This window comes from Quercus robur, chromosome 2, assembly GCF_932294415.1.
Source record: "Quercus robur chromosome 2, dhQueRobu3.1, whole genome shotgun sequence".
NCBI lineage: Eukaryota > Viridiplantae > Streptophyta > Magnoliopsida > Fagales > Fagaceae > Quercus > Quercus robur.
Genome location: NC_065535.1, coordinates 2,944,028 through 3,004,847, shown reverse-complemented (window position 1 = coordinate 3,004,847; position 60,820 = coordinate 2,944,028). Strand labels below are relative to the sequence as shown.

The 60,820-nt window shown below is 35.6% G+C and overlaps 8 protein-coding genes and 1 long non-coding RNA gene across 9 annotated transcripts; 5 read left to right on the top strand and 4 right to left on the bottom strand.

Annotated features, from left to right (window-relative positions):
- Positions 1-2,441: 2,441 nt before the first annotated feature.
- Positions 2,442-3,275, bottom strand: LOC126699128 (uncharacterized). The gene is made up of 2 exons (XR_007646687.1): positions 2,858-3,275; positions 2,442-2,758 (listed from the first exon to the last, which is right to left on the bottom strand). It is a non-coding gene; the product is annotated as an uncharacterized LOC126699128 (long non-coding RNA).
- Positions 3,276-5,040: 1,765 nt separating this feature from the next.
- LOC126709566 (cytochrome P450 81Q32-like) lies at positions 5,041-9,067 on the top strand. Its single transcript, XM_050409861.1, has 2 exons — positions 5,041-5,979; positions 8,278-9,067. The coding sequence occupies exons 1-2, from the start codon at positions 5,128-5,130 to the stop codon at positions 8,896-8,898; spliced, it is 1,473 nt and encodes a 490-aa protein (XP_050265818.1). The 5' UTR covers positions 5,041-5,127; the 3' UTR covers positions 8,899-9,067.
- A 4,479-nt stretch (positions 9,068-13,546) lies between these two features.
- On the bottom strand, positions 13,547-15,608 carry LOC126716183 (cytochrome c oxidase subunit 6b-1-like). Its single transcript, XM_050417214.1, has 4 exons — positions 15,585-15,608; positions 13,979-14,317; positions 13,782-13,864; positions 13,547-13,661 (listed from the first exon to the last, which is right to left on the bottom strand). Exons 1-4 carry the CDS (start codon positions 15,606-15,608, stop codon positions 13,547-13,549), a joined length of 561 nt encoding a protein of 186 aa, XP_050273171.1.
- A 475-nt stretch (positions 15,609-16,083) lies between these two features.
- LOC126709585 (cytochrome P450 81E8-like) lies at positions 16,084-27,782 on the top strand. Its single transcript, XM_050409882.1, has 2 exons — positions 16,084-16,545; positions 27,001-27,782. The coding sequence occupies exons 1-2, from the start codon at positions 16,180-16,182 to the stop codon at positions 27,403-27,405; spliced, it is 771 nt and encodes a 256-aa protein (XP_050265839.1). The 5' UTR covers positions 16,084-16,179; the 3' UTR covers positions 27,406-27,782.
- LOC126709575 (cytochrome P450 81Q32-like) lies at positions 22,256-25,818 on the top strand. Its single transcript, XM_050409872.1, has 2 exons — positions 22,256-23,107; positions 25,102-25,818. Exons 1-2 carry the CDS (start codon positions 22,256-22,258, stop codon positions 25,720-25,722), a joined length of 1,473 nt encoding a protein of 490 aa, XP_050265829.1. The 3' UTR covers positions 25,723-25,818.
- Positions 27,421-34,434, top strand: LOC126716182 ((+)-piperitol/(+)-sesamin synthase CYP81Q1-like). Its single transcript, XM_050417213.1, has 2 exons — positions 27,421-27,486; positions 33,814-34,434. The coding sequence occupies exons 1-2, from the start codon at positions 27,421-27,423 to the stop codon at positions 34,432-34,434; spliced, it is 687 nt and encodes a 228-aa protein (XP_050273170.1).
- Positions 34,435-37,181: 2,747 nt separating this feature from the next.
- Positions 37,182-42,690, bottom strand: LOC126709593 (cytochrome c oxidase subunit 6b-1). The gene is made up of 5 exons (XM_050409892.1): positions 42,523-42,690; positions 40,516-40,854; positions 40,319-40,401; positions 40,117-40,198; positions 37,182-37,573 (listed from the first exon to the last, which is right to left on the bottom strand). The coding sequence occupies exons 1-5, from the start codon at positions 42,562-42,564 to the stop codon at positions 37,520-37,522; spliced, it is 600 nt and encodes a 199-aa protein (XP_050265849.1). The 5' UTR covers positions 42,565-42,690; the 3' UTR covers positions 37,182-37,519.
- Positions 42,691-47,080: 4,390 nt separating this feature from the next.
- Positions 47,081-51,131, top strand: LOC126709549 (uncharacterized). Its single transcript, XM_050409836.1, has 5 exons — positions 47,081-47,475; positions 47,769-47,883; positions 48,215-48,835; positions 48,959-49,142; positions 50,575-51,131. Exons 1-5 carry the CDS (start codon positions 47,399-47,401, stop codon positions 50,598-50,600), a joined length of 1,023 nt encoding a protein of 340 aa, XP_050265793.1. The 5' UTR covers positions 47,081-47,398; the 3' UTR covers positions 50,601-51,131.
- A 1,009-nt stretch (positions 51,132-52,140) lies between these two features.
- LOC126709556 (uncharacterized) lies at positions 52,141-59,757 on the bottom strand. Its single transcript, XM_050409849.1, has 6 exons — positions 59,596-59,757; positions 59,402-59,446; positions 54,377-54,409; positions 54,087-54,247; positions 52,740-52,790; positions 52,141-52,642 (listed from the first exon to the last, which is right to left on the bottom strand). Exons 1-6 carry the CDS (start codon positions 59,738-59,740, stop codon positions 52,289-52,291), a joined length of 789 nt encoding a protein of 262 aa, XP_050265806.1. The 5' UTR covers positions 59,741-59,757; the 3' UTR covers positions 52,141-52,288.
- Positions 59,758-60,820: the final 1,063 nt, after the last annotated feature.

Sequence of the window (60,820 nt, the reverse complement as noted above, 5' to 3'; positions counted from 1 at the left end):
AGAATTGGAAAAGATATGGTGGACATGACTGAAAGGGTTGGGCTTACCATGTCTAAAGCTCATCCCTTATTAGCCAATTGTAAGCCACGCCCTTCCATGGGAAATTTCCTTTCTTAACTTTAAGAACATTTTGTGGGTATTTTAGATTGCCAGCTCCAAGAAAGTATTTTGTATATTCGGTATATGTATCATCTCTCTCTCAGTATATGAATCCTATTCAATTTGTAAGACACAAAATTGTGAAAAAATTTTAAAAATAAAATGTCATATGCATAAAATAAATATTATTCCCTTTCATAGTTCTCCTCTCTATTTTAAATTTGAATTTTAACATAGAGCAACCTACAAAGAAATTTAAGACAATGGCTTCCACATAAAAAATGTTCTAGTGTCAAGGTTGGGCACATGTTTATTAATTAGTATTTACTTTTTTTTTTTTTTTTTTTTTTTAGAGTTTCAACCACTCCTAATGATAGATCTTTATCGTCAAACCAAGACATCAATCAGTTTTCAGTGTAAGTGGGGATTGAACTTCAAATTTCTTATACAACTATCAGAAAATTATTCAATTGAGCTAACTGGAACCCATCTCTTTCGTGTCTATTTTGAATCTTCTTTTTAAATTTTTAGCTTATTTGTTAATATCTAGTTTTTTAAAAACTTTAGCTTTTCTAGGCACAATTATACTTCAACCAACTTTCACTAAATTAATAAATAAGCTTTCAGCAACAAGTTACGTCCAAATATACTCTTAGTAGCATTTTTAATAGCACAATTGCATCTTTCATTCAAATGTGTGGGTGAAAATACACACACAAAAAAAAAAAAAAAAAACAAAAAACAAAAAACAAAACAAAACACAAGTTACAATGTCCATCCTTGGTATTCTCAATACAATTAAACTGAAGTGTGAAAATTTCACTCTCTTTAAGGAGATTCAAGCTCTTAACCATTGGCAAGGTCCAAGATTGGCGTGGCAGACCTTCTCTTGATTTGTCTTCTCCAAGATGCAATAGCCCAAAAATGTTATTTGGCTCAAACAAAATCTGCACAAGTGGTTTAGTCCAAAGCTTCACCAAAATAACACATTTCTTTCCTCAAAAACTTAATAATGCTCTCAAGTGTGTATGTGTGATAGAATGATTGTAGTGTGGTGTATTAGGATTGGTTTTGAGAATGCCTATTTATAGGCTCAATGGATCTCTTGAGATTAATAACTCATTTAATTAGATGTTGGGCATGGTTTTAAAAACGAGTACGGTGAAAGAACTAGAAAATGAGCTAATTATCAGTTTTATGTTCGAATTAGTGACGTCATAAATAATTTAATTATTATTTATTTAAATTATATAAATAATTAATGATTTTTTAATGGGTCTGGTTGTAGGGTCACAGTTTAAGGCCCAAGCCCAAAATGTATGGAGTTTTGGTCCAATAAGCCCAATACAATAAATTTGTAGAGAATGGGTTAAAGAACTAGGTCTTAATGGGCTGGATAACAACTAGTATTGAATTGCATGGCTTTCAAACATGAACCAAGGGTACTGATATTAATAAAATTCCAGTCCGAGGAGGTTAAATCTGGATATAATGATCACTCTAGGATATCAAAATGATTTTGATTGCTTTTCTATTTTTTCTCACTTTTTTCCCATCCCCCTCTCATGGAGGATCACCCACATGATATAGCTTCTTTTGGATCATCTTGATCCTACACTTATTGATCATCTGAGTCCCTACTTGAGTACCCTGTCCCATCAGACACCACTTTCAGCCTTCTGTGAGTTGTGGTAGCCAAGGCAACACTATTTAGAAGTCTTCTCCACATAAATGCGGCCAAAAAAGTAACTGCAATGCATTTAATACGGTGGTAGCAGCTTTTCCTTAGATATTTTGAGTTTATTTTCTTTCTTGTATGTTCATGGGGCACATTTTTATCGTTAAAGCCTTTTAAAGTGTCACTTTAATCACTAGAATACACACTTGGACTACATTCGTTGTATCCGAGAAGGTGTTCCTCCTCGGATCTCCTTCCATTCGTCCCCCGCTTATGAGACTTTAGTTGGGAAACCTTTAATAACTACTCATTCCTCCTTAAACTTGTCTATGTCCTTAGACAAGACCCAAGACCCAATACGTTACTTTGGGCCCTAGTCTCTACATCGGTTAATGTGTGCCCTAACAAAAAGTTGAAAAAAGTTGAAAAATGTGTGCCCTAGTCTCTACACATTAGCCATCCATTTTTGAAAACATTTTTTCGGAAATTGAAAAAATTGCATTCGAGCACACATTAACAAAATTCTTTTTTAATATAAAAAATATGTTTCCTTTAAAAAAAAAAAATACAAGTATATAAGTATATAACACATTTTTAAAGAATTTAACATAATAACATTACAAAACAATCATCATTAACATAATAAACTTTCAACAAAACCAAATAAATAAGTTCATTATTCATTACATTTACATCCAAATGGCAAATAGCAAATAAGTTCCTTACATCCAAATAGCAAATAAATTTTAAAGTTTCAAACAAACAACTACTAAGTTTTAAGACTCAAGCCTCATTTGTTATGAAGAAAATTGAAATCAATATCATCGTATGAACCAAATGCTCCACCACTAGCATCATTATTATCACCCTCATTCTTATCTTCTTCATCTTCAAAGCCACATCATTATCTCAAGTTACCACTTACCAGTGAAGTCACGGAACAGAGAACCTGAGATGAAGCCGAGAACATGAATGGAGTATCTGAGATGAAGCCGAGAGAAATGAAAAAAAAAAATTAGAGAACTGAGAAAATAAAATGATCAAAATCAAGTAATCAAAATCAAAAGAAAAGAATATTACCTAATGAAGCTGAGAAGTAGAGAGCAGAGCTCCGAGGGCGAGGGTAAGATCGAAATTTCAGACGCTGAGAGGATGATGATGAAAAAAAAAAAAAAAAAAACCATAGTTCAAATGCCAAGAGGATGATGAGGAAAAAAAAATTTCAGAGGCGTGCGTGAGGTGAGACCGTGAGAGTGAGGCAGAGAGAATAAGGGATATTCGGAGAGAGTGGGCTTGAGTTGAGTGAGGTAGAGAGCTTGAGATGAGGCATTCAGGTAAAAACTGGAGAAAACTGAAAATTTTTGAACTGGCGGGGAGCCCAATGACATTAAGCCATCAATTTGACAAGACTTGACCTCACTTTTTTTGCATGTGAATGTGAGGTTTTATAAGTATTTTGCTCTAATATTTTTTTTCTTCCCTTTTGGACTCATGCAATGTCAATTCCCTTATTTTTTACAAGACTTGACCTCACTTCTTTTTGCATGTGAGTATGAGATTTTATAGGTATTTTTCTTTAATTTTTTTTTTTTCTTTTGGACTCATGTGATGTCAATTACCTTATTTTTGACAAGACTTGACCTCACTTATTTTTGCATGTGAGTATGAGATTTTATAGGTTTTTTTTTTTTTCTTCTTTTGGACTCATGTGATATCAATTACCTTATTTTTGACAAGACTTGACCTCACTTCTTTTACATGTGAGTGTGAGGTTTTATAGGTATTTTGATTTAATATTTTTTTCTTTTTTCTTTTGGACTCATGTGATGTCAATTCCCTTATTTTAATGTGATGTGTTGCAAGTGCAAGTGTGCAACTAACCATTTCCATTCCCACGTTGCTTTCCTTCCATCTTTGAATTTTTTTTTTTTTTTTTTTTTTGGTTGGAATAAGGCAAACCTTCCATCTTATGTTTTACAAATCGAACTAGACTGACCGGTTCAACCGGAAACTAGAATTTAATCCAGGCCGGTTATTAGTTAAAACCAAAAATGAAAGAAAAATTGGATAAACAGTACAAACCATCGATTCAACCGGCATAACCAGAAATTGGTGTGGTTAAACCGGTTTTAGCACTTCTTCATAAATACTTCAGTTGTTATGTTTTTTAACCCAAAATAAATAAATAAATAAAAAGAGAGATCTTGTTTTAGATTTAAGAGGAGAGGTTTTGATTTTGAAAATGCTCTCTCAAGTATGAAGTGATGAAGTCTAAGACACTCACAATGACCCAAAAACATTAAATTTACTTTACTTACCTTTAGCTCAAAAGGGAAAAAAAAAAAAAAAAAAAAAAATCAGATTTTCTATATTTGTGTTGAGGAAGAACTAAAGAAGGCCAAAGATAAGCAAATTTGTAGTGATTTGATGCTTCAGTTGAGGCTTTTTTTTGCTAATATTGCCTCTTGCGCATGCACATATTGACGAGAGAGAGAGAGAGAGAGAGAGAGAGAGAGAGAGAGAGAGAGAGAGAGAGAGAGAGAGAGATATGAAAAGCAAAAAGTGAGATGGGAAAATGTAAATAAGTAATTCTAAAACTTGAACCAAACGTGTGGTAGTGGTTGTATAGATTTCAAAACGTGTGGTACTTGGGATATTAATGTGTAGAATGTGTGGAGAGAAAAAAAAAAATATCAAGGGGGCAATAATATTACCACCCATTGGTGCACTTACATTTTATTATGGTTGTACATGTGGCCAGAGACATTTTATTTAACCACACGTCCCACCCTTCAACATCTTGTCATCTTTTTTAAGAGGACATATATTTCTGGCCCCATAAACTTGTCCAAAACTTTTATTATTATTATTTTTTGATAAATTTTTCTTGGCAATTTTTAAGTAACCACTTTTTTATGTTGAAATTTTCATATTTCAACAACCAATGTTTACAAAGATGTTCCAGATTTTTTATTCTTTGGTTACAAAGATGTATAAGATTTTTTGGAGTTTCTTCTGAAACTAGTACTCTTTTTTTTCAAAATTTTGGGACCCTCTTCCACTTAGGAGCCTTAAACAATCAGTCTAATTGACCTAATGAAAGGGCTAACCCTGTAAAAGGGAGATATGTAACATTTATTTCACTTGAAGTGGGTCCTACATTTGTGGGGGTCTACAAAGATATGTTTTATATACTTGTTACATGGAATACAAATTCCTCAACTTTTTCTTTTCTTCACTCCCCCACCACAAATTAAAGCTAGCATCCATATCCCCTATCAAAAAAAAAAAAACTAACATCCATATCAAGCAATCCCATACCTTTCCTACCCTTTACCAATACTAGCACCATGCTCTTCCAAATCCTGCTCTTTGTAGCTTTCTATGTCTTCACAAAGCACTTTCTCTCAAAGCTTCAAAACCTCCCACCAAGCCCCTTCCCTACTCTCCCAATAATTGGCCATCTCTACCTTCTCAAAACCAAGAAACCTCTCCACCAAACTCTCTCCAACCTATCAAACAAATACGGCCCCATAGTTTTTCTCAACTTCGGCTCTCGACCAGTCCTCCTTATCTCTTCTCCTTCTTTAGCCAAAGAATGCTTCACAAGACGCGACGTTGTTTTCGCCAACCGGCCACGCATGCTCGCAGGAAAGCACCTTGGTTACAACAACACCAGCCTCATTTGGGCTCCATATGGTGAACACTGGCGAAACCTTCGCAAAATCGCTTCCCTTGAAATACTCTCATCCCATCGTGTCCAAACTCTTTCACACATACGCAGCCATGAAGTTCACTCACTCATTCGCCGCCTCCTAAGCCAAAAAGACCAGCCTGTGGACATGAAAGCGTTGTTCTTTGAACTAACACTCAACGTGATGATGAGGATGATAGCTGGGAAGCGTGAAGTGGAGGAAGGGAGGAAGATTAGGGAGATTGTGACTGAGACTTTATTGTTAGGGGGTGTGACGATTATGGAAAATTATTTGCCATTTTTGAGGTGGGTTGGGAATAGAGGGAAAGAAAAGAGGTTGATATTGGTGAAGGAAAAGAGAAATAGTTTTATGCAGAGTTTGATAGAGGAGCATAGAAGAATGGGATCAAGTGAGGGAGAGGAGAAAACATTGATTGAAGTTCTGTTGGCTAAGCAAGAATCGGAACCTGAGTACTACAAGGATGAGATTATCAGAGGCATCATGCTGGTAAGATCTAACTTCTGCACCAAAGTTTGTCTGTTTGTTTCTTTTTTCCTAAAGAAAAGTAAAAGATAGGACCTCTGTGAATACATTCAACCACCAAATTTCTCACTTTTTTGCATTAAAATTTCATAAATAAGTTAGGAGAAACGTTAAAAGACACTGCCACTTTCTCAGACAAAGTTGAGTCAAACTTATCTTTTGTGGCAGGGGTTCTGCTATAATTTAGGAGTGGTTGAATATTATTACTCCGTTCTCTGAATTTGTCTTACTATTTGAAAAGTTAAATTTTTTAAAGAAATATATTTTATTATATTTATAAAAATGCATAAATTTATAAAATTATTTTTAAATAAATTTATTAGTTTTTTTTAAAGAATTGTTCCTAAGGCAACTTAAAAAGGTGCTCCAATTAAATTAATTTTTAAAATATTTACTTGTTTTTTTTTTTAAATAATTTTGAAAATAAAGTAGGGGTATAATAGAAATATTAGTAAATTAATGACTTTTACTTTTAAAAATGGGACAATATTTTGGAACACCTCAAAATGAAATAGATGACAAACAAACTAGAATGGAAAGAGTATTCGTGAAGGCAAAAGTCGTATGTATAATTGAAAGAAATGACCCCTTCATTGTGGTAAAGTGCGTGCTAGTAAAAGATCAATTTTTATCATACATATACAATTTTTACTACAATCATGTTAAAATGATTGACTATGATTAGTGGATAATTACTTAAACATGAACTCATCATCATTTTCTATCACTAAAATTAATCACTTTAGCAAATTATGAAAAAAAAATTATTCTCTAAACTTTTTTCATTTTACTTATAAAAGGCTTTCAAATTATACAATGAATGAAATTGATACTATGTTAACAAGTTAACAACATAATAGTAAATACATTTCTTATTTACTTCATGTTGTGTGTTTTAAAAGTTGACATTAGTTTGTGTGAGAACATAATAAAGCTTATCATGGTAATAAACAATTGTTTGAGAGCTTTGCTTTACATAAGTAGACATCACATTAGTTTGATAAAGATATTTATAATAGAAAGATGATAGCAAAGTAATTAAGGACAAAATTTAACTATAAAATTTGTTGTCGCCTAAGGCAAGAAGCTTACTTAATAAAATAAACATTATTACATATTTTGAAAATTTAACCATTTAATTGCATGTTCTTTATGCTCTTAATATACATGTAAATTTTTGTGTCAATTGGATATTATTTATTATATGATCTATAAATTTATATTTTATGCATAATTTTAAACTACAAAAACTTACAATTTAAACAATTTATTGATGATATAGTTATTTATCTTTAATTTTTTAGAAATTTTGTGAGCATAAAGGATAAAAGAAGAAGATATAATTCAATGGAGGATTTATGAATTTTCACATCCAATAAAAAAGATATTAACTAAAGTTGTAACCCAAAACAACAATCAATTTTATAACTAAATTTTGTCTCGTAATTAAACTACGTCAAGATTTCTACTAGATAGATAATTTATTTGTCTCCAGTTAACTTGTGCCTTTAGAGCATTTCATAGAAAATATAAAAAGTTGTTAAAACAATTAATTATTTTTTTTATTTTCCTCAAAAAATTTCTAAAAATATTTTCTAAACGAATGTCTTTAAAGCATCTATTAAATTTTCCCTTTATTTATATCTTTAATATGAGATTGAGTTCCTGAGTTGAAGATTTGACTTGATGATAAAAGGTATTGTTTATATATATATCAAAGCTGGTTTGGGAATCGGATTATGTATTGATATTCTTGATTTTTTGTAAAATACTAAAACTTATGTAGTAAAATTTATAATAGGTAGTATCGTTTCATATACATAAAATAGTGATGCTAGGAACATTTTATAATTTATTATATAAATCTTAAAAATTGAATGCTTTCTCGTTAGTCCAGTTTCTTGTTATTATAATATTTTTTTGTCATTTTTTTAAATAAATTTATTTTGACTAGTTATTATAATATATTATTGTTAACTTCCTTCCCACTATATTTTTATTATTTAATTTTAAAGATAATTATCTTTCCTTACCCCCCACCCACCCCCCTCAAAAAAAAAAAAAAAAATCTCCATATTTCCTCTCCTTTTTTTTTTCTTTTAATTAAAGATTAAGGAGTTCTCAATTTTCTCCATAATTATTAAATAGGAACTTTTTGACAAATCAAAAGTTTTGGCTGAATGACGATTCAAAATCTGAGACCATATAAGTAATCATATACATAAACAGAAAGGACAGTGATTTTGCTTGACTTGTGTATAGGGTTTATTAACTGCTGGAACCGACACTTCAGCTGGAACCATGGAGTGGGCAATGTCGCTATTGCTGAACCACCCAAAAGTCCTAAAGAAGGTGCAAGCCGAGATTGACAATGTTGTAGGACATGATAGGCTAATTGATGAAGCAGATTTGGCCAAGTTACCTTATCTCCATTGCATTGTAAATGAGACAATGCGTATGTACCCTGCAGGACCATTACTTTTACCACACGAGTCATCAGAGGATTGCATGGTGGGTGGTTTCAAAGTCCCAGGTGGCACTATCCTACTGGTTAACATTTGGGCCATACACAATGACCATAAAATTTGGGATGAGCCAAGGAGTTTCAAGCCAGAGAGATTTGAAGGGTTTGAAGGGGGTAGAGATGGGTTCAAGTTTGTGCCTTTTGGGTCAGGGAGGAGAAGGTGTCCTGGTGAAGGGTTAGCCATGCGTGTTGTTGGCTTGGCTTTGGGTTCACTGTTACAGTGCTTTGAGTGGGATAGGATTGGTGAAGAAATGGTGGACATGAGTGAAGGGAGTGGGATCACCTTGCCCAAGGCTCAGTCATTGTTCGCTAATTGTCGCCCACGACCAGCTATGGCTAATCTTCTTTCTCATATCTGAACCAATTTAGCATATGCTTTGGAGGAAATTATTGCACTAAAAGTACTTAATATGTCGTGATAATCAAGGAATCTATCAATAGGTTAGATTAGACAACTGCTTGTCCTTGTTAGACATACTTCTCCATTGCCTATATTTGTTATTTTCGTAATTTCAAAATTTTATGCCATGCATGTTCCCATGCTCTCCTTTAAAAGATGAATCCGAATTTGGTAAGAATAAGTCCGAATTTGGTAAGAGTAAGGTGTAAAACTCATATTTTATATCATTTAATAAGAGATTGTCACATCAGTATTTGATTTAAAACATTCTTTAAAAAAAGTATTTTACTTAAAATTTAATACGTCTTACCACACTTAATAACATCTCAATAAATTCTCAATTTGATTAGATTTATATATGTATATTAGAATTAATTAGGAGTGGTTGTGTTTTTTTTTAAATATGTGATAAGATGATATAGCATTTTGGGATTAAAAGAGTAAAACATGAGTTTTATACCATATCTTTACATAATTTAATTTCTTAGAAAATTTACGCTATGCATGTTTCCAAGATGTATCAATTTCAAAATTTTATGCTACACATTTCCAAGATTTCTTTTAACTATATACTATTACATATAAAATTAACTTTTAATAAAATTTATAAAATATATGAATTGCTCTAACTTAGAAGCAAGGTTGGTCACGCAGCCACACTGTTAACACACAGCGAAATATTCTTTCGCCTTTGACTGAGAAAACAAAAAAGAAGCAAGGTTGGTGAATTTTAATTTTATAAGTTGTTTAAAAAATCATAATATCTAATTACCTATAAGGATATGTTTTCAACTATAATTTAATTATTAAAAATAGTTGTGAAGGAATAAATTTTTTAAGCATTATTAATTATTATAATAAATTTGTGAAGGGATAAAGATTTTTAATTATAGTATTTACTATACACGTGAAAAAGATTAATCAACTTACTCATGTAGAGGGTCAAACTCGTTTGATAAAAAACAAACTTGATCATTTAATTTAGTCTTGTGATGAGCTTAGTTTTGGTATGAGCTTAAGCTAGATTTGTGTTGAAATAAATTAGATGCATCAGTCATTAATTGCTATTACTCAACTCATTTAACCACCCTACTCAGACTGAATATCCAGAAGGAATCTTGCCCACAGAGATTGAGATCGATTATAGGTGAAGCATCTAATAAGTCGATCACATACTTTAGTGGGAAATTGTTGCCCCAGCTACTTCATTATATGACATGCCGTGATAACTCAAGGAATTGTTAGATATACTCTGGCCATTGTCTATGGTTCTTTATTTATTTATTTTTCTTTTTTGGGGATGAATCGGTAAAATAGTAAAACCCCAGAACTGTGTATGAGAATGGAATTCTGTTTGCTCACTTTAAATTGAGTAGAAACAAGCCTAGGCCACGGCTCAAGAAAACAGAATTACACATATAAACGGTGAAACCAAAGTCAAAACAGATCACTGCATACCAATGCAACAAAACAGAGCACACCCTCAGTGAGTTCCAGTCACTAACCTTTAACTGCTACAGAACAGTTTAAGTAGATATATAAGATGGAAAAATGCCTCAGTGATAATAAAACAATAACTTTGTTCATGAGCAACAATTTCTCTGTATTTGAACCCGAAACAGTTCCAACAAGCAAGGAAAATTTCTTATTCACTGTTTTAATGGGACATTCCCTTAGGATCCATATCTCATTAAAAAAATTCATATCTTGAATTTATTAGAAATTTCGACACATCATCTACAGAGGACCTAGAAAGGTTCCGTTCTCCCTTTGCTCATTCCATCTGTCAACTTGGCATACATGAAGAACACAACAGCTTGCTTAAAAGAGCAATGTTAACACAACCTACTCACCCAAGAAACAAAGAAGTGACAGCAAATTCCATCTAAATTACAGTCTGTAAAATGCTATGATCAATCAGCCAAAAATAGTTTAGTATATCTACCTAAGCTGTGATGATACCTTTTGTATTGTGTAATTAGATATCAGTTTCTTTCAGCAGCAGTAACCTTTTCCACTATTCTAAATTGCCAATTCATATTTGATTTAGATGCAAAGTCCGAACAGAAAGTAACGCCTAATTGCACAAGCTAAATATCTAATTTGTGATAATGCTTCAGTTTGTATTGTGTAACTAGATAATAGTTTGTAGACCAAATTGCAAATTGCACCCTCTAAGTTTGGAGTTATTTTGATGTTGTTGCCCTATGTTCAAACATTTCTATGTTTGTCGTATATAATGTTTTGAATCTCATCCTTCCTTCATGCCCATTGATGTTGTGACCTTTTTTTTTTTGCTATAACTACACCATTTAGAGCACGTCACAAAGAAATGCCATGATCAATTATCCATCCTTCATGCCCATTGTATCTATTTTATATTTTCCTTTCATTTGCTTTTCCCCTTTTTCCTCTCTCCAGTCTTCGCCACTAGCCCTCACTCCAGCTGCCTCCGCCAATCCCTTCCCCATCAAAACAGAGTACAGGCAATCCAACCCCACCGTCACATCACCATCTGACCAGCTTTTTCTTAGAGCATTTTCCAACATCCAAACAAAGTACAGGCAATCCAACCCTACCATCAAACCACCATCTCACCAGCCACCAGCGCCACCAATGGAACACAACATTACTAAATAATATAATCAAATCCTGATCAACCAATACAAAACAAAACACAGCAAGCAGGCCCAACCACCATAAACACGCATCAACCCAAATGAGACCCAAACCCAATTCACAAAAAGCCAGCACCATGCCTGATGCCTCCATCAACCATCAAGAGCATACCTAAACAACTCTAAGAAACACACACTGAACACAAACCCACCAATCACCACTAGAACCGTTGTTATGAACCACCAAGCACACTCACCTAGAACCCCAAAGACCTACTCCCTCAAACCCACATCAAGTCCTACCACCTTGGCTAAAGTCCACATGACAACACCATTGTGCCACCCTTCAACACTTGAGATGAATCCACTGTGTTGCATTGCTTCGGTTCTGATCAATCAGGACCAAGCCAACTCAGGAGCAGCGATATTGCCAGGTCAATTCCAATTAGGGATCAATATATCAGCAAAAGCCGTGAACTGCCCAAAATTGAGCCTCTTGCCGCAGGTTTCTTCAGTCAAAATACCAAATTGGACAGAGTATCAACCATGGTGAACCACAATGGTGAAGATACAATCATGGAAGCGAGAGATATGAAGGCATACAGCGGCAATGGCATTGTGGCTAGGATTCATTTGTTTGCCCAAACATTTTTCTCCCCTTCTTATCTTAAAATTCTAGGCAACCAACCAGAATTTTTTTTTATTCTAAAGAGTTTTAGAAATTTTTTTGGTGGAGGCATTCAAGTTTGCCCATCCAACTATGATGAAAGAGAGAATATGGGAAGTAGAAAAAAAAAATAAAGAAAAGTGAAGAAGAAATAAAAAGGGAAAAAAATTGGATTAATTACGTGGATTAATTAAAAATAAATAAATATTGATGTAGCTAGTTTTGCTGGGTTGCTCTTAGTTGGCATTTAATAGCCACATCATTAATGAGAATGGACAGAATGGCCAAATTAAAACAGGCTTAAACTTAGGGATTAAAATCCAAAATTTAAACTATAAGGGCTAAAATCAAAATTATCACAAACTTTAAAGGTGTAATGCATTTTAGTCATTTGAGCAGAACAGCAACACTTTACAACTTTTTAAGTCAGTCCATCAAGTATAAGATAGATTCTCAACCAAAAAAAAAAAAAAAAAAAAAAATGTATAAGATGTATGTACTATCATCATTCTTAAATATTTTTTGATAATTTGATAGTTGGAGGTGGGGGGATTTGAATCCTAGATGTCTCTAATAGAAACTCTAAGAAGTGCCAATCAATTGAGATATAATGCTCTTAACATTATTCGTGAATTGTTAGTTGTTCATACAGTACAAGGTGACAACCAAATCCAGACTCCAGACTTTAATCCAATGCACCAGCTTGTGTAAAGACTTCAGGTAAGAGGTATTTAGTTCTTACTAATCTAGGTGGTACTATTTTAGCAACTACCCCACCCAAAAAAAGAAAGGTGTCGGGGTTCAGTACCCCGTTTCTTATTACTTTCAGCTTTGCACTAAAACTTTCTAATTGGTAGCAAACTGCAATTAAGCATGGCTAGCACAAACTGGGTGCATGAGGGTCTCAATTCAATTGGATTTATTTTTGTTGTTAAGTTTTTTTTTTTTTTTTTTGCTTGTATATTTTGTTTTAGATATTAGATCTATAAATTTTTTTATGGTCATTAAAATGTGGAAAATGCTAGAGCTGCAAGTTTTTTATAAATTACTTAATCAATAAGTGGTTACTCATAATTAAAAAAATAATATGAGTGGTGTACTCATATGCGAGCTCATAAGAATTTGCTACCAAAAATGTTTGTAAAAATGTTATAAAAAATTTTGTGAATATAGCATTACTTTTAAAAGAATCAATGATATTATTAAAGATAAATAAAATATAATTTTATACAACAAAATTGTTAAAATTAATACACTTATATATAATAATATTTTTTTAAAACAATTCAGACCCTAGTCGAAGGGTTGTTGCGCCCCTACCATCATGTACATGCAAAAGCATAAAAGATACAAGCCCATTCACCCGGGCAAAGTGCACGATAATATTTTGAAAACTTATCACACTCTGAGGCACCTTCCCCCTTTGCAGCTATGCACCTTTAAAAGATCGAAAGAATCAAGATAATGTCAGAAACGCTGCCCGGTCCCAAGCTGGCACATAAATAACCTAAATAAGTTTAAGAAGCGAAAGGAAATTTCAAAACAACTTTGACTTACCGATGATACTCAATATATCGAGTAAAGCAATGCCTTGTTTGATTTGTAGTTGGGAAGCGGGAATCTGCAGGTGCGGTTTCAAGCTGGATAACCACAGTATATTAATATAAGTGAACAAAAACAAAACACAAAGATGAAAATAGTGAGTAAATTAATGCAATTAGGTAGCAATGAAGGGAAGTTATAGACATAGGAACCTTAATCCCTGGTGTCTCTTCAACAGCTTCTTGTTCACCAGTGTTCTCCTCTTCAGAATTTTCACTGCTTGCTTCGGTAGCAGCTGGAGCAGTTTCGGTGTTGTTTTCAACAGCGGCAGAATTGGCTTCAGTGCTCTCCCCAACAGCAGGGTTAACTTCCCTGCTTTCTTCAGTGGCAACTGGGGTAACTTCAGTGCTTTCTTCAGCAGCAGCAGGTGAACCCTCAGCTTTCTCAGATACGACTTCATCAGAGGCAGCATTTACTGGCTTTTCAACCTCTTTTACTTCCACGGATTTAGTACCCACATCTGGCTTCTCCTTCTCTTTTAAATGGTATTGCTGTAAGTCAAAGCATTTAGCAGAAATGTTACCACCCTAAACAAGCTTTAGTTATTTTACAAATGGATAGGATTTTCATAAACATCCCAAAATGGGAATGGCAGGGCCTGAGAATATTATGTCAACCTCCACAGAAATGCAAAAAGTACCATCCTAAAGGGATGCTTAGAGAGATGAAAGCCCAGTAAGCATAGGGTCCACTGACTCCATTTGGTAAAGTCTTCTGAAGAAATTCTATTTAAGAAGTGCAGTTCCGGTGATTGCATGGGGTAGATGGTTGGGGAGGCTTGGTGTGTCACATAATAGAAGGGACAGAGCTAAGAACAAGGATTGACTGATGAGAAACGAGATGGGATGGGTTCACAAAAGGGTTTTTGGTCATTAGGGAATTTGAGTGAGGGTATTTTAGGCAATTCACTTAAATTCATAAAACCCAAGCCACTGTGCAAAAACACATATTTGCGTTACAAACGTGTGTTTTCAATCAGTACCTGTATCAAAGGGTACTACATAAAAAGCAGTACTTTCTACTCTAACTAAAAGGTTATTTTTGACATGAAAAATTAATTAGTAAATTAATTTATATTATTTGTTATGATATATTTTCTTAAATTAAGGGATACTATTTAACAAATATTTAATTTAAATGAAACTAAAAGTCTATTATCAAAATTTTCTAAAATTAAATACCACATAACTCACGAATCATATCATATCATTTATACTATATACTCCTCATCTCAATTTCTTTGACCTCTATTCTATTTTGGATGTCCCAAAATATTGTCCTGTTTCTAAAAATAAAAATTATCATTTTACTAATATTCCTATTGTACCCCTACTTTATTTTTAAAACTATTTGAAAAGAAAACTAACACATATTTAAAAAATCAATCTAATTGGGGTACCTTTTTAGTTACTTTATTAAGAATAACTCTTTAAAAAAAATGATGAATTTATTTAAGGGTAGTTTTGTAAACTTTCATACTTTTATAAGGCAGACAAAACAATAAATGATGTTCTCTTAAAAAGTTTAACTTTTCAAATAAGGCAAATAAATTAGGATGGAGTGAGTATTATTTCTTATAATGCATGAAGCTAACATAATTATGAGGACTATATAGTGTAAAAAGGATAATACATTCATCAAATATGTAAAATAATTGTTGTTCCTAAATAAAGTGTGCATTCACAACTTATATATAAATCTTACATTTTTGTGAGAGGCTTGTATCATGCAATTGGCCTATAAGATATATATAATTACTGCCAAAACACATATATCATACATGTTTTAATCACATGATAAGGTTTTTTTTTTTTTTTAATTTTTATGGAAACATGATAAGGTGCTTTCATGAGTGTATGAGATAATATTTGGTATAATATAGGAAATTAAACCGAATTCTCAACCTGTGAAAAACAAAAAAATAGAGAAAACACACGTCAAAGAAAAAACAATCACACGTACAAGATAGTATTTACGTGGTTCGGCAATTTGCCTACATCACGGAGTTATAAAAATTTCACTATTATCAAGGAAGAAGAAAATACAAGATGCAGCTAAGCCTCCGCTCCATGGACTAATGCTCAATAAATCTCCCATTTAAAAACCATGCAACATTATTCGAGTCGTCAAACTGGATCAAACAAAACTAAGCTCCACAAAACCCAACATATAATACCAATATCGGATATATATAACATTTATTTCACTTGAGGTGGGTCCTACATTTGTGATGTCTACAAAGAGATATTTTATACACTTGTTATATGGAATACAAATTCCTCACCACAAATTAAAGCTGACATCCAGATCAATAAATCCCACACCTTCCCTATCCTTTAGCAATATTAGCACCATGCTCTTCCAAATCCTGATCTTTGTAGCTTTCTATGTCTTCACAAAACACTTTCTCTCAAAGCTTCAAAACCTCCCACCAAGCCCCTTCCCTACTCTCCCAATAATTGGCCATCTCTACCTTCTCAAAACCAAGAAACCTCTCCACCAAACTCTCTCCAACCTATCAAACAAATACGGCCCCATAGTTTTTCTCAACTTCGGCTCTCGACCAATCCTCCTTATCTCTTCTCCTTCTTTAGCCGAAGAATGCCTCACAAAACGCGACGTTGTTTTCGCCAACCGGCCACGCATGCTCGCAGGAAAGCACCTTGGTTACAACTACACCAGCCTCATTTGGGCTCCATATGGTGAACACTGGCGGAACCTTTGCAAAATCGCTTCCCTTGAAATACTCTCATCCCATCGTGTCCAAACTCTTTCACACATACGCAGCCATGAAGTTCACTCACTCATTCGCCGCCTCCTAAGCCAAAAAGACCAGCCTGTGGACATGAAAGCGTTGTTCTTTGAACTAACACTCAACGTGATGATGAGGATGATGGCTGGGAAGCGTGAAGTGGAGGAAGGGAGGAAGATTAGGGAGATTGTGACTGAGACTTTCTTGTTAGGGGGTGTGACGATTATGGAAGATTATTTGCCATTTTTGAGGTGGGTTGGTAATAGAGGGAAAGAAAAGAGGTTGATATTGGTGCAGGAAAAGAGAGATAGTTTTATGCAGAGTTTGATAGAGGAGCATAGAAGAATGGGATCAAGTGAGGGAGAGGAGAAAACGTTGATTGAAGTTCTGTTGGCTAAGCAAGAATCGGAACCTGAGTACTTCAAGGATGAGATTATCAGAGGCATCATGCTGAAAGGAACTCGTGAAAGGAACACTCTCTCTCCCTCGTAGGAGCACCTCTCTCTCTCACTCTGTAAGAGCCTTTCACTCCTCTCCCGTTTGGAAGAGATCTCAGCTCCCCTTGGTGGGGTTTTCCGCCCCATAAACACACTTCTTTCCCAATGGAGCAAGCAGTGATTGAAGAACTACAAAACCTCTACCTCACCAAAGAGGAAGAAGAGGAAATACAAATAACAGTACAAAGCCGGGATGATCTTTTAGAAGAGTGTTCATTAAGTTTGTTTGGTAGGCTTCTTTCAGAGAGGCAGCAAAATGTAAGAGCTCTGAAAAGCACTCTAAGAGCTGCATGGAAAATGGGGTCAGAGCTGAGAATAGTTGAGGTAGGAAGCAACATTTTACAATTCAAATTTAGCTCCAGTTATCAAAGAGATTGGGTAGAAAATAGTGGGCCATGGAACTTTGAGAATAATCTGCTTCTCTTGTGTAGATGGAGAAAAGGCCTCACTGTAAAAAATATAGTCTTCACTCACTCCCCTTTTTGGGTCCAGCTGTGGGGATTGCCTTTTGAGCTTATGTCAGAGGAGGTTGGGCAAGATATTGGAAGAAGTTTGGGACGCCTTATTGAAGTAGATAAACGGGCATGCCAACTGGACCAGGCAAAGTTCATGCGCATCAGAGTAGATGTTCCAATAGATAAGCCTCTCCGTAGAGGCGGAAATGTTGTAAGCAAAGATGGTGAGAAGTTCTGGATTCATTTCAAGTACGAAAGACTTCCAACATTTTGCTTCCTTTGTGGAATGCTCGGTCATGACGATAAGCATTGCCAGACTTCTACAAACCAGCAGGGCACTCCAAAGCAATATGGAGAATGGTTAAGAGCAAATGGAAACTTCAAAGGAGGAAATCCAAGTTTCAAGGGAGGGAATGCAAGGCAAAGAACTTTCTCAAACTTGTTTGATAAAAAACAAACTTGATCATTTAATTTAGTCTTGTGATGAGCTTAGTTTTGTTATGAGCTTAAGCTAGATTTGTGTTGAAATAAATTAGATGCATAAGTCATTAATTGTTATTACTCAACTCATTTTACAACCCTGCTCAGACTGAATATCCAGAAGGAATCTTGCCCACAAAGATTGTCATCGATTATAGGTGAAGCATCTAAGCTGAACACATACTTTTGAGGGAAATTGTTGCCCCAGCTACTTCATTATACGACATGCCGTGATAACTCAAGGAAAATTGTTAGATATACCCTGGCCATTGCCTATTGTTCTTTATTTATTTTATTTTATTTTTTTTTTTTTGGGATGAATCGGTAAAATAGTAAAACCCCAGAACTGTGTATGAGAACGGAATTCTGTTTACTCACTTTAAAGTGAGTAGAAACAAAAACAGGCATTACAAGCCTATGTCACAGCTCAAGAAAACAGAGTTATACATATAAACAGAGAAACCAAAGTAAAAACAGATCGCTGCATCACCAATGCAACTAAACAGAGCACACCCTCCAGAAACGACAATAAGAACCAATGTAATATGTTTATTATGATGTGATTCGTAACTTCAGAAATCAATGCTACATATTTCCGAAGTTGAAGTTGCCAAAGAAGAGATTATTGTTGATCTTTTTAATGTTGGCCGTCTTTTAGATGGGGCGTAAGGAGAGTCTAAAAAAAATACAAAGCCACCAAAACACCAACAAACTAGGATGGATATTAGCTAAATCCGGCAGAAGTAAGCAGAAAATATATATTGCCCTTAATAGCCAAATGTAGTAGACATGTTGAAGGTGTAAAGAAATTAATCTCCTTTGAATCATATAGCTTTGATAAGTCCCTTGAATCATATAGTTGAAAGTGGGTGAAAGGAAGAAATATGACAGGACCTCGAGTCAAGTAATGAAATAACCTATTCCAAAGCACATTACATCTGACTAAAGAATTTTAAGCAATGACATACCGAATTTCTCAAGGCTTATCAAACAAAACTTCATTAAGAAACAATATGATTTATCATGTGATGGGTATAGCCGTACAAAATACCCCCGAGGTAAATTCTACACACTAACCTCTAACTGCTGCAGAACAGTTTAAGCAGATATATAAGATGGAAAAATGCCTCAGTGATGATAAAACAATAACTTTGTTCATGAGCAACAATTTCTCTGTATTTGAACCAGAAACAGTTCCAACAAGCAAGGAAAATTTCTTATTAACTCATTGTTTTAATGGGACATTCCCTTAGGATCCATATCTCATTAAAGAAATTCATATCTTGAATTTAGTAGAAATTTCGACACATCATCTACAGAGGACCTGGAAAGGTTCCGTTCTCCCTTTGCTCATTCCATCTGTCAACCTGGCATACATGAAGAACACAACAGCTTGCTTCAAAGAGCAATTTTAACACAACCTACTCACCCAAGAAACAAAGACGTTACAGCAAATTCCATCTAAATTACAGTCCGTAAAATGCTATGATCAAGCAGCCAATAATAGTTTAGCATATCTACTTAAGCTGTGATGATACTCTTTGTATTGTGTAATTAAATACCAGTTTCTTTCAGCAGCAGTAACCTTTCCACTATTTTAAGTTGCCAGAAAGTAACGCCTAATTGTACAAGCTAAATATCTAATTTGTGATAATGCCCTAGTTTGTATTGTGTAACTAGATAATAGTTTGTAAACCAAATTGCAAATTGCACCCTCTAAGTTTGGAGTTATTTTGATGTCGTTCCCTTACGGTTAAACATTTCTATGTTTGTCCTATATAATGTTTTGAATCTCATCCTTTCTTCATGCCCATTGATGTTGTGACCTTTTTTTTTCACTATAACTACACCTTTTTGAGCACATCACAAAGAAATGCCATGATCAATTATCCTTCCTTCATGCCCATTGCATCTATTTTATATTTTCCTTTTCATTTGCTCCTTTTTTTTCTTTCCCCTTTTTATTCGCCACTAGCCCTCACTCCAGCTGCCTCCACCAATCCCTTCCCCATCCAAACAGAGTACAGACAATCCAACCCCACCATCGCATCACCATCTGACCAGCTTTTTCTAAGAGCATTTTCCAACATCCAAACAAAGTACAGGCAATCCAACCCTACCATCAAACCCCCATCTCACGAGCCATCGGCACCACCAACAGAACACAACATTACTAAATAATAGAATCAAATCCCGATCAGCCAATACAAAACAAAACACAGCAAGCAGGCCCAACCACCATAAACACACATCAAACTAAATGAGACCCAAACCCAATTCACAAAAAGCTAGCACCATGCCTCCATCAACCATCAAGAGCATACCTAAACAACTCTAAGAAACACACACTGAACACAAACCCGCCAATCACCGCTCGAACCGTTGTTACGAACCACCAAGCAGACTCACCTGGAGCCCCAAAGACCTACTCCCTCAAACCCACATCAAGTCCTACCACCTTGGCTGAAGTCCACATGACAACACCAATGTGCCACCCTTCAACACTTGAGATGAATCCACTGTGTTGCATTGCTCCGGTTCTGATCACTCAGGACCAAGCCAACTCAGTAGCAGCGATATTGCCAGGTCAATTCCAATTAGTGATCAATATATCAGCAAAAGCCATGAACTGCCCAAAATTGAGCCTCTTGCCGCAGGTTTCTTCAGTCAAAATACCAAATTGGACAGAGTACCAACCACGGTGAACCACAATGGTGAAGATACAATCATGGAAGTGAGAGATATGCAGCGACAATGGCATTGTGGCTAGGATTCATTTGTTTGCCCAAACATTTTTCTCCCCTTCTTATATTAGAATTCTAGGCAACCAACCAGAATTTTTTTTATTCTAAAGAGTTTTGGAATTTTTTTGGTGGAGGCATTCAAGTTTGCCCATCCAAATATGATGAAAGAGAAAAAGAATATGGGAGGTAAAAAAAAAAAAAGTGAAAAGAAGAAATAAAAAGGGAAAAAATTGGATTAATTACGTGGATTAATTAAAAATAAATAAATATTGATGTAGCTAGTTTTGAATAAAAATACTATGTTGTGTTGTTCTTAGTTGGCATTTAATAGCCACATCATTAACGAGAATGTACAGAATGGCCAAATTAAAACAGGCTTAAATTTAAGGATTAAAATTCAAAATTTAAACTTTAAGGGCTAAAATAAAAATTACCCCAAACTTTAAAAGTGTAAGTCATTTGAGCAGAACAGTAACATTTTACAACTTTTTAAGTCAGTCAGTCAAGTATAAGATGTATATACTATCATCATTCTTAAATATTTATTTTGATAGTTGGGGGTATGAGAATTTGAATCCTAGATAGAAATTTCAGGAAGTGCCAACCAATTGAATTATAATGCTCTTGATATCATTCATGAATTGTGAGTTGTTCATACAGTACTAGGTGACAACTAAATGAAGTAGAGACTCCAGACTTCGATCCAATGCACCAGCTTGTGTAAAGACTTCACGTAAGAGGTATTTAGTTCTTACTAATATAGGTGATACTATTTCGGCAAACACCCGAACCAAAAAAAGACAGGTGCCGGGGTTCAGTACCCCTTTTCTTATTACTTCCAGCTTTGCACTAAAACTTTCTAACTGGTAGCAAACTGCAATTAAGCATCGTCAGCACAAACTGGGTGCATGAGGGTCTCAATTTGATTGGATTTAAGTTACCAAACACAGAAAGGCAATGGAAAAAATGCCAACAGGAGTTTTGTAAAATCGGAACGGTTAAAACAAACCTTAAGATGATTTTTTTTTTTTTTTTTTTTTGAGAAACAAACCTTAAGATGATTGATAAGGAAAGACAAGCATACTATCATGTATATGCAAAAGCATAAAAGAGACATACCCATTCACCCGGGCAAAGTGCACGATAATATTCTGAAAACTTATCACACTCTAGGGCACCTTCCCCCTTTGCAGCCATGCACCTTTAAAAGATCAAAAGAATCAAGATAATCACATGATAAGTGTTTTTTTTTTTTTTTTTTAATGGAAACATGATAAGGTGCTTTCATTTCATGAATGTACGAGATAATATTTGGTATAATGCCAATATTGGAGATTTTTTAACAATTATTTCACGTGCGATGGGTCCTACATTTGTGAGGTCTACGAAGAGATGTTTTATATACTTGTTACATGGAATGCAAATTCCTCACTACAAATTAAAGCTGACATCCATATCAATTAATCCCATACCTTTCCTATCCTTTAGCAATATTAGCACCATGCTCTTCCAAATCCTGATCTTTGTAGCTTTCTATGTCTTCACAAAACACTTTCTCTCAAAGCTTCAAAACCTCCCACCAAGCCCCTTCCCTACTCTCCCAATAATTGGCCATCTCTACCTTCTCAAAACCAAGAAACCTCTCCACCAAACTCTCTCCAACCTATCAAACAAATACGGCCCCATAGTTTTCCTCAACTTCGGCTCTCGACCAGTCCTCCTTATCTCTTCTCCTTCTTTAGCCGAAGAATGCCTCAGAAAACGCGACATTGTTTTCGCCAACCGGCCACGCCTGCTCGCAGGAAAGCACCTTGGTTACAACTACACCAGCCTCTCTTGGGCTCCATATGGCGACCACTGGCGAAACCTTCGCAAAATCGCTTCACTTGAAATACTCTCATCCCATCGTGTCCAAACTCTTTCACACATACGCAGCCATGAAGTTCACTCACTCATTCGCCGCCTCCTAAGCCAAAAAGACCAGCCTGTGGACATGAAAGCGCTGTTCTTTGAACTAACACTCAACGTGATGATGAGGATGATAGCTGGGAAGCGTGAAGTGGAGGAAGGGAGGAAGATTAGGGAGATTGTGACTGAGACTTTCTTGTTAGGGGGTGTGACGATTATGGAAGATTATTTGCCATTTTTGAGGTGGGTTGGGAATAGAGGGAAAGAAAAGAGGTTGATATTGGTGCAGGAAAAGAGAGATGGTTTTATGCAGAGTTTGATAGAGGAGCATAGAAGAATGGGATCAAGTGAGGGAGAGAAGAAAACGTTGATTGAAGTTATGTTGGCTAAGCAAGAATCGGAACCTGAGTACTTCAAGGATGAGATTATCAGAGGCATCATGCTGGTAAGATCTAACTTCTGCACCAAAGTTTGTTTGTTTGTTTGTTTCTTTTTTCCTAAAGAAAAGTAAAAGATAGGACCTCTGTGAATACATTCAACGACCAAACTGTAATGTATTAATGAAAGGTCGACCTTTCTCACTTTTTTGCATTGAAATTTCATTAATACATTAGGAGAAATGTCAAAAGACACTGCCAATTTCTCAGGACAGAGTTGAGTCACACTTATCTTTTGTGGCAGGAGTTTTGCTATAATTTAGGAGTGGTTGAGTATTATTACTTCAATATAGTGGAGGCAAAACTAGTATGTATTATTGAAAGGAATGACCCCTTCATTGTGGTAAAGTGCGTGATAGTAAAAGATCTAATTTTTAGCATACATATACAATTTTTACTGCAATCATGTTGAAATGGATGACTATGATGAGTGGATAATTACTTAAATATTGACACATCATCTTTTTCTATCACTATAATTGATCATTTTAGTAAGTTGTGACAAAAATTGTTTCCTAAACTTTTTCATTTTACTTATTAAAGGCTTTCAAATTATATCGTGAACGAAATTAATACTATGTTAACAAGTTAACAACATAATAGTAAATACATTTCTTATTTACTTTATGTTGTGTGTTTTAAAAGTTGACATTAGTTTGTGTGAGAACATAATAAAGCTTATTTTGGTAATAAACAATTGTTTGAGAGCTTTGCATTACATATGTAGACATCACATTAGTTTGATAAAGATATTTATAATAGAAACATGATAGCAAAGTAATTAAGGATAAAATTTAGCTACAAAATTTGTTGTAGTCTAAGGCAAGAATTTTACTCAATAAAATAAACATTACTACATATTTTGAAAATCTAACTATTGAATTGCATGTTCTTTATACTTTTAATATATATATCAAGTTTTGTGTCAATTAGATATTATTTACTATATAATCTATAAGTTTATATTTTATTCATAATTTTAAACTATAAAAACTAACAATTTATTAATGATATAGCTATCGATCTTTAATTTTTTAGAAATTTTGTGTGTATGGAGGATAAAAGAAGAAGATGTAATCCAATGGAAGATTTGTGAAAATTCACTTATGATAAAATGATATTGAGTAAAGTTGTAGCCTAAAGTTATAATCAATTTTCTAACTAAATTTTGTTTATTAATTAAAATGAGTCAAGATTTCTGCTAGATAGATAATTTATTTATGTCTCCAATTAATTGGTGCTTTTAGGACATTTCATAGAAAATATAAAAAGTTTTTAAAACAATTAATTACTTTTTTCTTTTTCTGTAAAAAATTTCTAAAAATATTTTCTAAACCAATACCCTTAGGGCATCGTTAACTTTTCCCTTTATTTATATCCTTAATATGAGATTGAGTTCTACCTTGAGTTGAAGATTTGTCTCATTGATATAAGGTATTTTTTATATTTATAATAGAGTTGGTTTGGGAATTGGATTATGTATTGATATCCTTGATTGTTTGTAAAACACTAAAACTTATATAGTAAAATTTATAATAGATAGTATCGTTTCATATATATAAAATAGTGATGCTAGGGACATTTTATAATTTACTATATAAATCTTACAAATTGAATGTTGTCTCGTTACTCCAATTTCTTGTTATTATAATATTTCTGTCATTTTTTTACATGAATTTATTTTGACTAGTTAGTATAATATGCTATTGTTAACTTCCTCCCACTATATTTTTATTATTTAATTTTAAAGATAATTATCTTCACTTACCTCTCCACCACCCCCTCCCCCCCCCCCCCCCAAAATTTCTCCATATTTTCTCTCCTGTTTTTTTTTTTTTTTAATTAAAGACTAAAGAGTTCACTATTTTCTGCATTATTATTTAATAGGAACTTTTTTGACAAATCAAAATTTTTGGCTGAATGAAAATTCAAAATCTAAGACCATATAAGTCCTCATATAGATAAACATAAAGGACCATGATTTTGCTTGATTTGTGTACAGGTTTTACTATTTGCTGGAACCGACACTTCAACTGGGACCATGGAGTGGGCAATGTCGCTCTTGCTGAACCACCCAAAAGTCCTAAAGAAGGTGCAAGCCGAGATTGACAATGTTGTAGGACATGATAGGCTAATTGATGAAGCAGATTTGGCCAAGTTACCTTATCTCCATTGCATTGTAAATGAGACAATGCGTATGTACCCAGCAGGACCATTACTTGTACCACATGAGTCATCAGAGGACTGCATGGTGGGTGGTTTCAAAGTCCCAGGTGGCACTATCCTATTGGTTAACATGTGGGCCATACATAATGACCCTAAAATTTGGGATGAGCCAAGGAGTTTCAAGCCAGAGAGATTTGAAGGGTTTGAAGGGGTTAGAGATGGGTTCAAGTTTGTGCCTTTTGGGTCAGGGAGGAGAGGGTGTCCCGGTGAAGGGTTAGCCGTGTGTGTTGTTGGCTTGGCTTTGGGTTCGTTGTTACAGTGCTTTGAGTGGGATAGGATTGGTGAAGAAATGGTGGACATGAGTGAAGGGAGTGGGCTCACCTTGCCCAAGGCTCAGTCATTGTTCGCTAATTGTCACCCACGTCCAACTATGGCTAATCTTCTTTCTCATATCTGAACCAATTTAGCATGTCCTTTGAAGGAAATTATTGCACTAAAAGTACTTAATATGCCGTGATAATCAAGGAATCCATCAATAAGTTAGATTAGACAACTGGTTGTCCTTGTTAGACATACTTGTCGATTGCCTATATTTGTTATTTTCGTGATTTCAAAATTTTATGCCATGCATGTTCTCGAGCTCTCCTTTAAAAAATGTGTCCGAATTTGGTAAGAATAAAATGTAAAATTCATATTTTATACCATTTAATAAAAAATTATCATGTCAGTATTTTACTTAAAGTTTAATACGTCTTATTACACCTAATAACATCTCAATAAATTTCCAATTTGATTGGATTTATATATTTGTATTAGAATTGATTGGAAGTGGTTGTGCTTATTTTTAAATATATGATAAGATGATGTAACATACTGAGATTGAAAGGGTAAAACATAAGTTTTACACCACATCTTTATATTATTTAACCTCTTAGAAAATGTTTCCAAGATGTCCTTAAAAGAAAATATCAATTTTAAAATTTTATGTTACACATGTTTCCAAGATGTATAAGATTTTTTGGAGTTTCTTCTAAAACTAATACTCTTTTTTTTCAAAATTTTGGAACCCTCTTTCACTTAAGAGCCTTAAACAATCATCTCATTCACCTAATGAAAGGGCTAACCCTGTATAATGGAGATATATAACATTTATTTCACTTGAAGTGGGTCATACATTTGTGGGGGTCTCCAAAGAGATGTTTTATATGCTTGTTACATGGAATACAAATTCCTCAACTTTTTCTTTTCTTCACTCCTCCGCCACAAATTAAAGCTAACATCCATATCCCCTATAAAAATAAAAATAAAAAGCTGACATCCATATCAATCAAATCCCATACCTTTCCTATCCTTTAGCAATATTAGCACCATGCTATTCCAAATCCTGCTCTTTTTAGCTTTCTATGTCTTCACAAAGCACTTTCTCTCAAAGCTTCAAAACCTCCCACCAAGCCCCTTCCCTACTCTCCCAATAATTGGCCATCTCTGCCTTCTCAAAACCAAAAAACCTCTCCACCAAACTCTCTCCAACCTATCAAACAAATACGGCCCCATAGTTTTTCTCAACTTCGGCTCTCGACCAGTCCTCCTTATCTCTTCTCCTTCTTTAGCCGAAGAATGCCTCACAAAACACGACGTTGTTTTCGCCAACCGGCCACGCATGCTCGCACGAAAGCACCTTGGTTACAACTATACCAGCCTCTCTTGGGCTCCATATGGCGACCACTGGCGAAACCTTCGCAAAATCGCTTCCCTTGAAATACTCTCATCCCATCGTGTCCAAACTCTTTCACACATACGCAGCCATGAAGTTCACTCACTCATTCGCCGCCTCCTAAGCCAAAAAGACCAGCCTGTGGACGTGAAAGCGTTGTTCTTTGAACTAACTCTCAACGTGATGATGAGGATGATAGCTGGGAAGCGTGAAGTGGAGGAAGGGAGGAAGATTAGGGAGATTGTGACTGAGACTTTCTTGTTAGGGGGTGTGACGATTATGGAAGATTATTTGCCATTTTTGTGGTGGGTTGGGAATAGAGGGAAAGAAAAGAGGTTGATATTGGTGCAGGAAAAGAGAGATGGTTTTATGCAGAGTTTGATAGAGGAGCATAGAAGAATGGGATCAAGTGAGGGAGAGGAGTAAACGTTGATTGAAATTATGTTGTCTAAGCAAGAATCGGAACCTGAATACTTCAAGGATGAGATTATCAGAGGCATCATGCTGGTAAGATCTAACTTCTGCACCAAAGTTTGTTTGTTTCTTTCTTTTTTACTAAAGAAAAGTAAAAGTAAAAGATAGGACCTCTGTGAATACATTCAACGACCAAATTTCTCACTTTTTTGCATTTAAATTTCATTAATACATTAGGAGTAGTGTTAAAAGACACTGCCAATTTCTCAGGACAAAGTTGAGTCAAACTTATCTTTTGTAGCAGGAGTTTTGCTATGATTTAGGAGTGGTTGAATATTATTACTCCCTCGTCCGAATTTGTTGGTTGAAAAGTCAAATTTTTAAAGGAACTATAACTTGCTCGTCCGAATTTGTTGGTTGAAAAGTCAAATTTTTAAAGGAACTATAACTTGCTTTTGTGTGCTTTATAAAAATTTATAAGCTTATAAAATTACTTTTAAATAAATTTATTAACTTTTTTTTAAGAATTATTCTTAATGAGACAATTAAAAAGGTATTTTAATTAGATTGGTTTTTTAAATATTTGTTAGTTTTCTTTTTAAATAGTTTTGAAAATAAAGTAAAGGTATAATAGAAAAATTAGTAAATTAATGACTTTTACTTTTAGAAACGGGACAATATTCTGGAACATTCCAAAATAAAATAAAGAACAAACAAACTGGTAAAAAAGAGTAATTCAATAGTGGAGGCAAGAGTAGTATGTATAATTGAAAGAAATGACCTCTTCATTGTGGAAAAGTGCGTGATAGTAAAAGATCTCATTTTTATCATACATATACAATTTTTACTACAATCATGTTGAAATGATTGACTATGACAAGTGGATAATTACTTAAACATGAACCCATCTTCTTTTTTTCATTACTACAATTGATCACTTGAACAAATTGTGACAAATTCTTCCCTAAACTTTTTCATTTTACGTATAAAAGGCTTTCAAATTATACAATGAATGAAATTTATACCATGTTAACAAGTTAACAACATAATAGTAAATACATTTCTTATTTACTTTATGTTGTGTGTTTTAAAAGTTGACATTAGTTTGTGTGAGAACATAATAAAGCTTATCTTGGTAACAAACAATTGTTTGAGAGCTTTGCTTTACATATGTAAATATCACATTAGTTTGTAAAAGATATTTATAATAGAAAGATGATAGCAAAGTAATTAAAGACAAAATTTAACTATAAAATTTGTTGTCGCTTAAGGCAAGAACCTTACTCAATAAAATAAACATTACTACATATTTTGAAAATCTAACTGTTGAATTGCATGTTTTTTACGCTCTTAATATACATGTCAAGTTTTGTGTCAATCAGATATTATTTACTATATGATCTATAAGCTTATTGTAGGGTCACGTTTTTTCAGGCCAAGTCCAAAATGCATGGAACCTCAAACCAATGAGCCCAATTCAATGAATTTTGTAGAGAGTAGGCCAAAGAGCTGGGCTTTGGTGTGTGAATGACGACCATCAAGGTATTCCCCATGGGCAGAGTTTAATAGAGAAAACTTGGTCCTCGGCAAGATCCGATGAGCTTTTTCTGGTGTGTTGGGCGTTCCTCCTCCTCTCTGTTTCTCTTTACTCCCCTTTTTATAGTTGTTTTCCTCCTCCCGAATAGGATCCCTAGGGTAGGTACTTGTCCCATCTGTCCCTACCTCCAGTTGTTGGGAGTTGTTGTAAGGACAGAGAAGTATGGCTGTGTCAGACACAAGGCACTGAATGCAATAAAGGCAGTCTTCCCTTAAACGCTTTCGTTCTATCTGTTGTCTCTCTCTACTTTCGTACTTTCCCTGCCTTGTGGAACGGTCTGGAGTCTCGCTACCGGTGATCTTTTACCTCTTTTACCCTCGGCTATATCCATCCGAGGAGGATTCTCCCATGGTCGAGGAGGGGTTTTTCCATGGGCTAGGCCCCTGGCCCAATATAGATATTGAAATGGGCCTATTAGTCTTTTACCCCCCACAATAGCCCCTCAAAATCCTACTGTTCGGCTCCTCGGACGAACAAAAGGGTTTTGGTGACATCGGGCTTCTGTCACTATTTCCCAAATCTTGCCTTCCATTAATGCCAGAGTCTCTTCATTTGCTCGAGGCGCTTTCCTGGCTATGAGACATTCTTTTAATCTATCCCAGCCACATCCCTGTCGTTTCGGTACACGAGGCGCGCTTTAATTAGGGCTCTTTCACGAGGTGACATAAATCCAACGGTTGAAGACTACTTTGGAATTCGAGCGAGATTAATCTCGTTTGTAATTCCTTCCTAGGGTTTCGGAGCGAATTGATTGCCTCCAGATTCGTCCCCTATATAAGACGTGCAGTGGGAGATAGTCCATCTTTATTTGCATAGCCTTGAGTTTTCAGGTTTCTAGCTCCTCAAATGTTCCTAAACTCCCTGCTATGAGAGTGACTAAGACTTTGGGAGTGAAATGATCGTGGTTAGGATGAGGGTGAAGGAACAAAACAGAAACCCTCTTCAGAAGTCTTGGGTATCTCCGAGATTCAGAATGGCCTAGTTAGGACAAGGGAGACAAAGGCTCAAGGCCTTTATTCTCCTTGATAAGGCAAGAAAGAAGCTTCTTCTTCCTTCAGCCAAAATCCGATACTTGCTCGTTTGCTACTAGAACGATACTTGCTCGGTTACTGCCAGAGCAGGTATGGGGATTGGGCATCCCCGCTTCTTCCTCTCTTCCATCATTGGTGCCATTCAGGTGCCTCTGCTTCTTCTTCTCTTCCATCACTGGTGCCACCCAATTGCCTCTGCTTCTTCTTCTCTTCCATCACTGGTGCTATCCAGACTTGCCTAGTCGTTGTTAGAGCAAAATTGAAGGGTCTATCGCCCCCGTGTATTTTTATTTTTTTTTTAGTTAGCTTATGATAACTGGCTTGTCTAAGCCCTTTTATGTATATTGTACTATCTCTTTATCCAATAAAAGGTGATTTTATTGCATTTTACGTATCTTTTCTCTTCTGCAATAATTATCTTGTGAATGGATGTGCTGGTGACTTTTCTTTCGAACCATAGTTAGAACCGATGCCTTCGTTGGTGGAGTTATTACTTTGAATTTATCAAAGTCGATGAGCACAACAATGCCTACTTTAAATAAGTTAACTATATAAGACTAACCGGGATAGCAGCCGCACATTCTGTATTGCGAACGGGGTGACCGCCTAAGGATGTATAATCCGAAATAAACCGTCCGAGGGGGCCACTAGGTATTAGGGTTCTTTTCCGCGTTTCCGATGATATTCGTGGCTTTAACTTGTTTTAGATGTATGGTCTGAGGACCGAGGTATGACTGTACCTGGTCTAAACACGGAAAGGCACCATTGTATGTTAGTTTCCATAAGGCCGGAGGTCCGAGAACCATGCAATACCTTCATCCTGCCTAAGACTTAGGACCACCTTAAAGTTGCTAGTTTCTCATAGGTTTGAGTCTAAGGACCATGCAAGACCCTGGTTCTGTCTAGCACTTAGGCTTTTAATGTGTCTGATTTCCCCATAGGCTTGAGTCCGAGGACCATGTAAGGCCTTGGTTCTGTCTAGCATTTAGGCTTTGTTTTCAGAGTGCCTGGTTTCCTTATAGGCTTGAGTCCGAGGATCATGCAAGGCCTTGGTTCTGTCTAGCACTTAGGCTTTGTTTTCAGAGTGTCTAGTTTCCCCATAGGCTTGAGTCCGAGGACTATGCAAGGCCTTGGTTCTATCTAGCACTTAGGCTTTTAGTGTGTCTAGTTTCCCCATAGGCTTGAGTCCGAGGACCATGCAAGGTCTTGGTTTTGTCTAGCACTTAGACTTTGTTTTCAGAGTGTCTAGTTTCCCCATAGGCTTGAGTCCGAGGACCATGCAAAGCCTTGGTTCTGTCTAGCACTTAGGCTTTTAGTGTGTCTAGTTTCCCCATAGGTTTGAATCCGAGGACCATGCAAGGCCTTGGTTCTGTCTAGCACTTAGGCTTTGTTTTCAGAGTGTCTAGTTTCCCCATAGGCTTGAGTCCGAGGACCATGCAAGGCCTTGGTTCTGTCCAGCACTTAGGCTTTTAGTGTGTCTAGTTTCCCCATAGGCTTGAGTCCGAGGACCATGCAAGGTCTTGGTTCTGTCTAGCACTTAGGCTTTTGGTGTGTCTAGTTTCCCCATAGGCTTGAGTCCGAGGACCATGCAAGGCCTTGGTTCTGTCTAACACTTAGGCTTTTAGTGTGTCTAGTTTCCCCATAGGCTTGAGTCCAAAGACCATGCAAGGCCTTAGTTCTGTCTAGCACTTAGGCTTTGTTTTCAGAGTGTCTAGTTTCCTCATAGGCTTGAGTCCGAGGACCATGCAAGGCCTTGGTTCTGTCTAGCACTTAGGTTTAGGCTATCAATTTCTCTCTCCATAGGGGATTCAACGGACTGGACTACTAGGCCCGCGAGAGTTAGCCCCTTGTCAGGCATCCGGGGCAAATGTCTGGCGTAAGAAGCCCCTAGGACCACGTTTCACTTAACAACCCTTCCAACGTAATCAACGCTTCAAAGTATGGGCCTGAGTGGAGGCTGAGTGACGACAACGACGATGCGTTTTGGGAAATAAGGGGGAGGCTTTCGCGCAGCTTGTACCACCGTCACAACAGTCTTTCTGATGGACTCCTGGTGGTAGGAGCTTGACCCCACCACGATTGGTCGTTGCACTTGCTAACGCTCAAGCTCTTCCCACAGACGGCGCCAATTGTAGGGTCACGTTTTTTCAAGCCAAGTCTAAAATGCATGGAACCTCAAACCAGTGAGCCCAATTCAATGAATTTTGTAGAGAGTGGGCCAAAAAGATGAGCTTTGGTGTGTGAATGACGACCATCAAGGTATTCCCCATGGGCCGAGTTTAACAGAGAAAACTTGGTCCTCGACAAGATCCGAGGAGCTTTTTCTGGTGCTTTTAGTGTGTTGGGCGTTCCTCCCCCTCTCTGTTTCTCTTTACTCCCCTTTTTATAGTCGTTTTCCTCCTCCCGAATAGGGTCCTTAGGGTAGGTACTTGTCCCATCTGCCCCTACCTCCAGTTGTTGGGAGTGGTTGTAAGGACAGAGAAGTATGGTTGTGTCAGGCACAAGGCACTGAATGCAATAAAGGCAGTCTTCCCTTAGACGCTTCCGTTTTATCTGTTGTCTCTCTCTACTTTCGTGCTTTCCCTGCCTTGTGGAACGGTCTGGAGTCTCGCTACCAGTGGTCTGTTACCTCTTTTACCCTCGGCTATATCCATCCGAGGAAGATTCTCCCATGGCCGAGGAGGGGTTTTTCCATGGGCTGGGCCCCTGGTCCAGTATAGATATTGAAATGGGCCTATTAGTCTTTTACCAGACTTATATTTTATACATAATTTTAAACTAAAAAAACTTACAATTTAAATAATTTATTGATGATATAACTATTCATTTTTAATTTTTTAGAAATTTTGTGAGCATGAAGAATAAAAGAAGAAGATGTAATCCAATGGAGAATTTATGAATTTTCACATCTAATAAAAAAAATATTGTGTAAAGTTGTAGCCTAAAACTACAATCAATTTTGTAACTTAATTTTGTCCCGTAATTAAAATACATCGAGATTTCTGCTAGATAGATAATTTATTTGTCTCCCGTTAACTAGTGCCTTTAGGACATTTCATAGAAAATATAAAAATTTGTTAAAACAATTAATTACATTTTTATTTTCCTATAAAAATTTTCAAAAAATATTTTCTAAACCAATACCCTAAGAGCATCCGTTAACTTTTCTCTTTACTTATATCTTTAATATGAGATTGAGTTCTACCCTGCATTGAAGATTTGACTTGATGATTAAGATATTGTTTATATTTATAATAGAGCTGGTTTGGGAATCAGATTATGTATTGATATCCTTGATTGTTTGTAAAAAACTAAAACTTATGTAGTAAAATTTATAAAAGGTAGTATCATTTTATATATATAAAATAGTAATGCTAGGGACATTTTATAATTTATTATATAAATCTTACAAATTGAATGTTGTCTCATTACTCCAATTTCTTGTTATTATAATATTTCTTTGTCATTTTTTTAAATAAATTTATTTTGACTAGTTATTATAATATATTATTGTTAACTTCCTCCCCACTATATTTTTATTATTTAATTTTAAAGATAATTATCTTCCCTTACCCCCCCCCCCCCCTCCAAAAAAAATTCTCCATATTTCCTTTTTTTATTAATTCTTTTAATTAAAGACTAAAGAGTTCGCAATTTTCTCCATAATTATTTAATAGGAACTTTTTTGACAACTCAAAAGTTTTGGCTGAACGAAAATTCAAAATCTGAGACCATATAAGTCCTCATATAGATAAACATAGAGGACTATGATTTTGCTTGATTTGTGTACAGGTTTTACTATCTGCTGGAACCAACATTTCAGCAGGGACCATGGAATGGGCAATGTCGCTATTGCTGAACCACCCAAAAGTCCTAAAGAAGGTCCAAGCTGAGATTGACAATGTTGTAGGACATGATAGGCTAATTGATGAGGCAGATTTGGCCAAGTTACCTTATCTCCATTGCATTGTAAATGAGACAATGCGTATGTACCCAGCAGGACCATTACTTGTACCACACGAGTCATCCGAGGATTGCATGGTGGGTGGTTTCAAAGTCCCAGGTGGCACTATCCTACTAGTTAACATGTGGGCCATACAAAATGACCCTAAAATTTGGGATGAGCCAAGGAGTTTCAAGCCAGAGAGATTTGAAGGGTTTGAAGGGGTTAGAGATGGGTTCAAGTTTGTGCCTTTTGGGTTAGGGAGGAGAGGGTTTCCTGATGAAGGGTTAGTCGTGCGTGTTGTAGGCTTGGCTTTGGGTTCGTTGTTACAGTGCTTTGGGTGGGATAGGATTGGTGAAGAAATGGTGGACATGAGTGAAGGGAGTGGGCTCACCTTGCCCAAGGCTCAGTCATTGTTCGCTAATTGTCGCCGACGTCTAGCTATGGCTAATCTTCTTTCTCATATCTGAACCAATTTAGCATATGCTTTGAAGGAAATTATTGCACTAAAAGTACTTAATATGCCGTAATAATCAAGGAATCCATCAATAAGTTAGATTAGACAAGTGCTTGTCCTTTGTTAGACATACTTGTCCATTGCCTATATTTGTTATTTTCGTGATTTCAAAATTTTATGCCATGCATGTTCCCGAGCTCTCCTTTAAAAAATGTGTCCGAATTTGGTAAGAATAAAATGTAAAATTCATATTTTATACCATCTAATAAGAAATTGTCACTTAGTATTTTACTTAAAGTTTAATACGTCTTACCACATCTAATAATATCTTAATAAATTCCCAATTTGATTGGATTTATATGTGTATTAAAATTGATTAGAAATGGTTGCTGTAGGGACTCAATTTGTAACAACCCCAAATTGGTGTATTGGGTTTGAACGTAAAGGCCCAAACAATAAATTTGTAGAGAGTGGGCTAAAAGGCTAGACCTTGGTTATCGGATAGTAGTTAGTCATGGTGTTCATGATGATTGCACAGAGGTGAACTGAACTTGTCCAAGAAGACTTTCTCTCCGGCACGGCCTGAATGGCTCCAGTCATTGGACCTCGTCCGAGGAGTTTAATATTCTTATTACCCCTTTTGTGCTAGGTTTTCCCTCCCTCTAGAGACGATACATCGTTTTCCTTTTATACTATCTTTTCCCTTCCCTTGAACGTCCACGTGTAGGTTCAGCTTTATAGTGTGGATACTTGTCTTATCAGTTCAGACCCAAAGTGGTTGGGGATGGTTGTAAAAACTGAAGAGCATGGCTCTGTCAGGCGCAAAGTATTTAATTGCAGTAATGGCAGCCCTTCCCTTGTTCTTTGTCGTCACACTGTTCAGGGGCCTTTTCCCCATTAAGGCGGCCAGGACGTTTGTTGGCGCATTCATTGCGGAAGTGACAGTTTTCCTTGAACTGCTCCTACAATGTACTCGCCCTTTCTTCTGGGAGCGCTCTGGGGGCCGCCTTTGATGGCGTGCCGTTCCTTCCTTCTAAGTTTTGGGACGCCGAGGACAGGATCATCCTCGGCTATATCTCTAAGCCATTTGGACTTTCGTTGCATGTACTCGGCAACACCTCTCCTTGGTGTGGGCCTTGAGCCCTAATGGAAAGTGGGCCGGGATCACAAATTCTCTGGCCTCACAATTGCGCTTATTTTTAAATATATGATAAGATGATATGACATGTTAAGATTAAAAGGGTACCACATCTTTAAATAATTTAATCTCTTAGAAAATGTTTTCAAGATGTCCTTAAAAAAATATATATCAATTTCAAAATTTTATGCTACGCATGTTTCAAGATTTCTTTTAACTATATACTATTACATATAAAATTAACTTTTAAAACAATTTATAAAATATATGAATTGCTCTAACTTAGAAGCAAGGTTGGTCATGCAGCCACATGGTGAGCACAGAGCAAATTATTCTTTCGCCTTTGACTAAAAAAAGAAGAAGCAAGGTTGGTAAATTTTATTTTTATAAGTTGTTTAAAAAATCAGAATATCTAGTTACCTATAATGATATGATTACGACTATAATTTAATTATTATAAAATATTTGTGAAGGAATAAATTTTTTAATCATTATTAATTATTATAAAATATTTGTGAAGGGATAAAGATTTTTAATTGTAGTATTTACTATGCGCCTGAAAAGATTAATCAACTTACTCATGTAGAGGGTCAAACTTGTTTGATAAAAAAACAAACTTGATCATTTAATTTAGTCTTGTGATGAGCTTAGTTTTGTTACGAGCTTAAGCTAGACTTGTGTTGAAATAAATTAGATGCATCAACCATTAATTGTTATTATTCAACTCATTTTACAACCCTACTCAGACTGAATATCCAGAAGGAATCTTGCCCACAAGATTGAGATCGATTATAGGTGAAGCATCTAAGCCAAACACATACTTTTGAGGGAAATTGTTGCCCCAGCTACTTCATTACATAACATGCCGTGATAACTCAAGGATTTGTTAGATATAGCCTGGCCATTGCCTATGGTTCATTATTTTTTTTTTAATTTTTGGGATGAAACAGTAAAATGGTAAAACCCCAGAACCGTGTATGAGAATGGAATTCTGTTTACTCACTTTAAATTGAGTAGAAACAAAAACAGGCATTACAAGCCTAGGTCACAGCTCAAGAAAACAGAGTTATACATATTAACAGTGAAACCAAAGTAAAAACAGATCACAGCATCACCAATGCAACTAAATAGAGCACACCCTCCAGAAACAACAGTAAGAACCAATGTAATATGTTTGTTACGATGTGATTTGTAACTTCAGAAATCAATGCTACATATTTCCGAAGTTGAAGTTGCCAAAGAAGAGAATATTGTTGATCTTTTCAACGTTGGACGTCTTTTAGACGGGGCATAAGGAGAGTCTAAAAAAAATACAAAGCCACCAAAGATCAACAAACTAGGATGGATATTAGCTAAATCCGACAGAAGCAAGCAGAAAATATATATTGCCCTTAATAGCCAAATGTAGTAGACACGTTGAAGGTGTAAAGAAATTAATCTCCTTTGAATCATATAGTTTTGATAAGTCCCTTGAATCATACAAGTTGAAAGTGGATGAAAGGAAGAAATATGACAGAACCTCGAGTCAAGTAATGAAATAACCTAGTCCAAAGCACATTACCTCTGACTAAAGAATTTTAAGCAATGACATACCGAATTTCTCAAGGCTTATCAGACAAAACTTCATTAAGAAACAATATGATTTATTATGTGATAGGTATAGCCGTACAAAATACCCCCGAGGGTAAATTCTACATACTTATTTTTGAGTTCCAGTCACTAACCTCTAACTGCTACAGAACAGTTAAAGCAGATATATAAGATGGAAAAATGCCTCAGTAATAATAAAACAATAACTTTGTTCATGAGCAACAATTTCTCTGTATTTGAACCGGAAACAGTTCCAACAAGTAAGGAAAATTTCTTATTAACTCACTGTTTTAATGGGACATTCCCTTAGGATCCATATCTCATTAAAAAAATTCATATCTCGAATTTATTAGAAATTTCAACACATCAACTACAGAGGACCTGGAAAGGTTCCGTTCTCCCTTTGCTCATTCCATCTGTCAACCTGGCATACATGAAGAACACAACAGCTTGCTTAAAAGAGCAATGTTAACACAACCTACTCACCCAAGAAACAAAGAAGTGACAGCAAATTCCATCTAAATTACAGTCTGTAAAATGCTATGATCAATCAGCCAACAATAGTTTAGTATATCTACCTAAGCTGTGATGATACTTTTTGTATTGTGTAACTAGATATCAGTTTCTTTCAGCAGGAGTAACATTTTCCACTATTTTAAGTTGCCAGTTTGTATTTGATTTAGATGCAAAGTCTGAACAGAAAGTAACGCCTAATTGTACAAGCCAAATATCTAATTTGTGAGAATGCTCCAATTTGTATTGTGTAACTAGATAATAGTTTGTAGACCAAATTGCAAATTGCACCCTCTAAGTTTGGAGTTATTTTGACATTGTTCCCTTATGTTTAAACATTTCTACGTTTGTCCTATATAATGTTTTGAATCTCATCCTTTCTTCATGCCCATTGATGTTGTGACCATTTTTTTTCCACTATAACTACACCATTTAGAGCACGTCACAAAGAAATGCCTTGATCAATTATCCTTCCTTCATGCCCATTGCATCTATTTTATATTTTCCTTTCCATTTGCTTCGTTTTTCTTTCCCCTTTTTCCTCTCTCCAGTCTTCACCACCAGCCCTCACTCCAGCTGCCTCCGCCAATCCCTTCCCCATCCAAACAGAGTACAGGCAATCCAACCCCACCATCACATCACCATCTGACCAGCTTTTTCTAAGAGCATTTTCCAACATCCAAACAAAGTACAGGCAATCCAACCCTGCCATCAAACCACCATCTCACCAGCCACCGACACCACCAACAGAACACAACATTACTAAATAATAGAATCAAATCCCGATCAGCCAATACAAAACAAAACACAGCAAGCAGGCCCAACCACCATAAACACACATCAAACCAAATGAGACCCAAACCCAATTCACAAAAAGCCAGCACCATGCCTCCATCAACCATCAAGAGCATACCTTAACAACTCCAAGAAACACACACTGAACACAAACCTGCCAATCACCACTCGAACCGTTGTTATGAACCACCAAGCACACTCACCTGGAGCCCCAAAGACCTACTCCCTCAAACCCACATCAAGTCCTACCACCTTGGCTAAAGTCCACATAACAACACCAATGTGCCACCCTTCAACACTTGAGATGAATCCACTGTGTTGCACTGCTCCGGTTCTGATCAATCAGGACCGAGCCAACTCAGTAGCAGCAATATTGCCAGGTCAATTCCAATTAGGGATCAATGTATCGGCAAAAGCCGTGAACTGCCCAAAACTGAGCCTCTTGCTGCAGGTTTCTTCAGTCAAAATACCAAATTAGACAGAGTATCAACCACAGTGAAACACAATGGCGAAGATACAATCATGGAAGTGAGAGATATGAAGGCATGCAGCGGCAATGGCATTGTGGCTAGGATTCATTTGTTTGCCCAAACATTTTTCCCCCCTTCTTATCTTAGAATTCTCGGCAACCAACCAGAATTTTTTTTTTTTCTAAAGAGTTTTGGAATTCTTTTTGGTGGAGGCATTCAAGTTTGCCCATCCAACTATGATGAGAGAGAAAAAGAACATGGGAAGTAGAAAAAAAAAAAAAAAAAAAGTGAAGAAGAAATAAAAAGGGAAAAAAATTAGATTAATTACGTGGATTAATTAAAAATAAATAAATATTGATGTAGCTAGTTTTGAATAAAAATACTATGCTGTGTTGTTCTTCGTTGGCATTTAATAGCCACATCATTAACGAGAATGGACAGAATGGCCAAATTAAAACAGGCTTAAACTTAGGGATTAAAATCCAAAATTTAAACTTTAAGGGCTAAAATCAAAATTACCCCAAACTTTAAAGGTGTAATGCATTTAAGTCATTTGAGCAGAACAGCCACATTTTACAACTTTTTAAGTCAGTCCATCAAGTATAAGATGTATATACTATCATCATTCTTTAATATTTTTTGATAATTTGATAGTTGGGGGGTGTGGGAATTTGAATCCTAGATGTCTCTGATAGAAACTCCAGGAAGTGCCAACTAATTGAGCTACAATGCTTTTGACATCATTCATGAATTGCTAGTTGTTCATACAGTACTAGGTGACAACAAAATGAAGTCCAGACCCCAGACTTCAATCCAATGCACCAGCTTGTGTAAAGACTTCAGGTAAGAGGTATTTAGTTCTTACTAATATAGGTGATACTATTTCAGCAACCACCCCACCCAAAAAGAAAAGGTGCCGGGGTTCAGTACCCCTTTTCTTATTACTTTCAGCTTTGCACTAAAACTTTCTAATTGGTAGCAAACTGCAATTAAGCATCGTCAGCACAAACTGGGTGCATGAGGGTCTCAATTTGATTGGATTTAAGTTACCAAACACATAAAGGCAATGGAAAAAATGCCAACAGGAGTTTTCTAAAATCTGAACGGTTAAAACAAACCTTAAGATGATTGATAAGAAAAGACAAGTATTATACTATCATGTATATGCAAAAGTATAAAAGATACATACCCATTCACCCGGGCAAAGTGCACGATAATATTTTGAAAACTTATCACACTCTGGGGCGCCTTCCCCCTTTGCAGCTATGCACCTTTAAAAGATCGAAAGAATCAAGATAATGTCAGAAACGCTGCCCGGTGCCAAGCTGGCACATAAATAACCTAAATAAGTTTAAGAAGCGAAAGGAAATTTCAAAACAACTTTGACTTACCGATGATACTCAATATATCGAGTAAAGCAATGCCTTGTTTGATTTGTAGTTGGGAAGCGGAAATCTGCAGGTGCTGTTTCAAGCTGGATAACCACAGTATATTAATATAAGTGAACAAAAACAAAACATAAAGATGAAAATAGTGAGTAAATTAATGCAATTAGGTAGCAATGAAGGGAAGTTATAGACATAGGAACCTTAATCTCTGGTGTCTCTTCAACAGCTTCTTGTTCACCAGCATTCTCCTCTTCAGAATTTTCACTGCTTGCTTCGGTAGCAGCTGGAGCAGTTTCGGTGTTGTTTTCAACAGCAGCAGAATTGGCTTCAGTGCTCTCCCCAACAGCAGGGTTAACTTCACTGCTTTCTTCAGTGGCAACTGGGGTAACTTCAGTGCTTTCTTCAGCAGCAGCAGGTGAACCTTCAGCTTTCTCAGATACGACTTCATCAGAGGCAGCATTTACTGGCTTCTCAACCTCTTTTACTTCCACAGATTTAGTACCCACATCTGGCTTCTCCTTCTCTTTTAAATGGTAGTGCTGTAAGTCAATGCATTTAGCAGAAATGTTACCACCCTAACAAGCTTTAGTTATTTTACAAATAGATAGGATTTTCATAAACATCCCAAAATGGGAATGGCAGGGCCTGAAAATGTTATGTCAACCTCCACAGAAATGCAAAAATTACCATCCTAAAGGGAGGCTTAGATAGCTGAAAGCCCAGTAAGCATAGGGTCCACTGACTCCATTTGGTAAAGCCTTTTGAAGAATTTTTGTTTAAGAAGTGCAGTTCCAGTGATTGCATGGGGTAGATGGTTGGGGAGGCTTGGTGTGTCACATAATACAAGGGACAGAGCAAGAACAAGGATTGACTGATGAGAAATGAGATGGGATGGGTTCACAAAAGGGCTTTTGGTCATTAGTGAATTTGAGTGAGGGTATTTTAGGCAATTCACTTAAATTCATAAAACCCAAACCACTGTGCAAAAACACAAATATGTGTTACAAACGTGTGTTTTCAATCAGTATCTGTATCAAAGGGCACTACATAAAATGCATTACTTTCTACTGTATTTTCAATAAGCTCACTCTGGAACTTGCAGCCAAACACAAGAAGTTTAAGCATTTGGCTCACAAGATTACAGTACCAAAATGCCACTTAATCAGCGCTTCTAAATTCATGCTGGAGTAATGGGCTGGGAAACCAGTGCAAAAGCTATCATGATAAGTATTCTAATTTGGGGAGACTAACTGAACATTTTGAGAATACTATTACAATATGCATTGGTGTCAGAACACTCTACCTTAAATCTTTCTAACACAGATTGAAATCAATACATTATCCTACAATTCATTCATATGTTATTGTCTTCAAATGATATCAAATTATTTCAATGCATTGTTTTTTAGTTGGTTTCTTTACAGGTGATATTATCGGCTATCCTAACTAGGAATCCACATAGTCTGTTCATGAGCTTATCCCTAGAATGGCTGCTCAAACAACATAAATTTCCATCCACCCCCAACCCCCCCCCCCCCCCCCCAGAAGCAAAAAAAAATGTTCTTATATAATCCAAAGTGGCTGCTTGATATAATTGCCCTTGCTTTTTGAGCATGAACAACATAAATTTCCATTTTTTTCCCAAAAGCAACAAAATTAGTTCTTCTATAATCCAAAGTAATCTAGCAAACACTGATATAATCTCTAATGACATCTCACTGAGGTGCAAAGAACAATATAGCGTGCTATCACAAAAAAAAAAAAAAAAAAAAAAAAAAAAAAAAAAAAAAGGATCAAAGTCTATTCCTTTTCACCATTCTATTACAATTAAGTGCATTTCATGTTGAAAAAACGGGTTCCTCAAAGCTCACAATCCAGGACAAAGATTAGGCTTCATCGTTCATATTAAACAACAAATACAACCCGATTTATATCTAAAGCTTACATCTTTATAAATCACATCACTTTCTTAAAAGCGAAAAAAAAAATTAAAAATAAAAAAATCGACCCATATAAAAAAATTCGTATAATGAACACAAAAATCAATTGAAATCACAAGCCACTGCAAAAAAAATGAAGATCTATGCTTGAATGGACACAAAATTAACCAAACAAAAATAGATCCACCTTAAATAATTTGTTTAAAAAAGAAACAAGTGAAGCAATTGGAGAGTTTGGAAGACAAAAGACGAGAATGTTACTGTTACCTCTGACAGAGTTGGGGTTTTGTCGCTTTGAGGCTCCGCCATTGATGGAAGAGAAGGCGATCTACGACTGGTATCAACACAGTTAGCTCAGGTCTAAGAGGCGGCCAAAGCTGTGAATGAAATGAAAAAAATGTGTGTCTGTGTGTGCGTTAGGTTGGGATGACACAATGTTTTACAGTGTTACTGTGGTGGTAAAAGTAAGGAGTGTACTGGGTGTTCGCCACGTGTCCATTTTGTGGGTGGACTTTTTTGGATTCCGGTTAAACTAAGGACGAAGTTGGTTGGTTTTCGAAGCTGCTGGTGGGTTGGACTTGGGTTGGGTACTTGGGTAGTGTTGAGTACCCCGATTTCAAGTGGATCATGGATCATGTATCGGATGCAATAATCGGACTGAAGTCTGTCATGCTGATTTAGGCCCATGGGCCTGTGAGAGTCTCGTAATTAAAAAAAATATAGACAAAAAAAAAAACAACCAACAAACTTTGGTGTAGATTTAGCACTTAAAAATTAGGGTCTAAGTAACATTGTTCATATTTTTTGAAATATATTTAGGTGAAAAATTATGTGAAAATAAGTATAATGTTGTTTAAAAATTGAAAACTATTTCTTAAAATGCTATACCAAACATGAGAACATATCTCATATTTTGAACATATGCATCATTCATTTTTGGAAAAAATTGTGTCTAATTTAACTGAACAATTACACTTTATTTGTTTCGATGGAAAATCTTGTGTAAAAATAGTTTTCCGTGTTTTCCAGTATTTGATAGCATTAAAAAAAAAATATAGTTAATGGAAAATTATCTTTGGTCAACATAAAAAATATGACTTATTTTTAGAGATTTTTTTTTCCATTTTTTTTTTTTTTTGAAAAACAACTCTATCTCACAGCAAGCTAAATAAGAGAAGTTTGAAAATTGTTTTTCAACTCATTTAAGGTTGTTACCAAACATAAAAAAAATAATATAGTTTTATAAAACTTTTTTGGAAAATTGCTCATTTTCTAAAATACATTATCGCTGAAACATACAGAACGTTAATAAAGAATTGTTTTTTCATCCTAACATCTTGTGTCCCTAGAATCTGTGCAGATGATAAAAATATATGTTATTATTTATTACCATTGCCTCAATTTTTCACTCCCTCCCTTGTAATTTGTTCTTTTTTGTTTTTGTTTTTTTTTTCTTATTAACTGTATTTCATATATTAATATATACATCATTCCTCTCATAGTGTGCTAAAACACACAAACCGACGTTAGAAATTGAAAATTAATATTCATTTGCTACTACAAACCTCATGAAATGTAATCCTATCATCATTCATCTTATTCATTCCTACTATGTACTGTCTTGCACTTCTTTTGCACATGTTATGCTTGCAGCTTGTTCGTTCTTAGCACCTCAACTCTTCTCTTCTTTCGTTCATACCGCTAACCATTTCTATCATACCATGAATGAATATTAGTTTCAGCATCGTTGGTTCAACGCAAATGAGTTTTTGATTAATATAAGGTGTTTGCAAAACTACAATATTGAGTCAGTCATAAAAAACAGTCAATCTTAACTTACCTATGTATATAATATGGATAAGGTTCCTTCTGATTTCTTTGTGAAATTAATAAAGATCCGTTTCATGGTATAGATTTAATTACCATTTGTTATAATTAAATCCCGAAAAATGTTGAAAGATATATTCACTGAATATTCTCATATTTTGTTGCAAATTATAGAAACCAATTTACATGCCTATGGCTATGGGTATTTCTATGGGTATTTGGATTTTTGCTTTTGTAGGAATGTAGATTCCGTAAGTATCCACATCCTTGAAAAAAGTTTATATTTAATATAAAATTAACAGTTTTATCCCGTTCATCAATGTGTTTTAACTTTTAACCAATAAAAATAAAACTATTCTTACTTAACCAAAAAATATATAAAATGAAATGTGATATTTTATTTCTTTGTATCTCCTCTTTGCGATTGGGTTAAATGCCAAAAGAAAGTAAATTAATATTATTGACAAGACATGGTGTTGTGATATGTCATGAAGAACAATAGTTTTTAATTATTATTTCTGTATTATACGAAATGTTAGACTATAGTACGTTTATATAATTTTTCTCAGTAGTTGTTTGTAAAAAAAAAAAAATATATATATATATATATATATATATATATTTTTTTTTTTTTTTTAAAAGCGTCTTGATATTGTCTTTATAAATCTAAGGACATTGATAATTAAAATTAAAATCTAAGGACATTTTGGAAATAATAAATGATTCCTATAATATTCTTGAGAATAAACCAAATATAGATTCTCATATTTCTTAGAATCTAAATATATTACTAATCAATTCTAAATAAAAATAAAAATACTAATCAAACCAAATATAAGAATAGTTATGCTCTTAAATCGTAAGAATCATTTAAAGTTGATTAGTAGTGTTTATTTTTAATAAAATAAATATTAAACGATGTGTCATTGTATACATATTTAGATTTGACAAAATTATTTCTTAACGATAAACCAATCTATTTCGAGTAAAACATAATAGTATACCCTAAATCATATGATGGAGACTGATGAGTCACAACTAATAGCAAGTCTTCATTGTAATTTAATATCCCCAATTCAATTAGTTATGGGTCTTCATTTTTATTTTATTTTTTGCTAAGAGGTCTCAATGGATCTTCACAACTATACATATGGAATCATTTTATAACATATTAGTATAAACAATAAAAGGACTCATTGTTGATATTTTAAACCCTTAATGTATTTAAGTTGCTTACACATACTACTATTTTATTTCTATCACACTTGTGGTACACAGCTCAAATACTCGTCTTTGTTGCTAGTGATAACATTTTAAATACAGTGTGGACTCTATACTTTTTTTTTTTTTTTTTTTTTTTTTTGAGAGAAGACTCTATACATAGTTAAAAGATACCAAATCAATCTTATAATAAAACTATACGAAACCACCAAAGCCATAATGGAACGGACGAATCCAACTGTCAACATAACTACTTAACTGTCAACTAGCCCTACATTGTAAAAGAGGTCTTTTTAAGCATATTAACAATGTTCATATATTACAATACATTGATAAGAACACACATTAAACACTTGATTTTAGCCAAAAGGCCATAAATGCCGTATACATAATCTTTTTAAACAAATTACAATGATTGTTTCCTCAAAGGGTAAAACTCAGGTACAATACTTTAAGTGTAGTACCTTAGGTTACCTTCTTAAAACTCTACTGCGTGTCTCATTAACATTTTCATTAAACAGCGTTAGAGACCAACTATCTCCAGTTAGAAAATTCATCTAAAGCACAAACCAATTTGCATAGGACCCAACATAAACCCACTGACTTATTGAAACCCAAACATAGATGGTAGACCCATTAAATTATTGAAAGAAAATTTAGCATAGCAAAGATAGATCAAAGAGAGAGATTATAGGATCTAAGAGGGTTAGAGGGAGAGAATGAAGTGGAGATAGATCAAGATGAGAGAATGAAAGAGTAGCTAATCTGCCATGGCTAGCTCCCTCAAGCTTTTCTCTTAGCCCAGACCCAAAATTGAGACCATCCTTCACTGCCACAGCCGCTTGCCATCACCACCCCAAAGTTTCTCTTTCATTTTCTCTCATCTCGATTTGTCTCTGCTTCTTTCTCTCTCAAACCCCCTTGAGTTCTTTGATTTTTCTCTCTTTAATCTACCCAAAGGTCTCTTCGATCCAACTCATAAAATAAAATAAAACAAAATCAAAATAAATCAACCTCAAAAGCCAAGAATTTCACACAAAACTGAACCTTGGGCTTAAGATTGGACATGTCACCAAAGATAGTAAGGAAACGAAGGGGGAGTGGTACAAGGGTGAAAGGGAGGAGGTTCGCTAGTGGTGGGACCCAGGTGGGGCTTAGCTGGTGGTGGGCCATTGGAGGATGAGAGCCAAGGCTGCCAAAGTGAAAGGGAGGTCGCCAAAAACCCTCTCTTTGACTCCAATGCTGTCGTTGCTCAATTGTGGTGATATGGTTTGCCAAAAGAAGAGCTTGAGAAGCTGTCCATGGTGGGCTGAAAGAGCTTTGGCATTCTGCGTTTCTTTGATTTTAGGGGAGTAGAGTTTTTTTTTTTTTTTTTTTTTTTTTGTGATTAACGCTGTTTAGCCGTGATTATTAAATAACCACATGTCAGAATTTTAAAAGAGAAATCTAAGTTACTGCACCTAAAGAACTGTTCTTAAGTTTGCCCTTACTCAAAATGTTGAAAAGATTTTAAATTCAAGAGTTTGCACTTCCTCAAAAGTTTGCCCTTACCACAAAAGTTGTGACACTAGTCTGTCTCTAAAAAAAATTCGCACGAGTCAAGTCAATTTTTGAAGCGTTTTGTACTGTTGCTGTACACCAATTTTGATTTTTGACCACAATAATGTCCCGAAACACCCACTGCACTGTTGTCATAAAACGACAACGTTTATAGTTCTTTAATAAAACCGCGACAACGAGCCAAAAAAAAAAAAAAAAAAAGAAGAAGGTATTATAATTGTAATATCTGAGCCGATAACTTTCTCCTCCACCTTCTTCGTTGGGTCGTCGAAAAAACGAAACCTAATACTACTTTCCTAATTAATATTGTTTTCGGTTTTTCGTTTTTCCTAACATTTATTTTATCAGACACTTTATTAATCTCTATCCATTTGTTCTATTCAAATGTTGTACTACCGAATTCTGTTACAAAACACCATTAGCTAGGGATTTTCTTTTTCTTTTCCTTCAGTTTCTCCTCGTATAGACATTAATGTTGTTATAGCTATTTTTCAATTTCGGAGTTAGTGATTTTATTTTTAATTTTTAAGAAAAAATGGCTTCGAGTTTCGATCGGTGGGAAAAGGATCCATTCTTTTCTGCGGCCGAAGAAGTTCAAGAATCTGCCGACAGGTAACTTTTTTTCTTTTTTGTTAAAATTATTGTTTCTTCGAGTTTTGAATTGTGATTCGTATGTTTTAGGTGTTGTATTTTTTGGCACAAAAATCATATTACATGGTTTAATTAGCACATTTTGAGACCCCAGATTTAATTTAGTAGCTCATGATTAAGGTTATTTTTTGGGGCCACATTTTTAGGGTTATTTACTACAGATTCTTTTTCAGAAATTGCTGAGTTTGAGCTTGTTTGTTGTTAATTTTGTGTAAATTTGTTTAATTTAAAAAAAAAAAATTATGGTTGTGAAGGATGGAATCGACGTATAGAACATGGGTTCATGCGCAGAAAGAAAATTCTGGTGTGTGGGATTCGGAAGAACTCCGCCGGGATCTTCAAACTGTCCTTGGTACCACCAAATGGCAGGTAATCTCCCAATTTTGTGCGTGTGCGTGTGCGTGTGTGAGCATGTATGTTGGATATTCATTTGACTCTGGCTGTACTTGTATCAGTATAGTGAGGATTAGGATCCTCTAAAGTTCTTAGATAACTCCTCCACTATCCTATCAATTCATTTGTAATTGAGTGGTCTACACCAATGGTAATAGTTAACGATTGATTTAAATGTTGATGATGTGGAAAAATTCAATCTATGCATTGCAAAATTGATGGATAGGACTTTATTATTCTATGTTAGAGATATCCTAATAGGTATAGTGTCAATTTCTAACTGAATAAATTTTGGTGGGTAATGTAGTTGGAGGAGTTTGAACGGGCTGTCCGGTCAAGTTATGGTAAAAGCTCATCAAATGACGATGCGAGAGGCAGGCATCGTGAATTTATTGTTGCAATTGAAGACCTGGTTTCGAAAGTTGAAAATTCATTACAGGAATCAGCTACTTCACAGGGCAAGTCTTCATTGCCTTGGGTGCGTTTAGACGAAGGTGAACGCATTGAACTTGCATTGTTTCTTTCGGGACCATCGACAACATACGAAAACAAAAGTAATGTAAAAAGTCATGGAAGGGATACTGAAAATGGAGATTCCGCAGCTGATTTTACAAAAAACTCACGCCATTCAGTTGAGTGCGGTTCTATGGAGGCTGGGGATGGTAAGTCACTTGGGCATAGGAGGACTGCTAGTGCTAGTGCTGACATTGGTGCTTGGAAGATTTTGGTTCCTGATGAGGAATGCCAACAGTCAAATGGGCAGACTGTGTTACCTGTACGGAAGATACCAAGTTTTTCAGGATTCCTAAATTCCGTGGAATCTGTATCCAAGTTGAAATTGTCAAAGAATGGCTTCAGAAAGTGGAAGTTAATGGATCACCAACAAGAAGCTGATACTGAATTATTGCGACCTCCTCAATTGCCTAGGGTGTGTGTTTAATTTTTTTTTTTTTTTTTTTCTGAGCTTAAGACTGTTTTTGAAGTTGGCCTTTTGATTTCTATGTTTTCTGAGTTGTATTAATATTGATTTAATACCTATTTTTTCTAAAAGGGAAATATTATATGCTATGAAAGAAGTAAGAGTTGCCTGGATAGTTGTGATGATTGTTATGATAAGCAACTTTATGGCTGGTATGGAGCTATTCAGAGGCAGCTCCAAAGGTCTCAGTACCTGATGCAATATAGCCGGCCTGTTCAAGTAACTTTCTGGATTGTTTTTCTCCTCTGCTTGATTGGTAAGATTTTCTGAATCTTCTACAAACTGTTTTTCTTGTGTTATTAACCTCATCTCACTCAGATGTCCATACATGCACACTTTTATACATCCCCCTCTCCTTGCATGTACCTCTTGGTTCTTATGTTTTGTTATTTTTTGATAGGTACTTATGTTTTGTTATTGGATATCCTGTTTAGTTTTTGATGATACAATATAAGCATATTTTATGATTAACAAGCCTTGTCTATGAACTTGAAACCTGCCACATCTGTTGTCAAAATTGTATGTGTAATAAAATTACCAAAAATGTTTCCATGTTAGTTCTTTGTTACAAATCACCATGGCTTGCACATGGTTAAGTTTCTTTTCGTACATTTATCTATCTCAAACTTCACTCATGATTTAGCAGGAAGGACTATAAGATGATAGTTTGCATCCTGGATTGAGATTCGTCATTTGCAAACACTCATTCCCATGGTTCCAAATGATATGGATAGGGTTGAAAGATAAGAAAGCAAAACTTTAAAGTCTGATCTGTTTCTATCACATCAATGATTTTGCAAATTAAATGGATTATGGCATGTCAGCAAGTGCTGTTTATTTGCCTGGTTTCTGTTGAAGGAAGACACTAGAGTAATGTGGCACTAGTCAGTTTACCTAGCCTACCATAACACTTGTTTACAAGATGCCTTCCTCATTTCCACGCCAATAATTACTAATTCAAAGGTCATTTTCTTATGCATTTTTGAGTGATTTCTGAAAGCTTGTTTGAATGTGTGTTCTACTACTAATTTAGCAAATGGAAAATTGAAAGTGATAATGGAATGGGGGCCACACGCATCAAAATTGAGAAAGCCAAACAATGGCGCTGAACAATCGAGAACTGTATTTACGTGAAAAGTCGTTCAATGTGATGGAAAAACGTATATAACATATGTGGAATAATTTTTATGTGTAATAGTCCAGGAAAAATTGTGATTAATGGCTTATTGCGGCACATATATTTTTTTTTGAGCCAATTCGTACTGCATTCAATCACGTTGCTCTGCATGAATCTTTTAAAATGGACTACAAGGAGATTTTGCCACAAGAATAGTATATATTAGCAAGGATTTTTAATTTCTACTATGATATGCAAAGATGCTGCTGCCTCTCAGCTCCAATTGTCTGAACTTTGTATATCAACCCAGTATAATTTGTTTGTTTTATTCATTATTGAAAATTTATAATTTGGCCTTTTGGTATGTTGGACTGTCTAAGGCCGCTGTTATCTATCATTGTTGGAAAATTTAGGATTTGGTTTTTTGCTCAAATTTTTAAAGGTCCTTGCAATTCTGTACCCAAAATTGGATTAAAGCTTTCTATAATTCTTTAATTAGCAGGGGGGGGGGGTTATGTGTCCTTGGAACTTTTCTTTTACAGAGGCTTATGCTTTTTGTTTCTCTCTGCAGTTTTAATTGCACTGCGTGCAGTGTAGAAGGATCTACCCATGTTCGTCTGGCATTTTGTAGTTTGTGGCAGTATTTGCATCGGTGGATCTTCAGGAATGTAATACACATTGTTTAGGTTGACACTGGTTCTAGATGAAAGGTAGTTCTTGTCTTTTTCTCACACACGGTATCATGTTTTAAACATGCAAGTGCTAGGTGATTACTTCAGAGTTAACACCCTAGCATTTTTAACATCCCCTCCCCACTCTTTTATTTAGCTGTTTTATATTTTTTTCCTTTGCAATTTTGTTTTCTTCAATGAGGGGTAAACTCTGTTGTATATCATATGAGGCATGGAGACGGCAATGAAAGTCGGCATAAGGTTGCAATTTAAAACATGTTAGCTTTCTGCTACTCAACGATGTAAAAATATATAAGCATTTGTATTTGTAACTGACCCTGTTTGTGTAGCTTTTGCAATTGTATAAATATTGAGATGTGCATGTAGTTGATACATCAAACACTCTTAATGAAGACAATTGTGTAAATATGTAGTTGAAAGACTGAGATTTAAATGCTTTTGTCCTTGTTTGTGTTTGTAATCTGTTCTGTAAGTTTCCATCGGATAATGGATGTAGTATGTAGGGTAGGGAAACTGCATCAGATCATTGATATAACAAAAAAGCAGCCAAACATTAGTATGAGCGGACTTTATCCTCTCCATTCATCGCATGACTATTGACTACTCAACTATTTTTGTCATCTTGTTAGTAGTTGGTACAGATTACATCAATGTTCTCTACTGGTGCAATTTTATTGGATTCGTCTTGGGGATGGCCAGGGATCTAGTGACAAGAGTTTTGTATGCAATTACTTGGTCATGACTAGCATTTGTTAGCTTGCTTTATCTAGTAGTAGAAGATTTTCTAACCCCGAAAATCCTACACCTATGGTGGATTGAATCTCAAACTTTCACCCTAAAGGTGAAGAGAATCACTTGGTTATAAGACCGTTGATTAGCTTGTGTTATCTAATTGATTAGTTGGATTAGATGTTAACTCCCATTTGTTTTTGTTAGCTTTCATTTATCTAACTGATCAGTCTGAATCAGATCAATATCTTAGAGAGGTTGTAGAGAGATGGTTTCGAATGTTTGCTGCAACTAGCATTCTCAATATTTGTTGCTATTTGCAGTCTGTGAGTTTCATTTCTAGATTATTTGTTGTTGAATCATTGGATATCTGTATGAATGAATGCCGACAAAACCAATTGCACCGAGTTGAAAAGCTGACCCCAAAAAGGACAGTGCAGTGCAAAAATCCCTCCAAAAACCAACGCATCTACATCGAACACTGCTATATAATTGGAAAATTATTGATTCACGCTTTCTGATATACACTGTACACACTTCCACACCAGGGGTATGCATTTTTCATGAATGGCCATATTTAACACATGATATTTGGCCCTCTTTCATATATGTAGTTTTCACGCGTGTCCTTTGAAATATGGTAGTATTAACATGTGAAAGCATTTTTTTCCTCCTTTTTAGCGAAAGACATAAGATGGCATCTAGTAGCACAACAGTTTCTAAATCGATCATTATTTCCATCATTGCATTTATTCAATATGAGCATCCATAAATTAAGAGCTAAACTTCTATTAGATAGAGCTCTCAAAAGTAGACAAACACAGAGATAATTATGGATAGTGGTTGATTATTAGAAGAGAAGATCTAATAGGTGATCTGGGTTGCTCTGGTAAGGTATCTGTAACAGAAGAAGGAACCAGCAACCAGGAGTGGAACAAAGAACTCGACAAAAGCGGCATACTTGGGTATGCCATCATTCTTGATCACAAAAGCACTCATCTCTTTCTTCTTGGACTCCTTGGAGGGAACTTCCTTGGAGTCTTCATCTTTGAAAGTGTATCCTTGAAGAACACCCACCTGGTATTTCCGGAGCAAGTTTTGAGCAGCCTTGCTGTGTCCTATAACCTCAAAGTCCTTGGTGGCATCCTTCCCTGCTGACTCTATCAGCACCTCATCTCCTCCTGGGTGTTCCTCCAAAAACTTGGTCACGTTCAATACCTGAAAAAATAGTTAATCTTTCTTATAACCAGCTTGAACACATTTGAGAGAGAGAGAGAGAGAGAGAGAGAGAGAGAGAGAGAGGAGGATGATTTACTCTGCCATTGATGACAAACCAGCAATCTTTCTTTGATTTGTGCTGGGCAACCTGGGAGAGGGTGAACACTGTTTCTGCCATAGTATACTTGATTCTAAATCGGTGCGTATTGATGTGTTTTAAGTGAGTGAGTTTGTGAGAAACTTGATGTTGATTTTAACTAGTAAGAAGTGAGTGTGAAATTTGTAGGAAAAGAAAGGAGGGGTTTGGTAAGCACTACGCTCCATGCACGCCCAACTACAACGAGGGGTTTGGTAAGCACCATGGACTGCAAGGTGAGGATATATTATTTAGTCATCTTGTTCGATTATTCACGTGGGTGTAGACTTTGAGGTGCCTAGTACTTTCGATTTTTGAACTAAAAGTTTCAATTTGGAACATGTTGACTAGTTGGAAATTCGAAATGTCACGATCAGAGCAGGCGACTTTTATTTATATATTTATTTTTATTGCCGAGTAGATAGGTAGTTTATTTTATTAATGTTTTTTTGGAGTTTTATTATTATTATTATTATTATTATTATTATTATCAATCAATGAGATATGAGTGCACATTTTAATATTATTGTTATCACGTTCACGTTTAATTAAAGGATAATTAAGTAATATATGTTAGAATTTGAGCCATTCTAAATTAAAATTTTGTAGTTTCCATTGTTACAAACGTAATATGTTGACCTTCAATGACACTAGTTTTTTTCACCTATGCCAATGTATTGCCATAATGCATACGTGAAAGCATTTCTTGGATCAAAATATATATAGCGTGTAAGACAGTTTGTTGCTTGATTCAAGATTCTTGGGGTTCACACACTCCACTATTGCCGTAGCCCCGATGCTCCCAGGAAAGAAGAAGCGCCACTGAAGCAATTGGCACCATCCATGCAGAACCACAATGCTAACTATAAGTAGGGTCCATCTGCTGACTAATATTGTCCAAAACTTCTTTAAACCATGTAGATTTTTCCAAAATAGCTATGAATCATCATGGAGAGTAATCTGGTTTTATATTGGTTTCTTCTGTTATGAAAGCATCATTATCTTACTCGAATTTTAAGATAGGAAGGAAGCATTACATGCATGAAACAATGGATTACTCAAGTCTCATGATCATCTTCAGGATTTATATGCCAATTTTTATTTCACAAGATGTTCAAATACATTTATACCATCCTCACAAGTTCCTCTGTTTAAAAAATCAGTTCAATGCAATCTTTCTGAAGAACCAATTTAGTGCGAAAAGCTCTAAATTTGCACTTGGCAGCCTTCTACATTGAGTACAATATGCTATTCAGTCACTGCATTAAAGGGAGATTCCAAAATGCAAAGCTATTGCGAAGCACGAACTTCCTGGGTGCTTTTTGATAACTCTTTGAACGATGCACCATCACTATGATCCTTTTTGTCAAATTCCATACCTTGAAACGTGACCCTAGATGTTCGATACTTACTGCCAAAGGCAGTGCCAAAGCCCCATCCAAGGCCTAGTCCAACCCCACAGCCTCCACCTTTAAAACAAAATTCCAATGTCATTGACTAAGTGTGTTAAAACAAACACAACACATTCCATTACTTAGTTATACTATGATGGATTGACTAAATATTTTGTTTCAATCAAGAGGGTGTTAATTGCATACCTACGCCGAGGCCCAAGATATTCACAGGCATGCCTACAGAAAGAAATATCACAAATCAGCTGTTTGGTAACAGAAACCTAAATAATGAAAGAATTTCAAAATAAGTTCCATTATTTGCGTTCAAAGTAAGAATGCATTTGAAAAAATCACAGAAATTAAAAGGTGGCTCCTACAGGTGCATGAAAAACAAAACCGTTCTAAAATCTAAGATTGCAAATATGTGTCTAAGCCAAACATCAAGAACCTGCCAGTTGTCTCCTTACTAGGAAAATTGTTTGAATTTGTAACCAATTGTCCACATAGAAGTGATACGTGACAAAATGGACACTGCTGCTTGACCTTGAGCTACTAGTTTTCAGGGAGAGTGTAAGGGCCTAATGATGACAATCAGCAGGGTGCTCTGTGGGAGGAGCTTACAAGGATGCACTCCAAATAGAACACAGCATGGTGTGTTTTTGGTGATTTCAATACCATTTGATATCCGAGTGAGAGATTTGGTTGAGGCTTTTAGTCCGGCTATGTTTGCTTTTTTAGACTTCATCGAGGCTAATTACCTTGTGGACTTACCTCTTGAAGGGGCTTCATTTACTTGGTTTAGAGATTCGGGGTCCGGTTGTATGTCAAGAATTGATAGAACCTTGGCATCGGTGGATTGGGTAGATCACTTTGGAAACGTGTCTCAAAGGGTACTCCCTCGTGTAATTTCTGATCATTGCCCTATTTTGGTGGTGGCTGGTAGTGTTAATAAAGGCCGGAGTGCCTTTAAGTTTGAGAATATGTGATTGAAGGAAGAGGGTTTTGTAGAGAGGGTTCGGTAATGGTGGAATGGGTATTGCTTTTCGAGTTCTCCTAGCTTTATTCTGGCTCATAAATTAAAAGCGTTTAAGGAAGATTTGAAGGGGGGGAATAAGGAGGAATTTGGGGATCTGGCATGTAGGAAGAAATGTCTTTTATCTGAATTGTTGGGTTTGGATGCTAAGGAGGACTTGTCAGGTCTTTCTCAAGAGGATCAAACTCATCGTATTCAAATTAAAGGTGAGATTGCACATCTTGCCTCTTCAGAGGAAATTTCTTGGAGACAAAAGTCCTGGTTGTTATTTGTGAAGGAGGGGGACAATAACACTCGCTTTTTTCATCAGGTTGCAAACTCTCATAGAAGAACTAATGGATGGTGTCCTCAATGAGGATGAGGAAGAGGTGCGGTCTAAGGTGGTCCATTTTTATCAAAGTCTGTACACTGAGTCTGATACTTGGCGCCCTTCTATGGATGGATTAGAGTTTGCTAGAATTGAGGAGGATGAGCGGCTTGAATTAGAGAGGGATTTTTCTAAGGAGGAAGTGGTAAAGGTTCTTCAAGAGATGGAGGGTGACAAAGCCCCAGGTCCTAATGATTTCACTATGGCATTTTAAAAAAAATGCTGGAGTGTAGTGGAAATAGATGTCATGGCCTTTTTTGATCATTTCCATAGGAGCTTAGAGTTTGAACGGTCTCTGAATGCTTCTTTTCTATCTCTGATTCCCAAGAAAAATAATGCATTGAATATCAAAGATTTTAGGCCCATCAGCTTAGTGGGCAGTGTGTATAAACTTTTGTCTAAGGTTTTGGCTAACAGATTGAGGTGGGTGATGGATAAACTTATTTCAGAATCACAGAATTCTTTTGTTGGTGGCAGACAGATTTTGGACTCGGAGCTTATTGCTAATGAATGCTTAGACAGTAAATTGAAGTGTCATACTCCTGGGGTGGTGTGTAAGTTAGACATTGAGAAAGTGTATGATCATGTGAATTGGGACACTTTGTTTTATCTGTTGGAGAGGATGGGCTTTGGGGATAGATAGAAGAGATGGCTAAAGACTTGTGTCTCTACCGTTCGCTTTTCTGTTCTGGTTAATGGATCTCTTGTTGGTTTCTTTGGTAGCTCTAGAGGCCTTAGACAAGGTGATCCTTTGTCTCTCTTTCTCTTTCTTTTGATTATGGAGGTATTAAGTCGTATTCTGAAGAAAACTGAGGAAGGTGGTTTCATTCAGGGTTTTCTAGCAAGTCCTATTAACTCTACTGGTATTCATATTTCTCACCTGTTATTCACTGATGATACCATTCATTTCTGTGATGCCTCTAGAGAGCAGATGCTTTCTATTAGACTGATTTTGACTTGTTTTCAAGTTTTTATTGGTTTGAAGGTGAATGTGGGGAAAAGTGAAATTGTCCCTATGGGGGAGGTGCAAAACATTTAGTCTTTGGCTAATATTCTTCAAGGCAATGTGGGTAGTTTGCCTATGATTTACTCGGGTATGCCATTGGGAACTTTGTATAAAATAGCCTCTATTTGGAATCCGATCCTTGAGAGGATGGAAAAGAAGCTTTCAGAATGGAAGCAGCTTTATTTGTCAAAGGGTGGTAGACTCACGTTGCTAAAAAGTACCTTTTCAAGCCTTCTGACTTATTACCTTTCCCTTTTTACTATCCCCAAAGCTGTGGTGACTAGATTGGAATGCATTCAGAGGAACTTCTTATGGGGTTCATCAGTTGAGTGTTTCAAATATCCTTTGGTGGCTTGGGAAAAAGTTTGCTTACCGTGTGAGTTGGGTGGTTTGGGAATTCGGAATTTGGTCTCTTTTAACCAGGCCCTATTAGGAAAATGGCTTTGGAGGTATGGCCAAGAAACCACTCATCTGTGGTGAAGGGTCATTGCCATGAAATATGGGGAGAGAAAAGGAGGTTGGTGCACTAGAGCTTGTAGTAGGGCTCATGGTTGTGGGTTATGGCTGAGTATTAGCGAAGGATGGGAAAATTTCACTAAGCATTTCTCTTTTGTGGTGGGGGATGGGTCTCGTATTCTTTTTTGGCATGATAAGTGGACTGGTGATGTTCCTCTTAAAATTCTCTCAGCTTTTTTTGTGTTTAGCCAATAAGGAGGCTTGCATTTTTGATGTGTTAAGCCCTTTAGTGGGTGATAATGACAGAGTGTGAAGTTAAGATTTTATAGGGATTTTAATGATTGGGAGTTGGCGGATTCCTACTCCTTTTTTCATTTCATCCAAACCTAAATTCTTAGGGGCGGAGGGTGTGACAGGCTTTGTTGGGATCTTAATGGAAGTGGGAAGTTTGATACTCGATCTTTTTATCATAAGAGTCGAAATGCAGCTCCTTCCACTTTCCCTTGGAAGGGGATTTGGAAAGTTAAAGTTCCTAAAAGGGTGGCTTTTTTTTATGTGGACAGCAGCTCATGGTCAGATTCTAACCTTGGATAACCTTATGCTTCGTGGTCGCCCTTTGGCGAATCATTGTTGTATGTGCTGTTGTAATGCGGAATCTGTGGATCATCTACTACTTTTTTGTCCAATAGCTCATTCTTTGTGGATGTATATGCTTCGGTTGTTTGGGATTGATTGGGTCATGCCAGGTTCAGTTGTGGACCTATTATTTTGTTGGTATCATTGGCTTGGGAAGCATAGTTCTGATATTTGAAATTTGGTTCTAGGCTATTTAATGTGGATTATTTGGACTGAACTGAAACGGCGGTCTTTTGAGGATGAGGGGAAAATTGTGGTTCGGTTATTAAAGCTTTGCCAGCGGACCCTCTTTGATTGGTCTCGGTGTTGGGGTTTCTTGGATTGTTCTACCCTTATGGATTTTCTTTTGTCTTTTAGACTAGATTAGGGGCTACTTATGTCTTTTTGTTCCTTGTTTTCTTTTGTTCACTACTGTGAACTCTTTGCTGTTTTTCTTGCTTTTCTTTTATTAATAATATTCTCTTCTTACTTATCAAAAAAAAAATTTTCACTAAATGTCGAACTCTCAGCTTTCCAATACCTCAACTAATAGTTCTAAGTTGCCTTCAACTGAAATACCTATATTATTTCACCTGGCCAAATCTAACCCCCTTGAGAAAAATCTGCAATTACCTTTTCTTTCATTCAGTGTCCATTTTCCCCCAACCACAAATGGATTCCATTAACTTCACCTGGACACCTATCCTTGGAAAATCTCCAATATTAAATGACCAAGGTCTTCTATGTAGTTATGTCTACAGAAGTACCTGTTAGAACTAAGTCTAACTTCATTTCCAGTGTGAAGATTGAGTTGAAGTCTATTGAACCAGATAGAAATTCTTTCCAGTCACATCTATAAGTTGATACACCTAACATTTGCTATTCCACAAGACTGAGATATCAATGCACCTATTTAAGTATTATCAATTGATATCAAGAAGATATAATACAACTTCGAATTAATGGCAAAGACTGAAAAAACCAAAAATCCTTTGCTAGAAAGGATCCAAATTAGTCCAATGAGATAAACCAGAATCATGAGATGAAAGACAAGCCTAAATGCACCTCCCCACCAAAATCACCCTTTTAAGTGAAAGAAGGACACGCTTCATAGATGATCTGTTTCATTGTTGCGATAAGCATACTAGACAAAACACAACTATCCCCTAAACCAATTTACAGAAACCTTCTTCAACTCATTACATGACATGATGATTTATATGACCATCTACTTGTATTTCAATCAAATGACCCCAAGCAAAATGCTTTAATCTTTAGAAAGAATGCTTCAAACAAAACAACAGTAAACACCATTCTTCATATTCTGTAAATTGTAATGAACACATGCTTTAAATCTTTGTCAAGCAATAAGGCCTAGTCAATCTAACATGCCCGAATCTTTTCTTTTCTTTTTTTAAAATACAAGTTCCGACCTTGACTAGTCTGTTGAGGATCCATAATTGACCCCAAAATGAGTCTAGGACTTGATTGTTGTTGTTTAATCGACCCCAAAACGAGACTAAGACTTGGTTGTTGTTGTTGTTGTTTACTGAGCAAAAATGCTCATAATATTTCCAAATAACTATGATTTGTGAACGAAATTCAATTACACACTACCCATATGCTCTAAGATTAAACATAACCTATGCACACCCAACAAAGAAAAAAAAAATTAATAATCTAAAAAAGACTGAAATGTGAAAAAAAAAATTAAAAGTTTGTGAAAGTGAAAGCGATAAAATTAGTACAGACCTCCGAAACCCCAGCCAACTCCGAAACCACAACCGACACCGAAACCTGAACACAAGAATGTCACAGAGGATTGCAAAATTAGTTACAGACCAAAACAACCTAACAAAAAAAAAAAAAAAAAAAAAAAAAGGGGGTCTGTGAAATGAATCGGTTTGAATATTGTATGAATTAGAAATACCAATAACAGTACGTACCAAATCCGATACCAGCTCCATTGAAATTTGTAAGCACCATAATATTATTTGCTTTTGCGATTGAAGGGTTTTCTTTCCTGTGTTCATCTTTTTCCGTTTTTATGATTTTGCAGAAAGAGTTAAATGCAATTACGGGTATGCCCATTCATATTTTTCATAATAACAATTTGATCCTTCGTTCCATAATCCAAATATCCAATCCATCTCATCGTCCTCATGTGGGGTCATTTTGATTGTTTTTTTTACTTTTATTTTTTTAGAGATAAAATAATGTTTTAAATTTATGGTGGTCGCTTATGATGATTGTTTTTTATTATGGTAAGACATCAATTGGTTTTTGATGTAGGCCATTAAACATTAGACCTCATATTTGAGATTAAAATTTTTTATTAATTGAGTTAATTGAAATCTACAAAAATTTATTGTTTTAATTTTTTAGTTTAGATTTGTTAAGAACTTTTCCAATTTTCAAGTTCTTTCTTATTATTAAAACTAGTATGTAGCCCCGTGCTACCGCACAGGAATGAACATATTACTAATCATGAGTTTATTCAGGTTTAAAAGGCTTAGTTAAGTCTAAATTCATATTATTAATCAGAAAATTTCATTAACAAAACTTAGCAGTATATATATATATATATATATATATATATATATATATATATATTTTACACAGAAAGATGAACTTTGGTGACAATGTTTATCCAAAAGATCTATTCACGCTTTTGAATCTTCAATCTCTATTGGTGATTGAAATTTTCGCAGCTTAAAAAATTTAAAATTAAAAAAAAAAAAATCCTCGGAGTTGTACTCATTTTGTAGTTTTACGATAGGTCATTTTGTAACATGATGGGCGTTTGTGTGAAAAAAAACCTTTGAAGTTCCATGGCTGATAAAAGAAATTCTCTCCAATCTCTTTTTATAGAGAGATGGGTTTGTGCGTGTTTTTATACATCCTTCATAGTTGTATTATCACGAAGTAGGTCCAATGGATTTAGATTGGTACTACTAATTCCCAAAGCATGAGTGTTTAATGTGTTATTAATTTCATCTCATTGGCTTCTGCACATGATAGCAAAATTAAAAATAATTAGATTGTACACGTGTATAGTAAAATTGGAATGAACAATTGGAATGATAATATATGATAGTAACAACAATAGGAAAATTCAAATAAAATTTCGAATTAAATTGCAACAATCTAAATAAAAAATTCCAGTAGAAA

What these genes read in the sequence shown, in the direction of transcription:
- LOC126709549 (XM_050409836.1), top strand. Translation starts at nt 47,399, where the DNA reads ATGGCTTCGAGTTTCGATCGGTGGGAAAAGGATCCATTCTTTTCTGCG. An exon ending in GACCTCCTCAATTGCCTAGG is followed by an intron (nt 48,836 to 48,958) that starts GTGTGTGTTTAA and finishes TTTTTCTAAAAG; the next exon opens with GGAAATATTATATGCTATGA. An exon ending in TTTTCTCCTCTGCTTGATTG is followed by an intron (nt 49,143 to 50,574) that starts GTAAGATTTTCT and finishes TTCTCTCTGCAG; the next exon opens with TTTTAATTGCACTGCGTGCA.
- LOC126709575 (XM_050409872.1), top strand. Translation starts at nt 22,256, where the DNA reads ATGCTCTTCCAAATCCTGATCTTTGTAGCTTTCTATGTCTTCACAAAA. An exon ending in TTATCAGAGGCATCATGCTG is followed by an intron (nt 23,108 to 25,101) that starts GTAAGATCTAAC and finishes ATTTGTGTACAG; the next exon opens with GTTTTACTATTTGCTGGAAC.
- LOC126716183 (XM_050417214.1), bottom strand. Translation starts at nt 15,608, where the DNA reads ATGTATGATATATGTGTTTTGGCA. An exon ending in AAGAGACACCAGGGATTAAG is followed by an intron (nt 13,865 to 13,978) that starts GTTCCTATGTCT and finishes GTGGTTATCCAG; the next exon opens with CTTGAAACCGCACCTGCAGA. An exon ending in CGATATATTGAGTATCATCG is followed by an intron (nt 13,662 to 13,781) that starts GTAAGTCAAAGT and finishes GATCTTTTAAAG; the next exon opens with GTGCATAGCTGCAAAGGGGG.
- LOC126709566 (XM_050409861.1), top strand. Translation starts at nt 5,128, where the DNA reads ATGCTCTTCCAAATCCTGCTCTTTGTAGCTTTCTATGTCTTCACAAAG. An exon ending in TTATCAGAGGCATCATGCTG is followed by an intron (nt 5,980 to 8,277) that starts GTAAGATCTAAC and finishes ACTTGTGTATAG; the next exon opens with GGTTTATTAACTGCTGGAAC.
- LOC126709593 (XM_050409892.1), bottom strand. Translation starts at nt 42,564, where the DNA reads ATGGCGGAGCCTCAAAGCGACAAAACCCCAACTCTGTCAGAG. An exon ending in AAGAGACACCAGAGATTAAG is followed by an intron (nt 40,402 to 40,515) that starts GTTCCTATGTCT and finishes GTGGTTATCCAG; the next exon opens with CTTGAAACAGCACCTGCAGA. An exon ending in CACTTTGCCCGGGTGAATGG is followed by an intron (nt 37,574 to 40,116) that starts GTATGTATCTTT and finishes CATGTATGCCAG; the next exon opens with GTTGACAGATGGAATGAGCA.
- LOC126709556 (XM_050409849.1), bottom strand. Translation starts at nt 59,740, where the DNA reads ATGGGCATACCCGTAATTGCATTTAACTCTTTCTGCAAAATCATAAAA. An exon ending in AGTTGGCTGGGGTTTCGGAG is followed by an intron (nt 54,410 to 59,401) that starts GTCTGTACTAAT and finishes TTCTTTCTGTAG; the next exon opens with GCATGCCTGTGAATATCTTG. An exon ending in GGTTTGTCATCAATGGCAGA is followed by an intron (nt 52,643 to 52,739) that starts GTAAATCATCCT and finishes CTATTTTTTCAG; the next exon opens with GTATTGAACGTGACCAAGTT.
- LOC126709585 (XM_050409882.1), top strand. Translation starts at nt 16,180, where the DNA reads ATGCTCTTCCAAATCCTGATCTTTGTAGCTTTCTATGTCTTCACAAAA. An exon ending in ATGGTGAACACTGGCGGAAC is followed by an intron (nt 16,546 to 27,000) that starts CTTTGCAAAATC and finishes CACTGGCGAAAC; the next exon opens with CTTCGCAAAATCGCTTCCCT.
- LOC126716182 (XM_050417213.1), top strand. Translation starts at nt 27,421, where the DNA reads ATGTTGTCTAAGCAAGAATCGGAACCTGAATACTTCAAGGATGAGATT. An exon ending in TTATCAGAGGCATCATGCTG is followed by an intron (nt 27,487 to 33,813) that starts GTAAGATCTAAC and finishes ATTTGTGTACAG; the next exon opens with GTTTTACTATCTGCTGGAAC.